Source organism: Cuculus canorus, chromosome 2 (genome assembly GCF_017976375.1).
Source record: "Cuculus canorus isolate bCucCan1 chromosome 2, bCucCan1.pri, whole genome shotgun sequence".
Classification (NCBI taxonomy): domain Eukaryota; kingdom Metazoa; phylum Chordata; class Aves; order Cuculiformes; family Cuculidae; genus Cuculus; species Cuculus canorus.
The window spans coordinates 47,648,097-47,720,185 of NC_071402.1; the positions used below are offsets into that span (position 1 = coordinate 47,648,097).

Consider the following 72,089-nt stretch of genomic DNA (forward strand, 5'->3'; position numbering starts at 1 on the left):
GATACCCAAAAGTATCAATACTAATGGCTAATTGTTCTCATTGTGAACAATTTTCCTGTCATGTCCAAGCAGAGCCTCTCCACAATTACACTGTACACATTACCCCTCGTATTTTTTAAGTGACTCCTTGTAAAAGGGGAATCTTCGTCTTCTTTGTAGCCACCCTATGAGCTGCCATCCACCCTTTGTAGCCATCTTCTTTGTAGCCACCTATGGAACATGGTGATAAGTTTCTCTCAGCGTTTTCTCATGGCAGGCTTCCCAGTCATCTGATAAAAATTTGTGGTGTCTCTCCCTATCCTCTCCAGACTGTCCACGTCTTCTTTGTATAGCAGGGCCCAAAACTGAACACAGTATTCCAGGTGTGGCCTGACAAGCATTTAGTAGAGTGTGATAATATCTTTTTTATCTTTGTTGGTAATGCCCATGTTGATGCAGTCCATTGTCCTGTACGCTTTGTTTGCCACTGCAGCACACTGTTCACTCATATCGAGCTTGTGATCCACCACGCCTGCCAAGACATTCTTCAGGGTGGCTCTGCCTTTTGAAGTGTCCACTTTGCCACTCAAGCAAACTTCACCAGGATACATTCAATCTCATTATCCAGACCACTTATGAAGAAATTAAACAGCATTGAGCCCAATATACATTCCTATGGGACACCACTTGTGACAGATTGCCAGTTTGAAATGGACCTATATACCAACACCTCCTGGGTGCAGTCTGTCAGCTAGTTTCCCACTCACTGCACAGACTACTTGTCTAGACATCATTTTCTCTTGGAGGAGGCTAAGAATTTTTGTACTTAATCTGTATATACAACTTCTGCTTTGGCAAGCATGAAAATAACGTGCACGTGTCCCCATCAAGAAGTACAATATATTTCAACTACTATTCCTACATATTCACCTGACTGCTTCTGACAATGAAGCCTGGGACCTGAGGCTACGGGTACAATAGAAGGCCCAGCCCAGAAGTTCCTCCTTTTAAAGCAGAATTTTGAACCAAGAAGACTTCAGTAAAGCCTTGCAAGGGTACAGCAATTGGTCTGTTCAGGAGAAGTTGCAGAGGTTGGGGTTTATATTTTAAATAAAAATATGTCATAGATCAAGACTAGAAGTAAACACAGAAATAAATGTGAACATGATGAGTAAGGATGCATTGGTTTATTTTTAATCCTTTTTCCAATAGTAGCAACACTTTTGTTTTCTGAACTCCATAGAGCTTTTGAATAAAAGAGGACCTTTGCCATTTACATTCATATGAACTTTTAGATGAATTAGCTTTAGCCATGTTTATATCTTGCTGTTTATTTTCCTCTGCTAGTAGAAGAAGTCAAAATTCAAAATCTGTTATATAAATGTTCAGGCAAACCATTTTGTATTTGCACTTGAAACAAGCCATCCTAGATTTGTTTACATAACCCAAAATGAACAAAGAAATGGAAGCAAAACCACATAGCTTAGACGAACAATTACCACAAGACAGCAGAATTCCCATCCAATATGTGCACCATAAGCCCTTGGAGTAAAAGGATGTTGCAAAAGAAATCCATTGAAGAAATTCAGATAATAACCATGGTAGAAGAACTCTCAGAGTCTTTTCAGGAATTCCATGAAACAAGACAAAAATAGTCTATATTTACCTAATAAATGATTCATCACGAAGCATTTATTTTTTTGAGGAGAAATTCTTTTCACTGTTTGAACGTTTTCCAGAAGGAGTAATTGTGTGCGTAGCTTGCGTGTATGTAATGCCACAGCACTTGGGAAATGTTAAAATATTTTTTCTTTTTTTTTTTTAAGTGAAATATTTAGGTTTTCTATGTTATTATTTTTTAAAATAATATCAAATGCCTTTAATGTCTATGGCAATTAGCAGTTAGTTACACAATGGACAAATTGCACAATGGTCAAGGATCCTAAGCATGATGAAGAGACAATTCTAAATTAGTCCCACAATAAGTATGTTACACAGCAACTTCTTGGCTGGTATCTTTACTGTGCAATATTTCTTCTCTACACATTACTGTCGATTAGAGTGTAAGAACAGAGGAAATCTCTCTACACAAACCTTGAAATTCATTTGTACAATCAGACAGCAATTATCAAATTTATGAAAATGGTCCTCAAAACTAGACTAGCTCTAACTTCATGCTTTCCTCTACAAGACATCTCTAAGAGGGCAGTCAAGAAAATCCGCTCAAGGCACTTACACTCGCTTTGTCTCAGTTATGTTACATATAGAGATGTGATGAAAATCACTATCTATTTTTATGCAAGTTGGAGAAACATACTTTGGCCATGTACTCTAAAAGCAGCAGATGCCAAATTTAAATCTATTTTGTTGAAGAACAACTAAGAAATCTTCCTAGGAGCATTTCTGATGACAGTCATAGCACCTGTATTATAATGAAAGAATGTGGGGTCTTCCTGTCATTTATCTTAAAGTTAGATCTGCTGTCATGTTGTCTTGCTATTTCAGTAAAAAAAAAAAAAAAGAATCTATTTGCAGTCATTTATTATAGCTATACCTGCATATTAATAACAGACTGATTAAAATAAAGCTTAAGTGTTGGATGACTATACCAATTAAGCATAATTAAAGTTATCAACATCTACTGCATAAAGCAAGAATCAATGATATCTCGTTTTAGTAAAAGGGAGACAGAAGAAATAATACCATCACAAAATTTACTCTTCAAGTGAAGTCCACTTTTCTAGTACTTGGCTTGAAATGGTGATCCTTGAAGCATGCCCTGAAGACAACCACATTCACAGTGTTTCAGTGGAAGAAAGGAGGATGAGTTTTAAAACTAATAATTCAGCAAGAAACAAATCCTATTTCAGTTCCCTTTCTTGTACTGTGAAAAAAAAAAAGTACATTCCCATGCTATTTTAGCAAACATTTAAACTGACCTCATTACTGCTGCGAGGGAGTGCCTACTACCAGCTTGGTGTTACTCAATTTGAATCCTTTATAGTCTCTAAGACAACAGATGATATTGAAATTACAATGAAAAAAGCCTTCCATTTGTGCACATCTTGCAAGTAAGCAAGAAAAAAAAAGAAATGAAAGTAATAAAAGCACAAAGAAGTTGAGAATAAAGAATTCCAATAAAATTTTATTTTATTTTCAGTTGCAAACCTTTTTTTGTTAGTAGAGGTTGAGAATCACTGCATTAAGCAACAAGCTGTATATTTCTCAAGGAAACAGGCCTAAAGATATTAGGATTGTACACACTACAAAAAAATACTTGGAAAAGGTGAGCAACTGTGAGCAACTGCTGCATTTCACCGCTGGAACATCTACACGAGCTGTCTTCCACACTGATGAGCTGTCTGTCATTTTCGTGAAGTGCTACTTCCAAATGAACATAGGGAGTAGTCTGAAGTAAGATACCTTGCAGCTGGCGAGTCTTAAAGTACAAAGTGTCCTTCAGAAATAAAATTATAATCTCTTTACTACATGCAAATAAGGGAAATATTCTAGAGGTACCAGGGAAAAATGTCTTCAACCTCCAAAGAAGGACATTGTCTCAAATTTTCACCTTTTCACTTCAGTTGTCAGAGTCCCAAAAGTTAGGTTTCTTAACCTCTTTTAATAAAAATCTCCCCAAATGGTTTTCTGGAGAAATCCACAGAACATGATGTGGTTTTTAATTGATATTTTATTATTAAAAATAAGAATAAAACCAGACATGTTTAGTTAAATTGGCAAGTGAATTTGAAAATTAAGATGGTAAAATATGATAGTTGTCCCTATGCTTCCAAATTGTGATATGAAATTTTAATTCCAAACTGGAAAAAAAATTAAGTATCTTAAATTCCCCATGGAAGAGGAAGCTGTAGCAAAATTTCTATATTAGGACAATTAAGAGATTTGCAGTCAACAAATGTAATGAAGTACCCATATGCTCAGTCTCATTGAAAGTTTCCTCATTGATTACTGAAGGGAGTTTTCCCTAGGATGCTTCTGGAAGTGAAAGCAAAATCCACTGCTTATTAAGAATAAAAGTCCTTACAGTTTCTTCCCAAGTCTAGAAACTAATAGAGAAATATAGGTGGAGTAGAATCTTAGAGGCCTTTAAACTACAAATACAAAATCTGTCCTCAATATGATGTACAATGCAAGCCTTCGTTTCCAGGTAGAATTCAAAAGATATCTCCTTACAGATGAAGGCTTCCATTCGGTTTGACAGAGATTTATTAAAACTTGTTTGATATACTTCTTTCTTCCAGAAAAAAACATATTCTTTCATCAAAAAAGAAAAAAATAGTCTCGTGTAAAATTATACACCAAATCTAGTTCTTAAATTCTATCCTTTTCATGCTGTTACCCAGATTGATAAGGAGGTCAGCAACGTGCTGAGTGTTGCTACAAATATTACAGAAAAGTGCGCTAAAACTGCTATGACTGTCAGTGTCTCGATGGCCTCAAATTACATTCTGGTGTTTAGGAGTTTCTATTAACAGTGAGCTCAGTATTTCACCACTGACTTCTTTTCAGCCAAGTCTGACATGGACTTAGATCACAGTTCTGATGTAAAGATCTTCTTAGACCTCAGGCAGAACTCAAGGTTTGAAAATAAATAGAAACAAATGTGATATTTGCCCCAAAGGACCTTGTTCTTCTTGTGCAGAGGCAGACTGCTCAATATGAATCCAATCATTTTTTCCACAATAGCTTACAATTTTCCCCATAATCAAGAAATACTCTAATCAGTCACTAAATAGATTTACTCAAGGTTAACCAAACACTATGACACCCAAGAATTGTTCTGATTGAGATGTTATAGATGCTCTGACAGAGTCAGAAGCATGCCAGGTCTTGAAAAGATTTAAAATCTTATCCTAATGACTCAAGATTACGGTCTTTCTCACATTAGAAAATGAAGGTATAAAGCCCTACTACATTAATACTCTAAGGAGAGCAGAAACATACCCTTGCTACTATTTTAAAGTCTACCATTCAATGGTCAAAGTGAGTTATCACAGGAAAAAAAAGCTTAGAAAAAAAATACAGAAAAAAATATTTATAAAAGCCAGAACCAATAATACAGGCACACATGCTACAAAATAAGTGAAAATCATGACTATATTTACAAAATATAATCCTGCTTGCTAGTGTATTTATTTTAATTTCTATTGGTAATCAAGCCTTATGCATATGTCCAGTCAGGCAGTGTTACCGTCTAACTTAAACTGACAGTGCTGATCAAATGTTCTTCTTGTCCTTCAGTATCTGACTTTCTACATTTTCTTTAAAAGTAATGCTGTTTACCCTCTGTGTTATAGTTACCCTTAATGCTGTTTCCTCATCAAAGTCTAGAAATGTATTCAAAGGAACATTCAAACCTCAATTTCAGAAGCAAGTATTTTTAATTTTTTTTTGCTTTGAGTGACCAGCATATTGCAATATGCGTTCAAAATCAGTATAATGTGTAGTAAGGGGGAAATAAATAAAAACAAACAAACAAACAAACAAAACCAACCCAGATTGTAGAAAACTGGCTCTTTTCAGATTTTCATTTTACATTCCAACATGAGAAAACAGTTATTTACATCCCCTTTCCCAGGAAATAAGCTTTTAATATTCTGCATTTGTGGGTTTTATATTGTCTTGTAGATTTATGTCATTTGCTAAATTTCAAATAATTCTGTCTGAGCTAAGAAACATCTGAAGAATTTTCATGTGAGTCTAGGTAAAGTTCCAGAATTCAAGTTTGATAACAAGTTTAGAATGATAGGATATTTTGGGTTGGAAGGGACGCTTAAAGGTCATGTACTCTCAAATCTCTGCAGAAATGCAAAGGTTGTTCTTCCAAAATGATGAATAACTGCATATATGCATATGTATGTCTTTCTGTAAATACATATTTATATAAGTGTATGTGTGTCTGTATATGTATGTACAAAGTATTTTTTTTTTACTTTTCAATTAGCAGAAAAATGGGAAAGTGTTCTATGAAAATGAAGTTCAACGAAACTGCTTTATTCTAAAAACTTATAATGGAAGTTCATTTCTAAAGCTATGAATTTAGACTACTGGTCTCAGACTAAGAGACTCATCTGGAGTGTGAGACTTCATCTGGAGTATTGCATCCAGTTCTGGAATCTTCAACATAAGAAGGATATGGAGCTGTTGGAATGGGTCCAGAGGAGGGCTGTAAGGATGATCAGAGGGCTGGAGCACCTTCCATATGAGGGCAGGCTGAGAGAGGTGGGGTTGTTCAGCCTGGAGAAGAGAAGGCTCCAGGAAGACCTTATAGTGAGCTTCTAGTACCTGAAAGAAGCCTACAAGAAAGCTGGGGAGGGACAGTTTACAGAGGCTTGTAGTGATAGAACTAGGGGCAATGGGTATAAAATGGAGAGGGGCAGATTTAGACTGAAAAAAGAAAGAAGAGATCACTGAGGCACTGGAACAGGTTGCAGGGGAAAGTTGTGGATGCCCCATCCCTGGAGGTGTTCAAGACCAGGTTGGATGGGGCCTTGGGCAGCCTGATCTAGTGGGGCATGTCCTTGCCCATGGCAGGGGGGTTGGAACTAGATGATCTTTAAGGTCCCTTCCAACTCAAACTGTTATCTGATTCTATGATTCTACGATTTTTCCCATCCTGTCGTCTTTTGCTGTACTCCAGTTCTGACAAGTTCTGAATTAGAGAACATTTTGAAAACATTTTCTCATGCCTTTGATCAATTCTTGTCCTCAGCAAATATTTCCCGTTGTTCTTTCTATGTTATATTTGTTCATGCACTTTTCAATTTGGTAGCAACAGGCCAATCAATCTTTCTCTGCATTTTTTCTTGTGTGCATAAAAATGTGTACTTAAATATGTGCTTGACTACTAATGGCTAATAAAAACGATAAACATTCCACCAAAACTCAGAAAGATAATATTGAAGAAAATATTCTCTGAGTGATGCAGACACTATTTTTTAGTCATTTCAATCACTTTCAAGGAATCCTCCTATCCCACTGTCACCCTCAGTGGAATTTGTGAACCTCGTAATTATGTCAAAAATAACCCTTTTCTCTTTCATATTCCTTATTTTCTTCTGCCCATACTTCTCTTACCACATACCAGATATTCTTTGCAAATGCCAACAGCATTACACTTACAAATCTAACCACCCTTTTCCATATACTGTAATTTTATCTTAGTGCTCAGTTAACACCACATTAAGCATATTTTACAGCAAGCCAGACTTCCTACATTCCAATCAAAGGCAGTATAAACATTTCTCAAAATTATTAACATGTTATTGGTATGCAAGCTCACTTGATTTTTCAGCTAATTTTACTTCATGATTGTGAGCTGATTAGGAAGAGAATAGATAGTCATTTTAAACAAGATGGTGACTAATGCTGTTTAAAATTAAATCAGGTCCTAGGTCAGTCCCTGATATACACATACTAAGAGTCCTGCATGGCTGTTTTGTCATAAGTCAATCATTTCTGTATTCAGTTGAAAATACATGAAATTGGTGGCTTCTTTATAACTTATTCCATATTTCAGGATAACGTGTCATAATATTGTTTTAAACTGTGATAGCATGTGGCCACATACTATGTATAGCCTTAATTAGCATAATACTACATAGCAGGAGATGATCTGCAAATAGAAGAATGTAGTATTGGCATGGCCCAGCACAGCAAACTTTGACATCTGTTTGGCAATACTTTGCATGTGTAAATTCTGTAGCTCTGTCTGTTTTTGTTTAATAAACTTGTCTGGAAATTCAGAACACCTAACTGAGAGATTATCTGAAGTAACAGCACAGCAGCGATCTGTTTTAATTTAGGCTGTCCGCAAGGTACTGCTAAGAAAATTAGCAACTCTTAAGTGTGTTAAATAATCCCTAGCCTTTGTAGTAATTGAACGTGGAGAAAGAAGTCATACAACTTGTATTATCTTGTTGTCAAACACCAGCTGACTGTTTTTCCCTCTGTATATTGATTTGGAGAATTAAGCTGCCTCTACTTAGATGTGTCAGACTGGAAGGTTTTTAAGGAAAGCAGCAAAGTTCTAGGGCTACCAGTTTAAAGGTAGCAACATAAACTGGGATTTCATTTCATAGCAAAAGCCACAAACTATGTTTGCCCCTCCTGAGTATCTCCAAGAGAGGTCAACTGGGGCACAAATTAATAGCACTTCTGCCTGTCTGTAAGGTGTGGGTTCAAAGAGTAATGGCTGAGAAATTAAGCAAAGTTCAGTTGTATGAGGTTGCTAGCAGTGCCCTGCAGGCCCAAAATGTTCTGCTGTATATTGTCCTTAGTAGTGCTCTCCCCAATCAATTAAGTGCCTAGCACTGACTTATTCGGTCTGCTGTTTTATATGCTGGATTCAGAGAAAGAGTGTCATTCTGGCAGTAACACCTGTTTGCTTGGTGCTTACTTGGTAATATGTTCCCACCTGACGTTGGGGTCATTCTCATGTACAAACCAGAGGGGAAGAGGACAAGAGGAAGGTGCCCCCTGCCCTGGAGGTATCAGAGAACCTTATTGGCACAAGTGATGCTATTGTGATAATGCCAAGAAGATCTGGCTGAGGTTAGCACATTGTGGAGCTAGGGGAAGTTTACACACTAGTCAAAAACATAATTCCAAAAGTCTTGTCTTTGAAGTTTTAGGGAAATACTGCTGGGGAAGGTTCATGTATAACATATACGCATTCTGAAGTATAAATATGGAGTAGCAGACTTCAGGGAAATCTCCATTCTGAACAAAACTACTAAGGATTTGAATGTCTGGAAGGAATGGCATGGATGATGCTCTACTGTTTGCCCAGCTTCTCCAAGCTCAAAGAACTGTAAGCTTCCTCAGTCATATGTTATCTCATTATTCTGAAATATCTTTCGATTGATGGGCAGTCTTGTTTTCTTGTGACTTCAGACAGGGGGTCAGGAGCTGATATTGATTTGGGGAGAACTAGAGCTGAGGTGAAGGTATTTCCTGTATTTTGACACTGAGAAAGACTATTAGCTTGCTTTTGCAGAACTTATTATTCATTTTCTGGTAAAGTTATCTAGAAATTGGAAGAGCCATTTATTATGACTTTATTCAATTTGTTGAACAGGAAATGTCCAATACATGTGCATTGTCATGGGGTAAGGAGTTGTTGAAGAGCTGGATTTCTGGGATATAAATACATACATGGATGGATAGGTGACTGTAGTCAGGTGGAAGAATTCCATTTTGGCCCAGTCAGTGTCCTGGATCACTTCTGTGGCTATCAACAGGCAGAGACCATTACAAATTGATGGTGCTGACAACTGAGCTCTCACTGTGGTGTCTGACCATGAGCCAAGAGCTCCTGGGAGGAAAAAAGAAAATTCCTCTTCTTTCCATTTAGTTGGCTACATCATATATCAGAAATGTTTTGTTTCTACACTCATAAAGGAAGTCTGGTGGAAATTTTGCACTTTACCACATACATAGTCTATACTTACATGACTGAATATGTTCACACATTTTGAAATACTTGATTCCGAATATTAGTATAACAAAGGACACAAATGACTAATCTTAGTTTGTCTTAAGTAATCCTTATGCAAGTAATCCTACTATTTTCCAATCAACATAGTAAGTCCTTTAGAGAAATAATTAAGGACATGTAAATTGCAGGAATGTACCCACAAGTGAGTACAATTTAGTGACTTTGCTTGTAAGACTGACAAATCTAAACATTTTTTTTTAATAAAGGATACAAGTGGAACGATTTCAGAGTGTGGATATTTTTTCATGCAAATATGAACACTGGCATATTTATGGAGAAATTCATTTATCTAGTGCATAAGATAAGATTCTGCAGTGGGCAGACTCAAGGGAAAAGAAGTATATTTCATATGAGGTGAAAAAAATGCATTTTGTTCCAAGAGAATATTGTCAGCATTTTTCTTCTTTTTCTTGACATGAGTCATCCTAAGTAAATGTTATTTTTCATATAATACAACCATTTCTCCTACCAACAATTTCAACAGACAGAAAACATTGAAGTGAATACTATTTTTATTCTTTCTGATTAAATCCTTTTTGGTAGCTATGTGGTGTATGGAGTAAAATACATTTTTTTAGCATGTAAAGATTTGAGCAGAACAAGCTTCATTTTATCTGTCTGGTTTTGATTTCGTTCATGGATTTATCACCAGAGAAAAGTTCTTCCCTTTCTGATTGCATAGCCTGAATCAGATGAACATTCATAAGTCATTACAGAGGGATTACATTTTTCAAGGCAAGAGTATAAAGAAAAAAACATACACCGGATATTCTCTCTATGAATTAAGGAATGGCAAAACAATTCTTATCCTTCAATAGATCCATATAGGTGTGGACAAGGATGAGATTAATGAAGTGAACCAAAAAATAAAATGCAAGCCTTTTCCTAATTGTTATGAGATCACTGTTGTTGGTATGGTACACACTGCAGAACATTGTAAAGCCATATGCCTTTCATGTCTGAAGCAGAGTGGCCTTATGGTGGGAGAAAATAAATCCTCATATAAGTGTCCCAGAACTGTCTGGGACAGGATCTCTTGTCTTGTTCACTTATAGATGAGTAATGGCCAAAACTAGGAAGAAAACTATCATGTACTCCATCTTAAGACAACAGTTTCCGCTTTGTGAAGAAAAGTGAATTCATTATATATTGCATATGTCAATTTAAGGCTACTTCATACATAATCCTCGTGTTATGTTTCTTGGATCATTATTAAAGAGTTAATATCTTTTATTGTATCTGATCATGCTCAAAAGAAATTTAAAGTCCTTAGGAGAGTAATAAGAATATACATGAAGACAAATCTATCATGCATTTTATGATATTTAGCACCTGAGCAAAGTGCTGTTTCTATGTTTATGACTCTGTCCTTGAATTAAACCCAACCTCCATGTTCGTTATTTCTATTCAGTTTTGCAGTCATAAGAGGAATATTGTGCATTTAGAATGGTTAAGCAAAATAAATTGTCTTCTTTCAGATAAATCAGAATGAAGCTGGTATTAGGAAACGCGTTCTAATTATGACAACAATGAAAGTCATGAACCCAGGGTGGCTGTGGAATCTCCTTCATCAGGCATATTATGTATAATTGAGAAAATGTTACTGGGGTGATCTGGCTATGGCAGATTCCACATCGTGCAGAAAAATGGTCTAGATGACCTCCAGAAGTCTCTTCCAGCCCTACATTTCTACAGTTACAGAGCTCAGCCTTTCTTACACAGTTCTGTGTTTCCGTTAGTGTTTCTAAGACTCTGCGAACATGTGAAGCTCCCAAATATGTTCTGTGAATTATTCGTTAACAGAATCTATATGCGCTATTTCAGCAGAGGCCTAATCAGATCCTTTTCTTCCATCAGTCACACCATCAACGAGATCTCCCTGCATTTTATATTTATTTAGTGAGCACTTTATTTATTTATTTATTTTCCATCCTTATTATGAAGTATATCATTTTGCAAGTGTGTGTCTTTGTCATAAGGGCAATCTGCCTTTCTAACTTTGCTCAGACAGGAGTTTATCATGACACCATTTCTTTCATATTCTATATTTCTTCTGCTCACATCACATTAATTTATTATGTCCTCAAGGCAACTGCTCAACCTGCCTTTGAGGTTTGTTCTTTTCAAATGAAGCAGTCAATATGGAACATAAAGTAGTAGGAATCGTACCAATAGTCATAAGGTGGTTGTAAAAGGTAAAGACAGGCCCTCAAAATAGTTAAAAACCTAAAATGGGCTAGAGCCAATGATGACTTTACTGGACATATTTCAGCACAAGTAAATCTTTGGTTTGTGGCTGGCACTTGTTTGCATATCAGCAATATTTACATAATCCAAGTTTCTGTCCACTTTGAGATAGTTTCTGCTTTGCTGCATTCCAAAATCCGCAGTAGAAACACCACAATCTGATGGAATTATAGGATGATCATTTCTGTATCCTCACTTGCTCCAGGGAAAGGGATCTAGAAACAGAGCTACCCAGAAACTATCCCAAATAAGAAACAAATCTTCCTGAATAGCATCTGGAAGATGTTCACTTTACTGAAATTAACATGAAGGTAGCATTCATTTGATACCTGATATGTCTAATAAGTGTCGTATTGTATCTCCTTTTCACTGCCTTTTCTTGGGCCTGTTTCTGACTACCTTCCAGATATTCCTAATCTACAGTCTTCATGTTCTCTGGAGAATAGGCATTTTGATTTCTTGATCTTCACTGGTGGGCGAACAGTTCTTCTGATTACACTGCATATCCCAGGCTATCAGTGTTACATACAAGAGAATAAAAGCTATGTCTTATGACTGTAAAAAATACTTATCCATGCCTCTTTCTTTATTTGTATGAATATGTCTATGAATATAAAGCTTCGTCTGTGGAGCAAAACCAAGTTGGAGTAATTCATGGTTACACATAGAATATTTATTATAGAGGTCTTCCAAACCCTTTAATTTCAGCTATACACTCCAAACCTTCTAATTTGACATATGCATTCTAGAATAAATTCTGTACTTCTTTGTGCCAGTTCATGGAGAATTTACTTCTGTGACATTAGTAATGATGGATACTCCTGTAATTGAGGAGATAACAAACCTAGATGCCCCTTCAAGTATGCGTACTAGTACTCCTACAAGCATAAAAGAGGCTTCTTGGATCTTAAGACCTTTAGTATGCAATATGTTTAATCTCCCCTAACTGTGAAAAAAAATTAAAATATGGGAAAGCAAAATCAGAAAGTAGACTGGGGTTACATATTTTTTGAAGTTCTGAATTTTTTTTTTTTGTACAAGGTAATATTACTGCAGTTTTGGTGACTGAAATTTGAATATTACAGGATTACCATCAGTAGCATTTTCCCCCTCCACAATATTCTTTAAAAGGCTTCTTGTGCTTATAAGAAATTATAAATAGCAGTCTTCCAATGTTAGCAAGACTAGGAATGGATCATTAGCTATATTACAATGTACAAGTCTAGATCTATTCTCTAGGAAAAGGTACTGGAACATTAATCTGGTTGAGCAACCTAACCAAAGAAGCATTGGTGTTTTACTAATGATACTGGGATAAGTTCAGACCAAAGAGAAAAGAAAAACACATTTTGTTCCTTTTTTTTTTTTCTATTACTATATTAAGAAAATACACTCAAAGAAAATCTGATTGCAATCACTGACATTTTAGAAAATACACTTTTCCTATTAGTAAAGTAACCTGCTGTTGCCAGAAGCTATCAGAAGAGGAAGTGTTACAGTTACATAGGTTTCAGGCTTGTAATTTATTTCCTGAAGAGTATCATCTACTGCAATTTCATGTCAGGGATAATATAACTGATATGTTAATAAAGCCCTGCAGTTCAGAGATTCATCAGGAATCTCCTTACAGGGATCTATCCTTACATTTTCAGACATTTAATTTCAGTCCTATTACTCCAGTTTAAAGCCCACAATGGTTTAAAGCGTTAATCAGTGAATCATAAACACAAAGACATTACAGAAAGACTTGATTGAATGCTTTGAGATGAAACATTTTTTATGCCATGCCTTCAAAGATTTTTTTTCTTTTGCTTTGGTGACTATCTTTTCCGTTTTTTCAATAGAAAAAAGGAATACTTTTTCTCTCTTTTTGCCCTATAGGCTTTCAATCAGCCCCTAAAAATGAAGTATTTTTTTTTCATAATCCGGTAGACAACTTTTTAAAAGACTTATAAGATCTGATATTATACAATGACAAATATTTTTGAACTTCTGCATGTTTTTCAGTCTTTTGAATAACACTTCTTTTTTTTTCTTTTTAACTGAAAATCTTCCAAGACATTTTGAAAAATAAATTGGAGATTTTTTCTTTAATGGTGTGAAAGCAATTACAGTTATAAAAACAGCCCTAATTATCATATAGGAGCACAAGAGTTCTGACACAGTATTCTTTGCAGATATATCTGAACAATGGTTACTGCTTGCATTACTAAAGACAATAAAAGAGCTCTGGCAACATTAGAGAGAAAAAGCTTGTGATGAAGAGGCAATGGAAAAAAGGCAAATGTTGATTCAAACCAATCATTGTGAAATAAAGTGTGTCACTTTATTTTGAATCAATTTAACTCAATTACTTAATGAGGCAGAGTGGAGGAAGTCAGTCACTCGAGTGATTCAATTGTTTAAAAATATTGGGAACAGTAAGGGGGAAATATCATATGTTAGAATTTTAAAGTCAAGAAAGAATAGCAGTAGACTGGAAAGTTGCTTTTCACAGGAGCAGATGGATGAATAGGAGTCCAGCATTATCTGATATCTTACTGCCTTTGTGTCTTTCAATTGTTTCTACAGGAACCATTTGGCTTTACAATAAGAGACTGATTTAGTTTTGGTTTTTCTTACCTTGCTTTGGCTAGTGTGCTGCATGTGATGGTGTCTTAGTTTACCAGAAACGCTAAGAAGGGACCCATTCAACTATGATGGCTAATGGCTCATATCAGTATGAATTAAAATTCCAGAAATTATGAAGAACAGAACAAGCTGCAACAGTAATACGTTGCAGGAGGGGGAAAAAACCACAAACACCTCAATTGTTTTCCCAAGAAAAGAAACAAATACTTCCCCAGATATTCTCCTAGCAGCAGGCCAAAAATATATTCGAATGTTAAACTATTGTTACAATTTGGGAAGCATGAAAATTGCAAAAGCTGCAAGCTGAAAATGCTACAGATAACAGAGAATCACAATTTAGTGGATTTTCACTCCTTCTACTAATAACTGACAAAGGATGCTTTGATCAAGCAGATTCTGTTGACAGAGACTTTCCATAGCAGACAGAAGCTCTTATCTTCAAGCTATGAAACACAAAAAACGTTCATAAAGATCACTTTGAATGCCATTTTCTCTGTATTATGTAAGTTTAGGGATTACTGAGCACAAAAAGGTGTGTGATGAAAGATACAAGACTTGGAAGGTATTCTACTGCACAGTAATTCTTTGTGGTTATTACCATTAAATTCCACATTCTGCTGGTAAACATTGTTCCCTATTTAGCAGATATGTCAATGGTTCCAGCAAATTTCATAAGCAGAAAATTATTCATCAACAAATGGATTAACCTTAAAACAACACAGGCTTTCATTCATAGCTACAATAGTTCTTTCCCCTCTTAAGCCCAGGCCCTGTCTCTGGGATACTACAAGTTAGTTAGCATGAATTTCATTAACTTACTAAGCAGAGAGTGAGGGTCTGTTGCTGGGTAGAAGCACTTTAATAGTGTAGTGCCTTGCTTGCATTTTCAGAGCATCTTGGCAAACCAATTAAAATAGCTTTTATTTTAAACATTTGTTATTGCATTCAGTGCTTTTTCCAACACCATAAAATTCTTTAACTAGCATTTCAATATTGAGTATCTCATTACGATTTTACAGTTGGCCTTCCAAAAACATTAAAGAACTTGACAGGGTTATGAATCACATATTATTTGCCTCTCTGTGGACTAATCTATCAAAAAGATTGAGATCAGATCTTTATCTAAAGGGCTGGTGTTGATTCAAATTCAGTGGCAAATTAAACAGGGAGAGTATGTGATTACCTCACACACATATCCATACTGCTCCTACAGCTGAGATTTAATTACTCCTAAATCATTTCAGTTTTCAGACCAATGTATTAAAACTAAATCAGTAATCCTACATGAATCTGCAGCATACTATATGAATATGTAATTCTAAATCAATACTGGACCAAAGGACTCTTCACTGGCTTATACATCATGATAATCACTGATAACCAGGGTGTATCTCAATATCTTATCTTTGGGGTTTAAGTAGCTAAATTAGGATTGCTTCATGCATGTTGCCAGTCTTATTACAAATTAGAATTTGTAATAAGTTTTGACACCGGTTTCTCGAGTAGAATACTGTGAGAAACAGTGTCAAAGGCTTTACTGAAGTCCAAGTACACAACATCCACAGCCTTTACCTCATCCTTTAAGCAGGTCACCTTGTCAGAGAAGGTAGGGTTAATTTGGCAGGACCTGCTTTTCACACACCCATGCTGACTGGACCTGATCACCCAGTTGTCTTGTGTGTGCTGTGTGACAACACTCAGGATGACCTGCTCCATGACCTTCCCTGACACCGAAGTCAGACTGATGGTTCTGTAGTTTCCCAGATCTTCCCTTTGTCCCTTCTCGTAAATGGGCTCCTTTGGCCTTAAGAACTGTCTCCCATGGAACTGTATCAATCAGCCTTCTGAACAGTCCAAAGTCTGCCCTCTAGAAGTCCAAAGTGGCAGTTCTGCTGACTCGCCTCCTGTCTCCTCATAGAAATAAGAATTCTATCATCTCCTGATCGCTGTGCCTCAGTCTTCCTCCAACTGTCACATCTCCCACAAGGCCTTCTCTGTTCACAAACAGCAGGTCCAGTGGGGCACCTTCCCCAGCCAGCTCACTCACCAGTTGTGTCAGAAAGTTGTCTTCCACACACTCCAGGAACCTCCTAGACTGTTTCCTCTCTGTTGTATTATACTTCCAGTAGACATTTTGCAAGCTGAAGTCCACCACAAGGGCAAGGGCTAGAGATCACGAGATTTTTCCCAGTTGCTTATAGAATGACTCTTCAGTCTGTTCTTCCTGGGTGGGTGGTCTACTAGCAGACTCCCACCACAATATCTGCTTTGTTAGGTGCTTTACTGATTTTTACCCATAAGCACTCAACCCTATCATTACCATCATTAAGTCCTAGGGTGTCAAAACACTCTCTGACACAGAGGGCTACCCCACAGCCTCTCCTTCCTCACCTATCATGGCTGAAGAGTTTATAGCCAGCCATAGCAGCACATCCAGGCGAGTCATCCCACCACATTTCTGTGATGGCAATAATATTATAGTCTTCTTGTCTTACAGTTACTCTAGTTCCTCATGTTTATTGCTCATGCTTCGTGCATTGTTGTAGATGTGCTTCAGCAGGGCTGTTGATCCCCCTACACTCCTAAGGGGAATAGTCTCTGTTCCTAAATGACTACTCACTGACTTTTCTAACCTACCAGTAATCTTTACATCTGTGCTGACATTTGAAGTGCTATCCCCCACTTCCTCTGAGGTGGATGACCAAAGGGCCTAGCCAGCACACCAGTCCTCAGACACTGGAGTGCCATTTCCAGGCTTTTTTTCTATCAAGACTGGTTTTGTGTGTGTCTGTCCGTTCCCCCCGCCCCCACCTTCACATCTAGGTTAAAGCTCTATCCATGAGCCCTGCTAGCTTCTTGGTAATTATCCCTTTACCCCTCGGGGATAAGTGTACCTCATCAGCCTAGTGCTGTGTAGGCCAATCCACGATCAAAGAACCCAAACTTATGCTCCTCACAACAGATTCAGAGCCAGGTATTTATTTCTTGGCTCTTCCTATTCCTCCCCTTGTCATTCCCTGTATTTGGAATGACAGAGGAGAACACTACCTGTGCCCTGGCTCCCTCTGCCATATGTCCTAAGGCCCTGAAATCCCTTTTAATTGCCCTCAGGTTTCTCGCATGGATTTCATTACTACCTACTTGGAAAATCAATAGAAGATAGTAATCCATGGTCCTGACCAGGGTTGGAAGTTTTCTTTCCACACTTTTGACAGAGGCCACAGACAGGCAGCAAACTTCCCTATCTAATAGGTCCATTCTGCAGGTCAGGCCTTCTGTTTCCTTCATAAGGGAGTTCCCTATGACAATAACCCATGGTTTCTCCTTAACAGAGGTTGTTCTGATGGATGGCTTAGGGTGTCTTAACCTAGGGAACATGTCTAGGCTGTGAGACCCATCATCCCCATTGGGGTTTGGTTCTACCTGTAGAGCTTCATATCCGTTGTGCAAGGGAACCTGGGGGGCTGAGGAACCCGGGAGGCTGAGAAACCTGCTGCCATTCTCCTCCATCTTCTAGTTTTCTCTCCTCATCTGATTGTACAGAGGATGGGGCATCCTCTGTCGTACAAGGCATGCCTGCCTGTTGGGTCTGAGACAGGAACCATAGGGTGTTATTCCAGTGGTCAGTCTCCCTCTCACACTCCCTGATGATCCTCAGCCTGCTCACCTCCTCCCTGAGTTTTACCACCATGGGGAGGAGCTCCTCCACCCTAGCACAACTCCCACAAGTGAATTCCCCACAGATGTCTGATACAAGTGCAAGAAGGGGACATGTCCTGCAGCCCAGCATCTGCGTGGCAGCATGCGCCCACTGGGGCTCTGTCTCAGGGGCTACATCAGTTACAGTTAGTGAAGAGCAGCTTTAATTTTCTGCTGAGTGGCCACCACAGTTCTCTGGTCCTTCTGGACGAGCTCCAGTGCCCTCTCTGCTTGAACTGCCATGCAAACTGCTGCACCTCACTTTTCTGATGTGCCCTGCACCTGTTTGTCCATTCCTGTTCACAGCGCTCTGGTCACTAGTGCTCCCTGAGGGCCATTTAAATCTCCTGTGGCTGCTTCTGGGACCACTTCCACCACATCAGCCACGTGGCAGCTGTCACTTCCAGGAGTCAGGAGCTGCCCACTCTCTGGGAAGTGTGATCTCAATCTGTAGCTGACGTCTGCAACATTTTTTCCACTGCCACAGTGATAATTTAATTTCATTTCCTTCCAGAAATAAACAATCAAAATGATACTGTTAAGAAAGCCAATATCCAGCGTTTGGTTTTAAGATTTTGTTTTTCTCTTATTTAATTTTGTTCTGTCATTTCAGTTTTGTCGATAATGTCATTCAATGGCCACTCTTAAAATTATTAGCTGCTTCAAAGTTTGATTTGATTTTCAGCTAAGCAGTGCCAATAATGTAACTGAAAGTAACTTTGAGTATTCATTTCTCTACCAATTTACAGACAATCAGATTCATTCCCACCTTGAGACCCAGCTATCATCAGTCACCTTAGCCTATCAAAACAGTCAATCTACATAATGGGAAAATGCAGAAAACCTAGGGTCAGAAAAGAGCTCTTTCTACTTGAAAGCTACCAGGAATATTCTATTTTCATACCTTGCAGACTTGAGCTGTGTATGTTCACAGTATAGGCCAAAGACATATTTGTTGTGAGGTCCTTATTTGTTTCAACCATCCGGAAAACAGTTTTGAGTCCTTAAGTACTTTTCTCTGTGTGTTCCTAGTAGGTGGTTTGGAGTTGTTTATTTAGAATTAATACATTTTTCTGGATTAAAGAAAATGGCCTATAAATACTGCTATCTGGCATTGCTCATGTATATGTGGGAGTATATTTTTTTCCTCAGAAGGAATTATCCCTGACATTTTTTTTATATTCCTTTGTCTACACTATATCTTTTCAAATAATGGTGAGAAAAATATTAAGCTTCAAAAAATAAAACCCATGAACATTGGGGGAAAGTGGGAAAAGGTCCAGAAACAAAATTATATTACTTGTAATGAAGTTCCAAGTAGGAGTTATCAGATCCTTCCTGCCTGCTGATTCTGAACTTGTCTACAATATAAGGTCTGCAATTTGAGAATTAAGTCACTTCAGCTGCCAATGTGTGAAGTTCATAAAGTCAGCAGAAGCTACCTTCCGTGTTCACCTTCCTAAAATGACCCTACTTTTTCACCAGCTTCAGAACTGATTACTACACTCACTGAAGACCTTTGCATCTTTTTTTTGCATGTAAGCTCATTTCTCGCTTTTAGCTGTAGTCCTTTTATCTATTAATGTACCTCAAAGCCACTACTAAAAATGCTTCCACGTATAACAGATGTGCACGTGTACATTGCATTAAATTTGTTGCAGATATAGAGTACAATCTCAAAAATTTCATCTTTTTCTGTCCTCATGTGATGAACACCTGTATCTTTTTACAAAGGAATGTGATTTAACAGGAAAGAAGCTTGCTGCTTGTGTACCTTACTTCTTTTCTACATGTATTTTTATAGAAAATTACTTTTGGATACTTGTCTTATCTCCTTACATATGAATAATTTATATATATATCAAATACATATACACATATACATTCTTTCTGAACCAAAAAATTCACATAAGACAGTTCAGACATATATTTGCTTTTTGGAGATGCCTGGTTTTGACATTGCAACATTTTACAGATTAATTTTCATGACTGGAATATATGTTCTATGACTTTCAAATATGACAAGTGTTCATGGAAGGGAAGACAGTAATACCGCGCATTTTAAAGACAATAGTAAACCAGATTAATAAGTATCTGCACTGCAAGACCTGACTCCCTGACTCTAGTCACATTGGCATCAACAGGATTATTTTCAGGACTTTCATGAGCCTCCTATTGAGAAATAAAATCTTGAAAAGATAACAAGAATCTCTACTCAAATCCTTAAAGAGATCTAAGTAGCTAGTCTTGAAGAACAATGAAACTGTCATTAAGCAGGTATATATTTCCATGGTGACCTTTTCCAAAAGGTGTAAATCATGGATGGCTAATTAGATGGGTTACAGAAATGGAAATTATATGAGAGATTTTGCTTACCTGTATGCCTGTACAACCAACATGAACATGTGAGCTGAAATTCCCTACTCAGAAATACTTAATCCTTTTGTAAGCAATCCTACAGTAATCACTTCACTGTCTATGTTTTCTGTGCACCAACTGGAGAACTGGTTAAAACGTGCCAAATGCAAAACAGGTGTTAAACTTTCACTGAAGCTTTTTATGGTAAATTTGGTAGCCCAAAGTGTAAACAGAAGACAAACATAAAATAAATTGCAAACAGCACAGATTACTGAACACTCACAACTTGTACAGAATTTAGTGAACAACAAAACTTTTAAAACAAGTGTTTCTGATGGATTCTGATGGTTCAGTTTTCAATGGTTTTTCATCTTAAATTGCTACCTGCAATTCTAGTGCATTCAATAGCATAATAAAACATCATCTGGAAATGTGGTATTTTATTTCTTGTTTCTTCATCACAGCTTCATTAATTAGATACTGTCATTTCTCATGAAAGTATTAGTAAAAACATAAAAATAGCCAAAAGATGAAAGAATCTAACTGTATCTAAAGCTCTAGGGAGAGGGAGAGATGGTTTTGACTGATTCACATCCAGACTGTGCCTAGAACCTTCAATTTCAACAAACATGGTCTAGAGGGATTAAAACTTAAACAGGAGATAAGCTGGTTAAATTTCTGTTCCTTTCCACTGAAAAGTGTAACTGTGTCTCTGTATATCATCACTGCAAGGTGGAAAACAGCTTCTGCCTGAGAGCTCCTGAGACCTGTTTGTTAGCAGGTTGTTTCAGCTTTTCTAGCACCACTCAGCTGCACACAGGGCAAATACAATCTAAATGGAAGGAACCAAATGACTATTCATATTACCTTACGAGAATGTCTGGGGCAGTTTGACCTATATGTGCTGCTCTAGCAAATGTGCAGCAACCCTAATAGGTTTGACACAGGAGTCGCTTGATGAAATTCTAAGGTCTACGTGGTGCAGAAGGTCAAACTTGATGATCACAGTAAACCTGTCTAGTCTTAGTCTCTATGAATAAAATTGTTTTAACAGCTGGTTATAAAGCCAGCTTGATCCCTGTTTTCTATCAGTCTAGCAAGTCAAAGCAGTCAGAATCTATTGGTGAAGTTAATCTTTAAATTTTCTACTGTTCTTGCATAAGATTGATAACTGTACAGTTCCATGTAGATCTGTCAGCTTATCTCAAAACCCTTATTAATATTAGCAAGAGTTTTATGTTTTCCATGTTATCGAGCATACAGCGGTTCTCATCTATACAGTGATTTTTTTTTTCCTTTCAATAACTATAAGAGAACAGCACAAGGGAGCATATAGGATGTTCAAACTCTAACTGAGTGCTCCTAAATTAAAAGAAAAACAACACTGTGATTCTTATCCAAATTCAAACCCTAATTAGAACTGACAAGGTTTGTAGAAACTTCATAGGCAAAAAAAATTAAGATTTAAAAAATTAGTAACAAGCCAATGATATCTGTTCTGAATACTGATATCAAACCTGCATTCTCCATTTCACAAACTACATGAATGTCCTTACTTCATAACTATTTCCTTTGATAGTTTTATTAGCTAAATTGAAACAATACCAACAATAACCCCCCAAAAATTTAGTTTTCTGGTTTTACACCCCATCATGTATCATTTTCTACAACAACAATGCAGACATATGGCTGGTGACAATGACCGATGCGTTGACATTGCCTTTCATCAGTACATGCTTTAGCAAAAAATCTGGATTTAGAAAGATAGTTGCATTTATTAGCTAATAACACTTCGAAAATGCAAAGTACAATATATGTTCAGAGTATTATTTTTTAGTTTATTATCATCTAAGGCCATTTGTTTAATCAATTCATTCAATTGCAAAAGAGTAGCCGGGGAGTACATGAGACATAGTTACCTATTTTATGACAATTTAACTTTCTTCTCATGTGATTTGGTTAAAATTAACACTGGGATATCTAATTTATGGAAATCCCCATGAGAAAATACATAAACAATTTTTTAGAAAGAAGTAGAACAGCTTGAGGCTGAAAATAGATTTAACAAAGGGCACAGATCTTAAATTGTGCCTGTCCTTTGTGTTTGTGTAGTCTAATACTGCCTGCACTAATTTTTAATCAGAAATCTCCTGTCTTCACATTGGCTAAATGCAAAATAAGAAAAATCCTTGACCCGTATCACATTAGTTATCTCTGTAACATGAAATAAATCACCACAACAGATTTCCTCTGCAAAGGATAAACGTTGAGGTAAAATCTTGGCCCCTTTACCAGTAAAGGAAATTTTACCATGGTCTTTTACATACATTAATAGTTAACCCAGATGTCCATATTGAGCTGTCCAATGTTTGCCTTTGATACTAGTAGTCCTAACATACTAGTAATTTAGCTGGAAAAAGGAGAAAATCAGTTTTCACTGGTCATCCGGTTTCCATCACTCTTCAGCTGTGTCGTGTCTGAAGACCCCTCTTCCTGGCTGTGTATCTACACCTAGTGGAGATACGAACAGAGGTGACTGAATATTTTGAGGGTATGTAAGTCTAAATCCCTGTTATTGCTCTTGGTGCTGAATATCTGAAATAGTCCTTAGGTAGGTAGAGGAACAGATGAAAGACAGATAACAAATTCAATGTAATGCAAAATAAACAGCTAAAATCAGCAAGTTACTTGGAGGATATTTACAGTTGCTATAAATAGTTCTATTGTAATAGTGCAGACATATGTTTTTCCTCAAACTCTCCATCAGATACTGAGAAAACATAAGAACAAGAAATACCTACCCTCCCTTCTGCCGAAATGTGATTCTGTTCTGCAAAACATTGCAAATGACAAATGAACAAGATAATTTATATTTGATCTCCCTTTTCAAGATATGCAAGCAGACTTTTCTCAGTATCTACAAATTTCTACAAAGCTGCTTTAGTATCCTGCTTGGAATGAAGCCTTCTTACCAAAAAGATTGTGGGGTATTACTTGTTTATAAACAAAATATGTAGTGTGACAAAAAGATGGAATGGAGTAAGAAACCATCTTTATGTTTCTCAGCAGGCACTAAATAAAAGCGTAAGAGTATTTTGGATTTACAACCTCAGGAAAAGTTAAAATGAGCACTTTTATTTAAAGAACGCCTTTCATATACTGGGGAATTCCTTGGACAACATTAGTTTAATTCTTTTCCTGTTAAAATGAGAACTAAGAGTTAATTGTTGGAAGCAGTCAAGTACCCAAAGCATCCTTCTGTCTTTGTCTATTTCACTTTCTTCTACAGTCTTTTTTAATAACATGATAATTACACTGGCTTGTCGCAGGTAAAAGACTATGATTTCATCACAAGAAGAGAAATCAAGCAGAGATGAACTGTGAAGAAAAACATCAAGAAAAATACAGGTCAGCCATCTCTAATAATCGTCAGAACACTAGCGGTTTAAAAAAATATATATTTTTTGGCTTCATGTGGAAGGGGCTTTTCATCAGTCAATGCTTACAGAACTACTTGTTATAAACCATCTTTTTCACTGGTTACTAAATATATATTAAATCCTTGCTCACCTAAATAGATCCATAAATGCAGTTTGGTTACGCTTTTTCTTCTTGCTTTGCCAGCCTAAATAATCTTCGTGCTATATCATCCAGAAAGAGGTCAGACTCTGAAATGCTGTCAGTGCCGTGTGTCCTGCAGGTGGAAATACCACACAGTGAAACAGAAAAACAGAGATGTGCACTGTCCATATTTTTAGCTACAAAATATAATAGTCTGAAATCAAACACTGCTTGTAACAATGGACTGTCTTGCTGTATGACTGAAGAATCCTTAAATATGTAAGTTAAATGGGTGGAGAGGTAGAAAGGGAAAATAATTACTAAATGCTAGAAAAAAATAAAGCTCTCCAGCTTTCCTTGAGCTGTGGTTCATCCCTTAAGTTCTCTGATATGTTTTGTGCATGCTGGCCCCTCTGCTACAGCACCTCTGTTGTTTGCCTCTAGTTCTCTGTAATTTAAGACAGAACACCAGATCAGCAGGTGATCGTTGTGAGTTATCCATGTCTTTAGGGGCACATAGTGGTGATGTAAAACAGACACAGTGACTGTGTAGGGGTTTTGAAAATAGTATTGTTCTGTATTGTCCTTCAGAACTCCCCGAGTTCAAATTTCCTGTCTACATACCCACCAAAAATATACCTTTCAATTTCATGGTTTTTCTATTGCTTTGTGGTTTTTTTCTTTTCCTTTATGAAAATGCAAATAGATGGGTACTTTTCTGATAAGCAAGAACACCTGTTTTATCAGAACTACTGGATATTTATTTATTTTAAATTCAGAAACACAGCAGTTGGGAAAATACATGAATATTTTTAACTTCCATTGAGGAAAGCACACATCAGCAGTACTGAAATGGAAAGGACAATAGGAAAGGGCATAAGACTATCAGCAGCCTAGGAGTATTTTCAGATAATTGCCTGGAAAATATGTGGGTTTCACAAATCATTGATAATGATGAAATGCTTGGCTCTCTTCCTGTTATAAGTTCCCAAGCAGATGAGGTCCAGAATTCAGAAAGCCCCAGGAATTGAATATACAAGGTCAATTTACCTAATTTCAAATAGTTTTAATAGAATTTGTTTTCTCTTTTAGTATGGGCCAGTTTGTTCCACTATTTCACTTATTAAAGGTTTTATAAGCAGGCAAATTGCTAGTGGTGTCTCTCCTTCAGCCTTCTCAGCAGAAAGCAGGGCCAATTACTAGCAAAGTTCCTTGGAACACTGTAGGAGCAGTGTGGACAAGTCTGGAAAAAAGGAATGCCTACAAGGACAAGAGAAAAAGAAAGTAAGTGTGTGTGTGTGTGTGTGTGTGTTAGTATCTCTGGCCTACAGGGAGAACAATTGACACATGAACGATTTTCTGTAAAATGGAACAACCCAAAAAGCAGCTGCAAGATCATTTTGGAGAGCATATTTTCCTCTTTCTCCTACCCAAAGGGCATTCAAATATGTATGGTTTGTGCTCTCTCACAAAGGATCTCTAAGTGACAACATCAATGAAAATGCAGGAAAATGACCATGCCATCTATTTTGTCCTGTAATGTAGGGCTCTGAACTCTTCCTCTCCCTCTCTCCCAGCTTTCTGAAGGTATCTATTGCTTTCTGTATCTGTTCAATAAGGAAACTACCATACATATGTTTGTCCCATGAATCACACCTTGGTTTGGCATCCAAAACTTCTCCCTCAGAGACTCTTCCACACTCAAGTAAGGAGATATACTTATTTTCCAAAGACCTGACAGCAGGCAGACCATGTCACTTTGGATTAGAATTGGTATGAGAACTTCCATTTGGGTTTCAAAGAGATAAAAAAGATTATTCTTTTTGTTCACGCAGAAGACTAAGTTAAAATTAAAACTGAGACCCAATTGTGAATACTTATTTGTTTTTAATTCTGCTGCCCTAATTACTCATATACTGATGTTTGTGAAAACAAGGCTAGAGGAAATGAAAAATAGCTGATACACAAGTATTGTTTCCTATACAACCATTATGATAGAGGCTTAAAACCACCTGATTTCAATATACTTGTCTTTAAAAGAGAGCATAAGGTAGCAAAGCCATAGTGAAATCATTTTGTAACCTGAGGAAAATTCTCAGAGCTGGTTACTGGAAGTCACACTGGGAGCTCACATAAAAGGAGGGAATTTATGCTACAATGAGAATCTCAACTCCAACTCTTACAAACTCATTCTTTTTCATTACTGAAATGGTAGGTGAAGCACAGAGAAATGTGCCTAAGCAGCAATGAAGTTCCGAAAAGAGCTGTGTTCTTCTGACTCTAATTCTCTCTAAGCCTTAACTACTTAACTGCTTGTCATTATGGATCACAGCCTGTTAGCCAAAACAAGGTACAAGATGTACTCTGCTCTGAGCTATCCCTATTTGCTCTGTGATTTCCTTTGCTTTAGCAACATCCAGCTGAGGATGAACTGTTCACATTTCTGCCACAGTGAAGTCAAAGTTGCACTGACTTTGCTATTCTTTCAGCCTTAAGGGACTGAGGGTTCACAGGTACAAAAACAACGGAACAGCTGAATTGGAAAATCAAGTAGAGTTCAATCGCTTTTAGGAAAAACAATTCTTAAGCAAAAAAAAGATCTGTCATTTAAAACTGAGGTGCTACAGAATCGCCCATTGAAACAATCACATTTTTATTGTTACTTACAGTACTGAAAGTTGTGAGTGCACGTTAAATGCTATGCAAAAAAAAAAAAAAAAAAAAAAAAGTATTTATATCAACAACACACCAGATCATGGGGCCTATGAGGTATGGATCTGAAAAGTAGACATATCTCCCTATTAATCTCCTGATACGTTAGAAACAGAATAAACTCTCCTTCCTTCAACTTGTGTCAGCATAACCGACCCTTTAAAAAGAGCACTTGCGTCATAAGAAACACCTCTGCTTCAGAAGAATTTACAGCGGTGGGTGTGAATGGGTAACAAAGCAAATGTGCAGATAGAGGATGGAGACACAAAACAATGTCCATTCTGACAGAGTTTGTCTTCCTAAACAGGCCTAAGGAAACCAAATCTTCTGATTCCATCTACAGTGCTGATTGGCCACATCTTGAGTTGCAAATTCAAAAGGAGATGCAGTTACCGGTAATTTGATGACAGTCAGCCCAAACTCAGCCTTCTTTTATGTTGCATACAAATTCCTTCTGCCCTTGCCACACGTGATGGCAGAGACCTTTAGAACCGTGGCCCATTTTGGCCTAATGTTGTGATATGTCTATTAGAGTACAAGAAAAAGATGAATGGGCTAGGCTGTTCTGGGAAGTAGTAAATGACAAGTCCCAAGGTTTTTACCTCCAGAAGTCCGATTAAGTCTATGTAAGAGACCCAGTACTGTAAATTTAACTGCTAGGTAGGTTTGGACCTGAACTTAATGGTTGACTGAACACATGTACATACACAAGCAAAAGCAAATGACATCTCCAAGGCCACATGGCAAAGGTGTGGCAAAACAAAGCTCTTCTAATAAAGATCTTCTTTTCTGTTTAAGATAAATCCTGTGTTGTGACTGAACTTGCTAGCTTTCTACAGATGTACCATCTTGGCTTTCTTCTTTTATGCCATCATTCATAGCAGAATTTGTTTTAAAATATCTGTAGGAGCTATGGCTGCATCCACAGATATGCGAGAAGTAAACAGTTTAGTAGGTTTGAGTCTGTTTTCTCAAAGCCCGTTCTCTCCTTTGTGCTTTCTTTCCACACAGTATGCACCTTTACGACAAATGGCTATGCCTGTGTTTGATTTGAACATTGACTGACGAGTACAAGCTGGGCAGGGGGGAATAGAAGGGTACAGGGAGCAAATATTCAATTTTAAAAAACTTATGCCATAAATCACATCATAATTTTCAAGTGAAAAGGACATCTTCATTTTCTAAATGGGCCTTTTAAAATGATAGGCAATAATGGGAGAATAAGTCCATTATTCATTTATAAGGGAATTAGCATAAGAAAGCTGCTTAATGTGAGAGTTCAGAAAGCTCTGATTAATAAATTAATCCTTGCATTTTACAATAGGTCTATTTTTTGAGAATAATTTCTATAAGAAACTATTTTAGCAATCTCAATGTTTTTCTTCAGAAAATTTAACTCTTTATCAGCTACCCAGATCACTGACCAAGATCAATTTCATGTTGTGTTGATAAAAGCAAATCAATGTGCCTTTCAAGCACTGATAGCACTGCAAAGAGGAAAAGCTGGATCTAGGAGAAGACACATTTCCATCAGTGGTTGTGCAGCACAAAAGGGTACATCACACTGATGCTAGTAGTGAAGCAGCACAATTTAAGTTAATCAGAGGAGTAATGAATATTAAGGGAAAAAGAATTATAAGAATTCAGTTTTGAGATGAGTAGTCTGAATAGACAAAGATTTTTTTTTTTATTTTATTTAAACCCCTTTCATAATTCTTCTTTCTGTCAGTTGCTTTTTAGTGTGGACACAGTCTGTTAAAATTGTCTGCTCTTTCTTAGGTAGACTTTATAATTAAAAGTCTTTGCTTTTCTGAGAAACATTTGTGACAGATGAAACATTTTCCAAATCAAGTCATTGCTTTGCTCTCCTGTGAAGGCAAGTAAGGTATCATTCTCAATCTTCTCTTTTTATAAGAAGCCTTTTACTCTGTCTTCCTTTTTAAGCTTCAGTGAATCAGACCTTTTTATATGAATAACACATAGAAGGTTTATTTTATTAGTAGCATTGTTCCTAAGTAGATGTAAGTAATGCTATTTGATGCATGGCATCATTCCATGTCTATTTCTGTATTAACAATTGTATATAGTATCCTTTTTCTTTTTACAAGACGATACTAATAAAACCAGCACTTTCTGATTCCATTCCTCTTTTCCTCCATAATTCACTTCTGATGCTGTTATGTCCCTCCATGCAGGTCTAATGAGACTGGACAAATCTTTCTGATTACTTTTGCAGGGTCAGAAAGGATGCTTACAATGGGAAACCTGTGTTAAAATGTTAGTTACAATGAAACAGAGAATGGTCAATTCTGCTCAGACACATCATGTACCACAAAATATTTTGTGTGACTTACTCCAGTTTGCTTTCAAAAGCCTTGAGGAGAGGGTTAATGATGTAGTAACATAACAAGGAAGGTAGAAAAGGGAAAATAATGACGACGTTGTTAGTTTAACCTTGAACAATGGAAATGACAATTTACTGAGATTATCAAAACATTCATAGGGTGGTTTAACTGAGCAAAGGTGGAAAAGGGCCTGATAGGCACATGCTGACCTCCTCAGTTTAGGAGGCCAGTCTTTGCACAATGACAGAAAGTCTCAGTCACTAGGTTTGTGTCCTTCCTATTGGATAATGCAAACGGAGTTTCCTTACTTGGTCTACTGCTTACCCATCGACAGCAGAACAATAAAAAACCTCTATTTTGGTTATCAGAACAATGGAGTCTCACTTCTGGTATTACTGACCTTTTCTCCTTCACCAGCAGTGTCTTCTGGTACAGTCAACCTGTTGGTTCTCATCACACCTTTAGTCTGTAAATCTAAAAGACAGTGCACTGCTTTGTTAAATGGAACAGGACAGCAGGTGGAAAAAAATCATTGTACAGAAAAATAATAATATGCATCTAGACTGTGTAACAGTTCTTCAGAAATTAATCTTACTTAAATGCAAGCCAGAAGCAGCAGGTCCTTAAAAGGAACCGGACAGATCACATTTCTTAAAAAGTCTCATATTGCAAAAGAGGGGAAGACACTCTAGAAAACTGTTCCTAATTTATGTTTTATTGCAAATTAAAGATGCAGACAGGAAAACAGAAACACCATTATTTATTTGCATTAGAATGTTTCCATCAATGAACTCTCATTTTGAATTATATCTCTGATTTCTACCATCACTGTTTTGGTTTAATTTATGATTTGTATCTTTATTTTGATTTAATTTATGTTTTATTGCTGCTTAAATTTGTTTGGAAAGAGCTATGAAAGCTTGGTTAAATCTATTTGGCAAAGCAAGACTGTCTTTGCAAGAAAAATAATAAAGTTTGCCAGGCTCATGAGCCTAAGGGTGTATCATTTAAATCTTTCTCTTATGCTCAATGAAAAGAAAAGCCCTTAGAAATTACTTCTTTCGCACTCAGTAAAAGCCTGCATTTAATTGTTCTTCCCTTCGGCATTGCTCTTGCTCACAAGGAATTAAAAAAAATCACTTTCACAAGTTCCTTTAAGATCCTATTTATATTCTTCCTTACTTCATTCCTGTTGTCCTAGTTCTTCTCTTGAACTGTTTTCCACATCATTACATTCACAAAAGCCACCTTTCTCTTCTATCCCAGCCCTATCCACAAAGCAGACATTCGGTAGCAGTTGCCTTAGCAGATCTACCGATTCTCATGCTTGCAAGGATGATAATTTTTACTCTAAGGGTATTTTTGCTATGCACATTTTTGTATCTATGTTTCTGTATGTCTATGTTTTCCAGCCTTCACTGTGAACCTACAAGCAAAACCAGCAGAAAGACATGAGATTTAAGGACATCAATTTGCTGAACTTCACTAGCTAACTGCTGGTTGTGGATTTATTCAAGAAAAGAGATTCGTTATATTAGTTTTTATACTTTTTCTTTACTATTCAAAATTCTAGCATAGCAGCATTTCTGTCTCAGTAACAATTTAAGACCTACCTATAGTCATTAATTACTGTCTGTATACTATTGGCTCCTTAGACCCAGAAGACATGTTCTCATCTGTTGGTTGAGTATTTAACATGAAGTGTTTCATCAAAGACCAGCCTAGTCAGGGTTCACAGTCATGAAATAAAAGATACAGCCTGATGGAATGACATTGATTCTCTGTCCTTTCCAAAGATAGGTGATAAATTAAAAACAATAAAGTATAAGTTGAAGCACATGACATTTCATTTCTGGCTAGCTAGGGAGGGTAATGTATGAGCCACAGGCCAGGTCCATTAATCTCATCTGGCCAAATATGAAACTTCACATATAACAGTACTTCATCTAGTTCTTGTTTTCTTTTGCTTGCTTTGTGGTCTTCCTATAAAATTCATCATCAAAATAAAAATGAGCAAATGAAAAGTGGTGTTAAAAATTATGTCCATAAAGTATGTAAATATTTTGCACACTACACAGTGAAAAGAATTTTTTTGCACATATGTGAACCAATTAAAAATTCAGTTCTGGAGTACTGCTTTCTTTTGAATATTGTGTCCATAATTACATCTGTTTCTAAGTATGAGGACAATATAGAAAAGGGAACACAAACATAACCAAGCACAATCCTTTTAATTACTGCTTTCCAGTTTAGTCAGTGTCCTATTCAGCCATTCGTGTCAACTCAAGGTGTCTCAGAGCCACTTTGCCTGCTGGTCCTTCTTACAGCACAGAACAGCATTGTCACACTCTTCAAGAGGCGGGAAAGCAAAGAAGAAACACAAAAGTTCAAAGTCCTCTGGCTATAACAATGTCTTAACCTTGGCTTCAGGCTCAAGTTCCCCAGTCCACCACCATAGCAGCTGCTGAAAGCAGAGTATTAACTCCGTAATTGAGTCATGTCTGTAGCCTGCTTGTGGCTTAGGGTACCAGAGAAAAAGACTGTGTGGGATTTCACGGGAGAATTCAGGTCTGCACTTTGCTCAGTGAGCCATTCAGTTTACAGTGATGGATGAATGGTAGAAATGCAATGCATGACTGTTTCTCTTCTCTTCTTGAGATATGATCATACCTATGGGAGGAGAGAAAGCTATTGGTTAGCTAGGTAAGGTGCCAATCAGCCAGCCTGCCAAGAGTAAAGGAGAAGAAATGTGAGATAAGGAATCACGAAGGCGAACAAAAAATGTCTTTCAGTGTCATGACACAGCTTTAGAAAAGATTACCCTGTGATGGGTTTGTACTGATGCAGATATTCACTGACTGTAGCATATCATGCAGGAACTGGGAGAAAGCGTGTTGTCCTGGTCTTCTGTCAGACTGCATTACAACTTAGCCTGAGGCCTTAAAACCTACAGACAGCAGATATCATTTAAGAGCTAACTTGGAAGTTAAACTTCTGAACTTGCCCAGCTTGCGTTAAGAATTAATCTAATACAAAGCCCAAGGCTGTGAGAACAAGTAAGTACACTATTTCTATTTCACTCACACCATCAAGAAGATTTTAGCCTTATAATCTTATTTAAGGTGTTGTCTGTGACTACCCATGTCTTTAACAAGATCATCACACTGTAGGTTCCGAATCAAATATCATCCAACAAATTTACTGCAGTGACTGTCTCTCATGACTGATAGTGTATCCCCTTAAAATTCAATACGTGATCAGGAAAATCAAGAGCACTATCAGAAATAAGAAGAAAATGAGGAATAAGGAACATTCTGTAAAACCAATATATTTAAATGCAATCCCCAAAGCAGTCCTTACAAAATAAGCACCATAGCTTCGCAACCAGTAAAAGAAAATTAAGGCAGCAGGATCTAATTTTATAAAGACCTAATTAGGGTGGGCAGTAGGATTGTTTGATTCATCTCTGGGATTTTTGAGTACTTCCTGCATTTATAAAAGGTCTCAAAATTAATATGAAATACTGAGGAATGAATGTTTCCTTGGAAGAATGATTTTCAGTTTGATTGTTGTTTTTTTTTAATTCAGAATACTCCTTAAGCTGTTCAATGTTAGCACCTAGTAAGACATGTCAGAAGGATGTTTACTGCATCTTTAGTATCTCTGTATGTGCTTGATAGAGGATTTGCCACTGACTATGCTAAGAAAATGGATCATGTATTCTGTAGGCCCAGCATTTTAACCAGGATTATTACAGTTTTTATGTTAAAGTGTTCTGTGTTAATAGACCTTGTTAATGGGTTTATATTTTTTTAAGTGAATACTTTTGTAGATTTCACATCCAGTAAACTTTAAGCGTGGGATACTTCTTCCAGCAGAAAGAACTGGTTGCCTTTCTTCAAAACAGTTTGAAATACACTGCAGAGTATCTTTATGACCTTCCTGGCATTATATCCTCAGAGCACGTGGAAGGTTCAGGATGTACAGGAGCTGGGAAGAGCTACAAATGTCTCAAAAGTTACACCTTTAGACAAGCAGCTCCAAAAACACTGGGTGCATAGGAAAAAGTGTAAAAGCAGACATTTTACAGAAGGCTTTAATAAACTACATGTAAGGATTTCAAAAGTTACTATGTGTGAATAACAACACTATGATTAGATAACTTGAAAAAAGATTTAAGTGTTTTAAAAAAACTGGAAGAATTACTCCACCAGGGATGCCTAATTGAAAATGCAGGAAGCTTATAGTGTTAGCTCCCTTTCTGTTCATCTCAGGAAAGCCACTGATAGACACTTACGTCAGTGTTGGTGTTGCTAACTTCAAGCTTGCCAAATTCATGTATCAGCCCAAACCAGGTTTTAGCATTGACCTAAAAATCATTAAGTTAGATAACAGTGAGTACCTCATGCATCCTTCTCCATCTGTCTTGTTTGCATTCAGTAACTCCTTTCCTAACTCTGGAGACTAGAAAGCCATGTATTCTATAAATGAAAACTAGGAAGTCTCTTGGTACCCCATTAAGCTTCAGCCACAGGAATGAGGAGAAAACACTGCATACTCTACTCTTTGTGACTAAAACAGTTGCTATTTCATTTTTTATATGACAAGAGAACGGGAAGATCTCATGACTGTGACTGTTTAGTTCTCCCCTTTCAAAAAAAGATTGTCAGAATAATATGTGAAATGTAGGAGATCCATCTAAGGTCAAAGAAGAGATCACATGTTGTACTTACACTCACGATAAGAAAATCTGCAGTTACTTTCACTCACTTTTCAGTTTTGCTGAAGAAAGAGGGAATTACGGTTGACTTCATGAAGATTCCTCCATGTCTTTAAAGTATTATGTTAACATTGTTTTGGCATTTCTCTTTTCTGCTTTTTCATTAGCATATGGAAAAAAAGAGTCAGCAAATTCAGTTCAACATAGACATCTCAGAAATTGTGACTGCAATAATTAATCAGATAACACAAAACCTGAAAGCCCAAAATCAACTCTCTTAACTACCAAAATATTTATAAAGGCCTACAGAGAATCACATTGGAGAAATATTTGAGAAAACTTGTCCTATTATTAATAATTCAAGAAATGTTTCTATTTTTTATCCTGGTTATTTAAAAAAAAAATCAAAGTGAAATTTCAGAAGTAATATCTGGAGCTGTTACACTTGCTGCTTATTATCTGCCTGTGGGTAGTAGTACATCTGCAGAATGCAGTCACTATGCTTAAGGATAGGATTGCCTTTCAGAGGGACCTGGACAGGCTGGAGGAATGACCCAATGAGGAACTTGTGAAGGACAAATGCAAGTTCCTATACCTAGAACAGACTAAACCCCTGCAATAGTATGACCTTGGGATTGACCAGCTGGGAAGTGGATCTGCTGAACAGGATGTGGAAGTGCTGTTGGGCTCAACGGGAGTCAGCAGTGTGCCCTGACAGCAAGGCAGGATAGCACTGTCCTGGGCTGTGCTAAGCAGAGAACAGCAAGAGTATTACTGAAAGTTACTGTTCACTTGACACTTGTTAGGCCGCATCAGAAATACTGTATCGATTCTCAGACCTCAGTACAAGAAATGATAAAGTGGAGCAACAAAACATGATATAGAGTGAGGCTGTGGAATCTCCATCTTTGGAAGCTTTTGAGGATTGAACTGGAAAAAATGCTAAGTATTCTGGTATGATCTCACAGTTGACCCTGCTTTGAACAGATGATTGGAATATCTGGCTCTTTGCGGTCCATTCCAACATATATTTAAACGTGTTTTGCAAGCAGCTACCTAGGTCTACAGCAAATGCTTCCTACCAGTGCTATGGATAGGAACACCTGTGAATTGCAGTTCTTTCATCCAAACTGTCAAACAGGAATAAACATTTTATGGGAAAAAAAACAGATTTTCAATTGTTTTATTTTCCCTTCCTCTAGATCCACAAAATTATAACCCCTGGAAAGTTTCCTGTCCAAAATATATGTTTACTTCTTTCTTTCTGAGCAATTCTTCTCATCATTGAAACATGTTTCTTTTGCAATGCATTCCTTTTCCGGTTCACCTTTCCCCACAAATGGACATTTTATGGGGCTTTTTTTTTTTGTCTTTTTTTCTTTAAATGCCACTTTCATGCCCTTTCATTATTTTTTTGCATCAAATAGTAATCTAAAAACTGGATCCTGCTGTCTTTTGGTTTTAGGAACCATCCCAAGTAATGTATAAACTACTGCCTATTATTTAAAAGTAATAATAGACCATTTAACATATCACATTAATATATTAAGTAGCATAGTGAATTTAGTGAAGCAATAACAGTTATTTGATGTTTTTATATATATTCATCATTACATATATAAATTATAATAATACTATATCTACTTCTCATAGTAGCTGATGTTAACCTAAAACAGGTCGTTTGCTGGTGTAGCTGAAGAAGGAATAAGTAGCAAAGATACAGACTGAATACATCAAAGGAAATTTAAATCTAGTGAATTGTTGAAACTGTGATCCCTCAGAATTCAAATGATTCATGCCAAAAAGACAGATTTTTGATATTTCAGATCAAAATGCTTTTGTAATAATGATTCAAATATAACTATTTTGTCCAAAAAGAGAATAAAAGCTTTAGCTGTCTCAAAGCTATTTATTTTTACCAGCTTTATGAACAATTTTAAAAATATTTTGGATGTAGTCAACAAGAAACCCCTTAGTAATTTTATTTGCTAGTGAAACATTTGTTTTGGTCTATAAGTGATTTTATGTCTTCACTGTTCCAAAAGATTGCCATGTGTTTTGGGTTTTTTTTTCCTGCATTGCAGGGAAGTTTATGATACTGAAAATTGTGTAAATTAGAACACACAAAGTCTCCCTAAAATCCTTTCTTCATTTCCTTTTTCCTCTTCTGTTACCGTGATAGGTTTGTGTGTGTCTGCATGTTTAAATACAAGTATTTTCTTAATTCTTCCTCCATACATTGTAAGCATGTTGTCTGAGGTATGAGGATACCATTATTTTGAAAAATCAAATGCAGATGTGTTACATTGAGCTCGAAATATAACTTCAGTTCTTCATTCTATTAACAGAAAGAGGAAGTCTCCAACCTCCAAAGACTGTTGTTTCTAAAGGACAGGAAGAATCCTGTCTGTGGTTAAACTAAAAGTAATGCTGAAAGCAATTCAGACTCAAGGAGTAGGGTATATAAACAATGGTCTAAAAAGTTAATATGTACCATAGGATTTGAGATTCCGATGGATGGAAAGAGAAGCAGAGGTAAAATCTGGTATTCTCTTTCACTGGAAATATAAAGAAACAGAAAAGTAAGTGTGCCAAGGTGGACATAATTGGAGTCTAACACCAAGTTTATCCAAAATATAGAGAAAATTTCAGTCAGGATCATTTCCAGGCAGTGTTCCTCTCTCTCAAAGCAGCTGTTTTTTTCCAGGAATATAAACACAAAGAAATCATTAGTGGGACAATTTTATACCCTCGTATAGCAAGTCCACAGTGAAGCTTTTGCACATATTGCCCTGGAAATCTCAGTCAAGAGAGAAAAGAATCATCTCTTAAAAGCAGTAGTGCTGATGTGCCATCTGGAAAAGGAAATTTTTTAAAAGGAGAAAAAGAGTCATGAAAACAGAATAAGTCTTGTTGACACAATGGTATAAATACAAACAAATGCTGCCAGAAGGTGTGTTTGCTTTTATCTTCCATAAGGCCGATTCCAACTTCCAGAAGGTTTCTCTAATATCTAAGACGCATTACTTGAATCAAAGACAAGGGAGTTCATTCACAAGTAGAAACTAGAGGAAGAACATCTACAGCAACTTCAGCAAGAAACTTAAATGCACATTCAAAGAACAAGCAAAATCCTTAATTATGAAATTCATGAAGTGGCAACTTTGAGGTACAGATCAATCAAAGACAGGACAGATACATGGGCAGATATAGATCCCTCCATCTATTCATTTACTCAACAATGTGTGTATATTGCATTTTGCTGCAATTGTTTCTAAGCCCAGGACCTTTATGATTCATTGGCAGAAGCTGCACTATCAGCTGAAATGGACTTTCCCTGCCCATGGAATCTGCATCACATTTCTCTTAGCAGAAATCTCCTTGTGTATTTGGCAAGTTATTCTGCAACCATTTTCTTAAAAAAAAAAAAAAAAAAATCAAGTTTCTTTCCTTAGCCAGACATGCTCTCTTTATTGGTATATTTAAGTGCATTATTAGAATGCTAATGAGTTCTTTCATTTTAGCAGCAGCACAAAATTCATTTGTGTAAATTGATCGTTCACTGATTTCTTCTGACTTGACTGGAAGGCCAAGTGTGCTTCTTATTACTGGTAGTATTGCTGAAGGAACAGTTAAGAATCCAGACCACCTTTCTAAACCTGAGTACAGTAAACATGTCCAGATTATGTGTTTAACCCTGTAACTCGGAACAGCAGGCAGGCAAATGAGAGATTAAATAAGATTAGTAGACCACAGCTTTGGTTAATCTGTTCCAGTGTTGGTGGGAGGTGGAGAGGGAGGGGAAGCTGAACTGTAGCAGTCAAACGAACTTCCAGTGCTGTGTGTTTGTTATACAGACATTTCAGATGACAAAGTGGAGGGAGGTGTGCTGTCTAAGTAACCTCTTACAGGGACACATGGTTTGGGAAGGAACTGCTACTGAAAAAAATAACAAATATGCAAATAAGTAAGTATTTTCTCCTCTCTGATTTCTTCTGTTACATTACTTTGGGCTCATCATCAAATTCTGTATCTTCATACCACAAAATAGGAAGCACTATCAATTTGGCTTGATGGTAATGGACCACTTACTGACTGCTCCGCAAGTAGATGTAAGGAGTATGCGTTTTGACTCATGACTCAATCTAACCTTGCTCTCATAATGTCAAGATAACATTCTATAAAAAATTAACACATTATAAAAAGTAAGTAAATCATATGAAGCATGATTATGAGGTATGTTTTGTAAAACAGATTTTCTTTCCTTTCCTTTAGTCCTAGTATATCAAATAAATGCCTATTGGTTTGAAAGTGTCATAGATGACTAACAGGAGACACATATTTAAGCATTTTCTCAGTTTGCACATGCACAAAGCAATGTTTGGTATCTAATATTTATGACTCTAGGGAAATCTTGCTGTATTAATATAGTTGTAGTTCTCATAAATTTTTGTCTTTAGTACTTAGAACATTTGTACGTTTTGGTGAACATAGTAGTAATGTAATGTGAAAGGTAGTGCAGTCCCATTGTTGGATCCTTGAATGAGCTCTGTGAGTCCTGGGTGGCCTTCAGCAAACCAGTCCCTCTTCCTTTCCAGGCCGTAGTTGTGGTCTCTGCTTTTACAATGGTCCTGAGAAAAAAGGTGCCACAGATTAGCTCTGTATTTCTTACTGTCCTAAGAATGTCCTCAGTGGTCTTATCCATGTCTCTAGAGCAGCTGGTCAAAAGCAATACTTCCCTTTTATCATACCCTGTCCCTCTTTTATATGATGGGATATGATATTTGGGAAATGGGATATAACTACTGTCCAAAAGTCAGAATTTGTGACTACTAGTTTTATTTCAGATACAGGCATTATCTTGGTGAACTATGGATATCTATTGCCACTTCACAAGGAATCTCAAAAGCTGTATATGTTCTGCCTGCTACTTGGCTGTCCTGCAAATAAATACATAAGGAAACCTTTTTCTCACTGAAGTTACATAAGGTTTTTCCCTTTCCAGTCTTCAGTGGTGCATGTCGCCCTGAAAGAGGGATGAGAGAAGTTGAGAATCCAAGTTTGCTTTATATTTCATGTAAAGTCAATTCCATGAATGTTGTCCTTGCAATCTCCCAAGTGTCCCGAGAGGATCGGTTTCCTCTTTACAGGAGGCTAATGTTGCCATGGAACTTTGACATTGCTGATAAATGATGCTATGCAAGGGTAAAGCATTGATTTATTGCCTGCAGTGTTAAATTGAAATTTGTAAGAATGGACTATCTATAGATTTTTATAGACTGTTATTTGTAGCCATAGTTTTCTGATGGCTGCTTCTGCTAAAAGACAAAGCTGATGATGTGAAGGGAAAAGGAATAGATATAACTTGGAAATTCTTAAGTACCAAGGGGCTGGAAAGTAGTGAGACATCGTCAGTCACTTGACCTTCAAGCGAGCAATGGACATGTTTATCACACAAAATAAAAGCTCTTTGGGGGAGTTCCAACAGCCAGATGAGTGGGTCAATTTACTGCTTGGCTCCTGTCTGTCTCTGCTGCATTTCTACATTCTCCACAGCTCCTAATAATAATATCCAGGTCCAGACAGAGCGAAGAGTGTCCCTCTTGTCTGAACTTCCATATTTAACTCAATGCTACCACATTATACCTGAATTCTGCCTCAATGATCACCATTTTATAATACTTCAATCAAAAGAAACGGAGCCCCACAATATTCACACATCCGTTGAAGCTCATCTAATTAATACAGATATTTTTGGGGAAAAAAAATGATTTTTTGTTGTAATATACGAAAGCTGATCAAAAGATATTTTTTATGAAACTGTACTACTTACAGCCAACACTGTGTAATCCGTATGTTGTGGTTTACACAGCTCACATCAGGTGTTTGTAAGATGTTCATTGTGATTTATTTGAAAACTTTGACTTAAATCCTCAAGACATCTAAAATATTTTGGGAAATTAATACATTCAGGAATTTTAGCACCCATGAGCACTTTACAAATTGAAATACAGATGAGATCCATCAAATCAGTTATTATCATTCATGCACTCCTAATGACATGATATTCATAATAAGATGTGTTTTGATCAATTATTTCAAGTGTGTTCATTTTTTGGAAGTGGATTTTTCTAATTTTTTTCAATATAATTGCCATTATAAATGAGGAAATATGAGGAACGATTTTTTGAGAATACATTTCCTAGGAGTATGACATAAAAAGCATAGACAAGATAAGGTTCCCAAATTGGCTTCCATTATTATAAAATTTAGGGAAAGATAGGGATTGGAAGAGCAAAGAATCATCCACTGTAACAGAGGGTTAGGTTTAAGACCATCTAAGGAACCTGAAAGTGCACAAGTTCATAGGATGTGATGAGATGCATCCATGGGTCCTGAAGGAATTGACAAACAATGTTGCTAAGCCTTTATCCATCATATTTGAGAAGTTGTGGCAATCTGGTGAAGTCCCTGCTGACTGCAAAAGGGGAAACATAACTCTTATTTTTCTAAAAAGTAATAAGGAAGACCTGAGAAACTACAGGCTGGTCAGTCTCGCCTCTGTGTCCAGCAAGATCATGGAGCAGAACCTCCTGGAAATTCTGCTAAGACACGTGGAAAATAAGGAGGTGGTTGGTGACAACCAACAAGACTTGACTAAGGACAAATCATGCCTGACAAATTTGTTGGTCTTCTACAAAAGGACTACAGCATTGGTTGGTAGGGAGACACTAACTGATGTCATCTGCCTGGACCTGTGCAAAGCATTTGACACTGTCCCACACAACATTCTGGTAAATAAATTGGAGAGATGCGGATTTCACAGATGGACCACTTGGTGGATAAGGAATTGGCTGGATGGTTGCACCCAAAGAGTTGTGGTCAATGACTCAGCGTCCAAATGGAGATCTGTTTTGAGTGGTGTTCCTCAGGGATGGGTATTGGGACCAGTGTTGTTTAACATCTTTGTTGCAGACGTTGACAACGGAATTGAATTGCAAATTTGTCAGCTGTGTGGTGCAGTTGACAAGCTGGAGGGAAGGGATGCCATCCAGAAGGACCTTGACAGGCTAGAAAAGTGGGCCTGTGCAAACCTCATGAAGTTTAACAAGGCCAAGTGCAACGTTCTGTACATGGATTAGGGCAACCCCAAGCACAAATATAGGCTGGGCGGAGAATGGATTGTGAGCAGCCTTGAAGAGAAGGACTTGGAGTTGCTCGTGGGTGAGAAGATCAACATGAGCCAGTAATATGTGCTTTCAGCCCAGAAAGCCAACCACAGCCTGGGCTGCATTAGAAGAAGTGTAACTAGTGGGTCGAGAGAGGTAATTCCACCCTTCTCCTCTGCTCTTGTGAGACCTGACCTGGAGTACTGCGTTCAGTTCTGGAGTCCTCAACACAGAAGAGACATAGATCCATTGGAATGAGTCCAGAGGAGGGCCATGAAGGTGATCAGAGGGCTAGAATACCTCCAATACAAGGACAGGCTGAGAGAATTGAGCTTGTTCAGTCAGGAGAAGAGAAGGTTCCAGGGAGAGTAGCCTTCCAGTACATAAAGGAGGCCTACTAGAAAGCTGTGGAGGGGCTCTTTATCAGAAAGTGTAGTAGGAAGTCAAAAGAGGGTAGATTTAGATAGATATTAGGAATAAATTTATTACTGTGAGAGTGGTGAGGCACTGGAATAGGCTGTCCAGAGAAGTTGTGGAAGCCACAGAGGGGATCTAGTGGAACCTGACCTAGTAGAAGTTCTCCCTGCCCATGGCAGAAGCGTCGGAACTAGATGATATTTAAGGTCCCTTCCAACTCAAACCATTCTATGATTCTATGATTCTGTGATTCTATGTTTTTAAGTGAATGTATGTACTTCAAAGCAAATAGAAGCATAGAACTGAACATCAGTAATTCCTGTCTTCACAAATCAATTCCTCATGTGACCACTAAACCGTGCCAACATGCATTCCGAGTTTACAAACACTTTTCCCAGTAGTGGTCTCCGGTACGTTATCTACTGATCTGGTTTACAATGTCAGGAAACCCACCTTGCAGTCATATCCATCCAGAAAGAGATATCCTTGCCATCTGGATGCTGAGAAGGGTCCTTGACTCCCATAAAACATAGATTTCTTGACAAGCTAATTACTAGAGTAAGGATTTCTCAGACTAGTTATGATATCAATGCACATGCAGAAGTAAGAGTTTTGTGGGAGAAAGAGCAGAATAAAGATAAAGGAAGCTGAAGCATGTAATGAAAAAAGTAATTCTCTTCTCTACTGATTACTCTCACTTTTTCTGGATATAATATCACAGATAGCATAAGCCAATTCTGAAAAAATATTATATATTCGTGGTTTCTGAGTGAGATTCTATATTCCTGTTTTCATGGTATACTTTCAAAAAATGCCAAATAAACCACTGCATTTCAGTTGCAGCTCTCCAATAATGGGTATCTGATCCTACCTACTCAGCAACATACAGCTCGTCAACCCTAAAAGCTCTGTAGTGTGTTTTATACACGTGCCAAGATACTGAGCAAGATTAACAGCTATGCTCTTGTTACTGTGCAGCACAAAGGAGCCACAATGCTTGCCTGCTAAGAAGTTTTGCCAGTGCCTTTCTGAACATCCTGCATTATCAGGTCATGCTACATGCAAACTCAATTCGACAGGAGAAGCTGAGTAGCTGATATCGCCACACAGGCCAGTGAAGTATATGGGCAGAGTTCTTGCATTTCTGCCTGCAAAGCTAGATGGAGATAAAGGCTTTGGTGTTGTATAGAACTTGTGTGTTCATTCTGTCAATCAGGAAGGCGTTGTATCTGTTGTTCTTTAGCATGTCTGATGGACAACATACACCAGCCTGCTCTGTTGTAGGATCATAAGGAATCTAATGGCTGCTGGGGAATGCCAGTGCTGTGTTGCTCAACAGAAACACAGATATACAGTGGCTGTATGAAAGGGGCTCTGTGGTGCCAGCCTGGACCAGTTGGTGCTACTGCTCTGAGTGGACTGCCAGATTCCCAGAAATCAAAGAGAAAAGCAGTGAAGTGGTAGCAATAACGCAGGCAGAGCAAAGCCCCAGGACTCTAAGCGAAAGCTATGTTTGTATCTAGTATATAATTTATCTTGCTTATTTCCATGTGATATCAAAGGCAGGAAGGTGGTATCCAGATAGTTTTAATAGATAATTAAGGAATGGCATAAGTGTACCAGAACCTGATACAATGTCAAGCAAATTGCCTTACTACTCATTATTTTTGCATCCTTTGTTTTGTTATCTTCTTCCATGCAGTGCCGGAACATTTACTTCCACTGAGAAATGCAATTTTACTATAATCAAAATAATGTACTTGTCCATTTTAGTGTTCAATTGGAAAGAAAGGCTAAAACTTTATTATTTCCTTGATTCATTTGAATAAAGTCAAAAGACATTATTTTAATGAAGTGGAAATATTCTTTCTGATTTGGATTTGATTTGAATATTGTAGGAAAATGTCTGGATTAAGCAGGTATACTGGATTAAATGTTAAGTGCGTTACCATTTTTTACATAAGGAAATAAAGATTTGCCTGAAAGACATGACAGGACAATTTTCTATTGTTTAAGATAAAATCAAAACATTTCACAAAGTCACATTGATGGCACCAAGATTTCTTTTCAGAAAAAATATCATGATATTGTAATGTTTCATTTTTACATTGAGGCATTTGGCATTCTTCCTTTAGAAATCATGCTTCTGATTATTATTATTTGCATCCTTAATAATACAGTAGTGTTTCTTAAACTGTGTTAAAAATAAAACAGCCAAAATGAGTGAACATTTTGGTTAGTTATTAATCTTTTTGTTCAGAATAAAAAGACACTCATATTTACAATTTTTTAATATATTTTTACTTTGTTCAGTTCCATTTTCCGCCTCACTGAATTATAATAACTGATATTATTGAAACTAAAATAGTACGCCATAGCTAAATTAAATGTTTCAACTAAAATAAACATCCTATTGCAGATTTTACAGTGTCTTTCCTTTTGCAAAGAGGATTTTGGGGGGCTGTGGGGAGGGCTGTGGGTATTTTTTTCCCTTAGTGTGTTCTTTAGTTTCAATGTCCAGATTTTCTGTAAAAAAACAATTTCATTTTGTGACCAACATAGTCACTGATGGTAGAATATGGACATGTGTTTTGCAGGTACATAAAAATAGTATTTTTTCAGTTGTTGCCATTGTATTTTTTTGTTCCAAATTACACGTTGCCATGTCAACATCCTGTCAGGTCCAATGACAACAACTGGGTGCAGCCTAACACATAACACATAAGGAAAAGGTGTAGAAGTGATTAAAATCTGCACCTTTCTATTTTAAGGCAGCTACCAACTCACTGTTATTTTTGATAACAAGTGTCAGAAGTGCTTACTATCCAGACAGCTCACAAATTGGTGGGTGCTCCTTATTCTCTGTGATTGAAACTGGTTTGCATTCATTTTATGTTTTTGGAATCCTCCTTTCATCCTGAAGGGACAATATAAAAGCCCTGTGCTCAGCAGACCCTCCTGCTCCCAAAGTGCTGATCATGAGAATCTGGCTGTGCAGCGGAGTTGTTTTTGCCCCCTCCTATGAGGAAGTCTGCCGGAGCTGCACAATGCACCTGCAATGTCAGTGATTCAGGAAGAAATCTTTCCGGAGTGACTTCAAACATTATTTACCTTCCTTCATTTCATATAGAAAATCCATGCTTTCTCAGATACCCTTTCTAGCACTGAAGACTAAAGCAGACTTGTTTGTGACTTCATAAATCAGGTTTTTAAACATAACCTCTTAGACTTTTGTTAAAGTCATAAATTTCCTTTATTCTGTGACCTGGGCTGCACTACCTGTACCCCTTCAGGGTACATTTAAATAGTTGCCTAGTCAATCTGAGCAACCTATTCTAATCTTGTTTTGGCATTATTTTGTCCTGGATATTTCATTCCAAGGAAAACACCTCTCTTATCCCAAGTTTCTAGGAAACCTTTTCGGGTAATGCATATTGACAGCAGTGAGTTGTGACATTTATCGTTGAGGTGAAGCTGACCAGCTGCAGGGCTCCTGAATGATTTACTCAGCCAACAAGCTCCTCATGACTCCAGCCAAGTATTGACTTTTATTTTCCTTCTCTGCCCTCTAATTGGAGAGAAAATAAGGAGGCATTCTTTATTGCTACATTTTTTATTTTTATCAGTCATACTGAAAGTTTAAAAATGGACCATAGAAAATATCTTCCCTTTAAAATTTACTTTCTTAATGCTAAAGAATCTCAAATATGTTTCAAGGAAAGAAAAGTAACATTGAGTTTAAACTAGTTGAAAAATAAAATAAATAGCAGATTTTAGCTGAAACTTTTTTAATAATTTACTTCATTAGCAATGATCTTCAGTCTTACAAACAGCCTGTCTATAATCAAATTACCTTTGTGAATCAAAAACTCCAACAGTTCAAACTTAGCTCATTTTTGTTCTTTAAGCCCTGAAACACAATATTGTATTATGACTATCAAACTAGAAGTTTTCATATAGTTCTTGAGAAAAGTGTGTGAAATTAATGTACTTTTGTCTAATAAGGTTAGTAGCCTGTTTTCCTGAGGTGCTATATCTAAGGATCACAAAATTTTCCATTTACTATTGCAACATCGTCTCATTTTTTACACTCGCAGTCTTGTAAATCTGAAGTTATTCAAGAGAAGGCTGAATCCCACTGTACTGCAAAGTAACAGTAGGTGTTGATTTCATACTATAAAGTCAAATGCCAATGAGTAATGAAAAACATTGAGGCCATCCTGCACAGTTGTAAGATCATATTTAATATTAACATGGTCAAGCAGATATAATCCACATCCTGTAGAATCATGAGATGGTGTTGCTAATTAGCACAACTGGATTTCTGAATCCCCTCAAACTCTACGTCAGAGAGGCAAAGGAGTTTCAGCAAAGAAACAAGTACTTCTCAGAGAGACTGTGAAAAGCAAACTAGTCTGTTTCTCTCACATTTTGAGTCCCTTCTTTCTGGACTAACATGCCCAATCTACAATCAAACTTTAAGAAAGCATGAGTATTTCCAGAACTGACATTTCAAGCACCAGTGAATTACTGAATCATTCATTCTTGGCACTGATATGTTATGACCATAATTGTTCTGCTTGAGGAGGTGACATTTCCAGAAATGACAGTTCAGTATGGCAAAGGACACAACACTGCTGGGAATACAAGTCAAAGGTGACAAGACCATGTAGCTGCCAAAGAATAGGCACTCCTCAGTACATCAGTGCTAGACATAACTGAATTCAAGTGTTGGAGTCTTCAAGAAGACTCAAGTCAAACAATGTCACTAATGCTGTCACCTGATTTCTGCTATAGGCATTGCGTGGGTTTAACGCAAAGGCCATCACTGAAGCCTTTAAACCTGCTGGAAGACAGCCAGACTTTGAGCTGAGAAGAGCACAAAGAACAGGTAGGAAGAGCAGGTAAGAGAAAGGGAAGGGCAAAACAGTTTGGAATAAACCAGGCAGAAGGAGCCTTCTGATGGAGAGGAAAAATAAATTGTCACCATTCTTATAAGAACTGTGGGATGGAAAAAAGGCCCGTTGGCACAAGCATTCTCATTTCATTATGATGGCAATAAAAACCAGATAAATTACTGAAGCCTGAACATTAGTGCTAAAACAAACTAGTTGTTGCACTAGGGATCACCAAACTCAAAGTAATCATTGTAGTTAATCCATAAATATCAAGCACGTGTGACTACGTATGTTGCACGTACCATCCTGCTTGTTATATAAGCCTGTAGAAACTAACACGTGCATCTACACTCAGTTATTTTTTCCTGTGTAAAGAGGTTATGTCTTATCATGTTAATATACATGTTGCAGGTATGTCTGAAGAAAATATTTATTTCCAGAGGTGGACTCAGGAAAAAGGAAAAGAATACATTATCAATCTTTGCTTAGAGCACATCCTTTAACAAGTTAAAGTTGCCTGTTTGAAATATCATGGCTTCTTCAAACATAGCTGTAAGAAACACCTTTTGTCATTCCTCCTAGGCATATTATGTTGTGACAAGGCAGTCATATTGTCATATTGCATAACATGATGTGACTGATACCAAATGGCATGTGAAATATTTGACCTCTCCCTTTCAGCATGAAGATCCTGAGGTACAAGTGGCTGGACTTTGGAGGGTCTTTACCTCCTCTTCAAACAGAGGGAAAAAAGGAATGCTCTGTTTGAAAGTCCCTCAGTAAGAGCTGCACTTGGAAATATCATTAATATATAGCTTGCATATATTAACTGAAAAGTATCTTCACCTTTGAAATAAGCACCTGAATACACCCTGACTGCCTCTTTCCACTGTCTCATGGAGAGCAGATTTTTATTAAGGCCTACAAAGTAGGCTTTGAGAAACAACCATGTAAACCCGTATGGCTCGTGGAGCCACATGATGAGGCACCTCCTGCATTGTTGGTGACCCACTGGCTTGAACCTGTTACTTCTTTGTACTGAGAGCAGCGGGACAGAAGGAGGAAAGAGGGTACTAAGAAAGCGCTAGGAAAGTGAGGGTGAAGCAGGGACAGAGGAGGCTAAAAAACAAGGATTCATTCCTTCTCCAACCATGTATTTTTGAAACTATTGCTGGTTTGGACTCCCTGAATCCAGTGTGTTGAGAGTGATACACCTTTTCAGAAGCATACTGAGGAATTATTTAATCCACCATAAATTAATCCACAACAATTTAATCCAACAGCCATGTAATACAACAGCTTTTAAGAGCTATCCTGTGGATGGCATTGGCCCATCAGTTCAATCGTGGGTTACATGCCCTCAGAAACAGGTTAACTGGAGATTTTCTTCCTAATAAAGATAACTTTGCAAAGAAGAGTTTAAGCAATGAAAGACTCATCTTTTATTTGAAGACTCCCAACCAACCCAGCCCTCTTTTTGCTGAAAATTAAAACTTTTTTGTATTTTTCTGATCTGGCTGAAACAGTTTTCATACTTGTAGATCAGCAGAAGCAGATCAAAGAATGCAGCTTAGGAAAAAAGAAAGCTGCAAATATAAAAAATTAAGGCAAAACTTCAGAAAACATTATGGCAGTTTCATATTTACATTTAAAAATAAATAGACAATGCTCATCTGATAAATGAGAATGTGCAGTACAGTCATAGTGTCTGTAAAACCCTCCCTGAAATTTAACTAACCAGAATCCAAACTAGGACATTGTCTTTTGTTATATGTTGTTACTATCACTGACATGCATTTCCAGTTACAGACTTCAACATGAGTAAATAACACACACAGCTTTTAAAAATCATTCATTAGAAGGAGAGTGAAACAACTCTAAACATTCAACTTAATGTCAAATATATCAATATGTCAATCTCATAACAGGATTGTTTCTAAAATGAGATGTTGTAAACTGACAAGTTAATAGATATTTAGTCTCATTAGCACATTTTCACAACTCTAGAAAGTGAAATCACTTTTATATTTTCTCTCACCAAAACCCATGATGTAGAGTCCAAGGGAATATTAAGCCCCTGAATTACATTGCCATAAAAAGGCTGGGATGATTTTCCTGGATCAAACCAAAAATCTCTTCCAGAGCTGTGCCTTGCTTCTGGTAAAACTCAAGAGTTTATGATTCAAAAGACTGTTAAGGGATATCATGACCTACATTTCCAAGTGTTTCAGTGAGGCAGTGGTTATAGGTTCAAATTGGCTTTGGAGAAAATATCTTTACAACAAGTACTAACAAATTTTTTTATTTCCAACAATGTGTTTACGTATTGAAATATTTCATTTATGCCTCGGCTGTTGTGCCTTCATTGTGCTCCCTCAGCAGTCCTTTCTACACTACATTTCTATTGCAACTTAGCTGTGATACAGAGAATAATGAATGCAAATGTCTGTTTGAAGGCAGGGATTGCCCAAAAAGTGGTAAACTTCTGTACTGTCTTTTAGTATACTTTCCAGCAATAGCACATCTAGCACTCTGGCACATCATTTTCACAAACGTGTTAATCTTTATGCAAGTCTTACTCCTGGACTGAGATCTAGGAGCCAATATTGGTCCTGTCTCCATAGTACTCCAGTCTATTGATAGTTGACTTCATTTGTCAAGGCTCCAGGGTTCCGTTAGTCATTCATTGTCCAAGTAATATACAACACTTGAACAGCAAAATCAAACTGAGAATTAATGGTAGCCATGGCATGAAAGCATTATCTATACGAGAACAGAAATAAATATTTTTATAAGTCATATTGGTTAAGTAAGTGAATGCTATAAAACCAGGCATATTCTCTGTGCGTGTCTGCCCATAAAGGAATGAAAGAATTCTTCCTTTTGGACAGTGACAAATAAAAAGCTGCTTCTCATAGAGAAAAGCTGGAAAGTGCCGAAACTGTTTGCAGGTTTGAATGTACTTCAGGGTCAAACAGGCTTGAATTTCCCTAATCTCTTCAGTTGCAGATTAGCTAAAGGCCAATTGTGTACCTATTTGGAATCTGCGTATTTATTTGGAATATTAACTGAGTCTTAAGACAAGAAGAATAAAAAGTGCCTTCATTCAAAGATAATAAACCTTAGCTATTCAATATTCATATCACTTAGCAAAATTAGAATTATATAGCAAGGCCTTGATGGATCGCAAAACATACAATTGCAGCATGAATAACATTGCCAGAATGGCGCTCCAAAGTAGGACACTGGAGACGATGATCGAGTTAGAATGTAAATATTACAAAGGAAAACAATTATGTTGCAGTGTTTCCCAGACATTGTAAGTCTTGAGTTTGATTTAATTAAAATTATTTCTGAGCTTTCTCAGTGAAAAAAATGGGTGCTCAAAGCCAGTAATGTTACAAAATTTGGCTTCATGGGTGGTTGATTTGTTTTATAAGAGAGCAAAAGGTCTATGAAAAACTTCCAAAATGACCTCCTGGTAAGTCAAAATTTGTAGAGTTGATGACAAGGTGAAGAAGACAATCATATAAATTAGTGCCAGGAAGCTGGCTAGGGACAAGAATCACTCATTTGACTGTTCTTTCCGAGAGTCTCAACAAATTACTTGTTCTGCAGAAAATACTCACATTTTGAAACTATGTCTTCCTGATGAATACATCGCATTTAGACACTGAAGACTAGATTCTGGACACATGGTTATACAGGTAATATAATAGTTAAGGAGCACTTTACAGCAGAATGAGATCAGTGAAAATCTTATGTAAAAAGGAGCACACAAACTGTAAGAGTGGATTCCATAAGAAAAATCCTCCCCAAAATGGGCTAATAATTCATCTGTGAGGTGGGCAACAAACTGAGTTCTGTAGAGGTTTTGCATGGGATGTTTTCTGTAGGGAAAGTAGGGCAGGAATTAGATTTGGTTTTTTTGTTATCAAATGAGGCCTCAGAGGTTGCAGTCCATCTTGGAGGGGTACTAGGTAATCTGATTAAATATTCTTTGAGGCAAATGTCTTCCTAGCCTACTTTTCTTTCCAGTTTGTTACATTTCTCTTTGCTTACCTCTTGTCCATAAGGGATCTGCACTTGAAGGACAATTTTAGAGTTACTGTAGACTTCTTTTGATGTTGGGATTTTCAAGGAACAACATTGGTACCTAAACGCAAAATGCAATTACAAGGTTTACACCACCAGTATTTAAACATTCAGGCTGCATAAAGGGAAGAATTCTTATGTCTGAAAATGTATAAAATACATACATTTATAGAATAACATATTTTTAATATATACACAAATATCTTTTATGCATGTGTATGATTGGTAACTTTATTATAGAAGAGACGTTGATACTTACCTGCCATGATGTCAGGAGATGATTGTGTCACTAAGTTGCCCAAGTCTCTCTCTAACTGTTTAATCAGGTGCAAGGCAGGTTGCCATTTATAGTGTTTAATACGTTTCCTGTAAACGTGCAGGAAATATTTGTTTGAAGTTCTGAAGGAAACAGCATTGATGTTCACAGAGATGCGACAAACTACTTGATGAAAGAAATCATTTTCAAGAAAGAGTCTTATGGGAGAAAGAGAGCCTGTTTATTTACACGAAGATCAAAGCAACTTTCATATGAATTGATGCTAAATATTTAGTACTTGAGTGACTGGCAAAGAACACTCTAAACTTCTAAAGGAAGGAATAAGAAACAGGAGACAAATCTTGATATATAAATATATATATATGCTCTCTGTTGGCAAAAACTTTTTTTTAATTATTTGCATTACAGTAGTGTTTAGGGTTCAAGTCAAGATGAGAAACTGACTGTCATACTGTGTGCAAACAGTAAAATGCAACCTTTTTTCTGACAAGCTGATCACATAAGCAAGCGAAGGTCAGAAAGAGCAAATACAGATTCAATTTATATGAATGTCCCTTATAACTTAAAAAAAATGAAATTGTCATTAAGTAATCCAAGCAAAATTTCAGTGGAAATTACTGCATGTGTCAGGCAAACCAAATACGAACAAAAGACCCCATATATTAATACCTCCTGATGAAAACCTTCCTTAGCTTCCCTACCTGTATTCTCATTCTTTCCTTCATACAAACAAAATTTAACTACAAAAGTCAAAATCAGAGCTGAGTTGTCCTTACACAATAACAGTATCACAACAACAGAGGACATCAGTCACAAACTGATCAAACACAAAAGCGATATGAAAAATGAGGGATTTCTCCTCACTGTCCATAAGTAGAATCCAGCAGTAGACATTCATCCGCTAGGGAAAACTATCTCTGTGTGGGTTCCCAGCAACCTCAACCTGATCCAAAATAACTGCCTCCATCTGGCAAGGATCTGAGCCTCCCTCCTTGAAGGTGAGATTGAGGAGGAACTGTGCCAAAACTGGTGAATATATATGACTGCCAGATTTTCTGCAGCTGCAGGGAGAGAGCCGGGAAATAGGCCAGTGATGCGTATTTCTCATCGTTCACCACCTTCTTCCCTGTCTCTAGCTGCAGATCCATAATCCTGCAAGACCACTGTCTAGAAATCAGTACAGTGCTAACACAAAATAGTGACTCTGGTACAATAGTTAATCTGGAGCCAGGCTAAATTCACATTTCCTAAATTCAGAAAACTTTTGTCGTCCTATATGTAAGGTGTAACTTTTCCCTGAATGCTCCTGAATACTCCTCATTTCTGTAATACTTTTCCCATTAGCACATTAAATGCACCTTTAATATCTGTCACATGTGGTTTGTTGTCTCTTTATCAATATCTATATAAAATACCATATAAGGAGTAGGAAGCCTAGCACAGTTGGCTGCATGGAGTAAATAAAGAGAAAAATTGAGAACAACCTGTAATAGATATTTATGAAAAAATCTTATTTTCTTTCTATTCCTTTACGTGTTCAAAGTAGATTCTTCAAACTCCAAACACTTAAATAGCAAAGATTTTTTTTTTCTCTCAGTGAGGGTTTATAATAAACATGCTATAATAAATTACTAAGAATTAGACTATCTCAGGGAAACACAAAAATATCATTGCTTTAAATTCCTACACATTGGGAAAAGAGTAAGAAACCCTAAAAAAACCCTCCACATTATACTACACCTTTTAGACTATTTCAGGCACTGAATTATAGCGAGCTTAGGAGAACTGACACACTTTCCTCCTTTGCCATGCCTAATGGAGATCATACGCTCCTTGGCAGTAGCAGCTATGGACTTGTGAAGTGTCTGCATTAATCCTCTGGGTGACCTCAGATGGGGTCATTTGCCTATCAGGGCAGAGACAGTCCCTGTGGGATACTTGTCCACTTAATTCTGAAAACTTCTGAGCACTGAAGTTCATAGAGTCATAGAATCACAGAATGGTTTGCGTTGGAAGGGACCTTTAAAGAACATCAAGTCCAACCTCTCTGCCAGTGGCAGAAATATGAAGAAGTTTCCACTTCTCCCCTTGAGAGCTCATATCCATTGATTTTATTGTCAGAAAGATTTCCTTGATGTCTTTCCAATTTAATTTCATTTTGTCAGGTAACATTGCACTTTCTGGAAACTAGTCTAAAGTTTTTCTAGTCAGTAGTTTAGCTACAGATATTAGAGCTGCCTGGCAACTCCTAAAATGAACTTTGCTTTTTTTAAAAAATAACAATTCATTGATACCAAAACGTTTCACAAATTTATATAGAACTTGACACCATTTTTTATAAGACTTCTGAGGTCACAGGTGAAATCTGTGGCTGCTCAAAGAAGGTGTACATAGGTAGAGAGAAATTAGAAAACTACCCTTTTCAATGCACAAATGAATGCTACTTCTTGGAGAAATAGTGATTGTCCTTGTTATGAATTCAAATTACCACAAAATCTTTGGCAGCTACAATAAAATCATAAAGTCAGTCCTAGGCCAACATATATATGTGTATGTTAGGACAATGGAATGGTGTCCTCGGTTTCTTTTTCATCAGAAATATGTGCACAGGAGCATAAATTATAATGTCCTATCTCTTCTGGGTTTGACACCAGTCAATATTTCTATTAATGACTGTAAAGGAATAGAGAACAGGCTCATTAAGTTTATAGATACCATTCACTGGAAGGGACCAAAGGAAAGTTAGGTTTCAAGACGATCTTAGTAGGTCGGTGACATAGACAGAAAATATGACAACATTCAGTAGTGGTAAATGCAAGATGCCATGCTTAGTCAGGATTAATTAACTGCATAAATACAGGATGAGGAGTAGCTAGCTATAAACAGTTCTACCAAAAAAATGAGAGGTTGTAAACTGTGACAAAGTGAACATGAGTCAACGGTGTCACACTGTTGAGAAAAAGGGCAATTGCCTCAGACTATGTACAGCAGGATGTATAAGAAAGTAAGACTGGAAGGAAATGTGAAGTAATTCCTCTGCTCTGTTCAGAGTTTTATTCAACACTATGGCCTTAGATGGGCTATTGTGTCTAGTCCTGGGCACTACACATCAATAAACTCACAGATCAATGCAGAGTCTTTTTTAGAGTGTTTCTTCTGAAAAAAGAAAATTAAAACAAGAAAGAAAGGTCAGAGGTTTAAAAATATGGCCTTTGGGAAAGACTAAAAGAAAGTGATTTGTTTAATTCAGAGTAGAGAAGACCACAGGATGGAATTTGTTTCAAATAACAGTTAAAAAAACAAAAGGGGTGAGATGATTTCTTGAAGTTCTTTATGGCCACAGGATTTCGTGATTCCTGGCCACTGAAGTAAATTGGACTGTAAGACTGTGGAGCAGAGACACCAGTGAGAAATTCATAATACCTCCAGGACTAAAAAAATAGAGGTACCTCTGCCTTTGCAAACCTCTTGCTGTAGGAGCTTACGAGGAGAAAACAGTGCATCTGGGCCAGGAACCTTCACCATTGTTAAGTAGTAACACACAGCCTATGTAATTCACTGGGAGAGAACATGGTAAAGTCTACTTCTATTGTACCATCTAAAACCTACTTCTACTACAGAAATATTGCAAGAAAACAAAATCCTGATCCTTGGTGTGAGCTTATTGAACTTCAAAACTTATAGTGCACCAATTTCACCCCTTTCATCAGTGTCCCACCATGAAAAATCTCTATAAAAAACAGAATTACCTGATATTCCTCTTCATTTGCAAATCACCTGGACTTCCTCACTGTTGTGAAAAAGTCTTGAGATTTTTAATAATCATTTTGCAATCAAACAAAATGCTATTAAAGGTATAGCTTCTATTAAAATGTAACTTCAGTAAAAGGGACGTATTTAAATGCTGTATATCTGTAAAACTACTTTAATATTTTTGTAAACACAAAATCAGAAACAAATATTAGATACATTAAAAAAATCTGGGCAATATTTTCTTAACACAGATATCTCAACATTATTACATGGTTTTCTTTTTATGAACCTCTAAATTGAAAAATTTCATTGCTGATGAATAACAAAGTTTTGTAATGAAAAAAGCATGGGTAAACATCACTGCAAAATGAGAAGCCTACTCAATACAAGTCCTAAATACAGTAAATTTCTGCTGCTATTCTGTGAAACCCAAAGGAAAAGATATTCATGTCGTTTCATCTGGGAAGAAGGAGCGCCTAGTGATGGTAACTGCACGAAAAAGAAAACTGCTGAGAACAGATAGTAGTGAAACAGCATTTAAGCTCTGCTTTAGAAACAACGAACATAGACTGCACCATTCATCAAACTGCACAGCTTTTCCTTTGCAAACTGTGCTTTTTTCCCCAGCTGCCAAAAGGGTGAAGAATATTAGTGGGTCAAAGTTATGTTAAGTCCCTTGGAAACTGCTGGATTGAACACTAGCTTCTAATGCCTTCACACAGACTAGGACAATGCAAACAAGTGAGAATAGGCAACAGGTAAAGCAAAAAATCTAGAAAATGCTGGAAGCTGTAGACTTTTGACTCCTTGCTAGAGCAGCTATACAGAGGAGCTATACTGAACTGAATGTGTTGCACCCAGCAAAACCCTCAAAATCTTTGCTGTTCCCAACTTCATTTCCAAAGCATGCAGACACGACCTGTGTTCCTTCCCTTGAGCTGATGGGTCAAGGAAAGAATAACCTAGGCTTCTGTGTCACTAACAGGTACAATTGAAATCAATTTGAAAATGTGCAAGGCTGCCCAAACAGGAAACAATTTCTCCAGATCAGGAAAATGTTAATAGACACCAGAAACCTTGTGACTTGATAAATAGGACAGGAGACCAGATAGCAATAACAAGAAAAGTGTTTCCATTTTAGAAAAAAAAAATTCTTATCAGCCACCCACCATGTGCTATAATTTAAAAGGTTTTGAGCAAAGAGCATTTCTTTACTGCTAAAAGGTTTAAAACGTTGCAGTATGTAGACCAAAAAGTCTTGATTAGCTGCGGCAGATGAGTCAGCAGAGAAACGGTTCACAATGCAATGCAGCCATTGCATTTTGACATATATTGTTAAGGGCTCCCCAAAGTCATTCCAAAAAGGCAAAAACAGAAAGAAAAAAATAGCTTAGGAAAAGGGAAAAGGAAGGCCTGACATCATAAATTTAACCTTGAAAATACCATAAGGGAAAGAATATGAAAATAGAGAACATGGTATATTTCTTCCTCATAGATTTTGTGAAGGTTTTAGGTTTAGCACACAAAATTTTGTCATTACCATGTCAGGAGATTCCTCAAGAAATCTGTGTATTTAATTCTCCTTTGTGTAAAAAGTTATTCTTGCAGCGGGGGAAGGTAGTGTCTTAATATCATGAATTACAGCACAAGCCCTGTTCAGTCTCTGAGAGAAAGAAAATGTTATGTAAATGCAGTAACAGATGTGCAGTAGTACTGGATGACTACACCTTCAGCATCTACCTGTGGTCCTATCGTCTACAGATCTAAATAAACAAAAATGCTTTGCTTCAAGAGCTGGACAAAACACATTCCAGAAACAGTTTGATTCTGCCACACTGATGTACAGTTAGCTCTTTCCTTCAGACAGTGGTGAACTTGAGGTCCCAGAGCAAAAGTCTGGAAGAGAAGAAAGGAAAATGTAAAAGAAAGGTTCTCGTAGAACCTTTCCAGAACCAGATCCCATAACATTTCAAGCAAAGGTGAAACACTGATGTTAATACTCCAGGTTTCTACAGGACAGAATTCAATGAGCATTCCAGACAATTGTACAAGATTACAGTCTCGCTTAAAAGTGAGATAGTTTTTCATAGTCTCTCAGCAACTACATTGCAATATTTAGCATGGCTGTGTGATGAGGAACAATTCACAGTGTCCTCTTGCAGACACTGTTTTATTCCACTGTTCAACAACCAGCTGTAGAAGCAAATAGGATTGGGAGATAGCAAGGAAGTGATACAGAACACAAGTGACAGCTCACTGTAGAGAAAAAAATAATGACAAGCCCATCATGCTACCAGGGCTATAGAGTCAAGGGTGGGGTAATACTTCTACTTTCTCTCTAGGTAGGAGTAGATAATGGGACCCGCAGCAGCAAAGCTTTCACCCTGATGGTTGGTACCAACAACTTCTGTCTTTCTGTACTGAGAAGTATATGCCTAAATTCTGAAAGATTACCTTCCTTTTTCTTTGTAGCCTGAGTCTGAACTGAACAAATAAGTTATGAATAATAAACACTCAAGCCCATTTAAATTTCAAAGGTAGCAGAAGTCTTCCTCTCTAATTTTCTGGATTGGTACACACTGTTTTGATTCCAAAATGTTTGTTAAATAAGAAGGGGACTTTTTTTCGCTATATCTTTTGGAATGTGATCAAAGCTAAGATGGCAGTGGGATGAGGAGATGTTTTCCAGAACCTGGGTTTTCACTGCTGTGGGTCAAATCATGCTCTTTTTTTAATATAATCATAACAATCCTGTCTTTTTGTTGCTGCTAATATGGCTCAATACTGACCTAGGAATACAAAAGGAAACAGTGCTGAATTTAACAAAGTACTGTTAAATTCCTATCAGCCATGTCACATCATGAGAGCTTTCTAACCACACTGTTGAATTTTATACATACAATTCTTTACACTCTCTTATTTTCCCTAGACATATATTTTACTGTATTATAATTGCACTGCATCTACATGCAGAACCACAGGGAGAAAGGTAGATAAAAACTGCAGATGGTGCTAAGAAAAATCTTTCAACAGATCTTAAGTGAGACAGTGTTTTTTACGTTTTATATTGCAACCGTGTGCAGTAACTGTAGACCATCACACTGCACAGATGGAAGTGCAAGTCTGAGGGCTATTGAGCATGTGGATTTTCCCAGTGTGTCACAATTACAGAAACATCTGTGCTAAATAACTTCAACTTGATCCACAGCAAAAATTGGCAATGCTCAATAACTCTCAATATCAATTTTTTTCCCTGTGGTGAGATGGCATGGTGATTGTAAGTCGGACTATAGCACAAAAGATGTAGCTTCGTTATTTCAGAGTCTATTTAGAGGTTTCTCCCATGGTATATTACCTACAAAATCCATATGTTTTTCTTTACTTAGCTCTATAGAGCCTGAGTTTCAGAGATGCCACATGCCTGCAGCTATCATTGACTTCAATTAGAGCTGTGGGTATGTAGGTTCGCTGAAAATTGAGTCCTGTGGGGTATTTTTAATTGATTTTGATTTGCACAGGGAAGGGAAACAGTTTGGGTGGCATGATCATAAGAGACGAGGAGGGAAACAGAGGCAGCTTGCCTTTAGGAACATAGATTTAAAATCACGATCACATCTAATATTCATACTCTACCATAACAGCACAGAAAACATTCATCACTTTGTTTCTTTCTTCTGATGCAGACAGAGAAGTTAGTATTCCCTGAAAAACTACTAAAGAACAGAAAACCTTCCCAAATACCCTCAGTAATATGATCTCACACTCATTAACACATAGAGACCTTACTGCAGTTTGAGAAAATTCACTGATCCTTATCTATAACTGAGTTGGAAAGCTACTCTCACACTACACCCTCCTGCAGCACTGGAACATAGAGTTTTTTGTGGATGTAAGTGCATTGCTCAAATATAGTACATTTCCAATTCTTTGTATGCTGCCACAGAACAATTTTTCAATCCTTATTGCCTTTATTTATTTTAGCTGGTAAAGCACTCCAATACAGTCACCAGATTTTGCACGCCCCCTCCCAGTATTAGAAATAGAAAGAATCACATATTTCTCAAATGCCACGCAATGCACAATTTCTGCTTAATGCACATTTTTCCATGCATTGTCCTATGTCACTTGGGACATTCCAAGTGAAGAATACTCTTCCTCATAAACTGTGATCATTCTGTAATATGATAGACTCAGCAGTAGGACTCTTATGCCTTGTTTGGATTTAATTTTCCTCCATTCCACCCCAATTTCTTCCAAGAATACTATTATTTGATTAAATATTTCTTTAACTGCTTTGATGTTCAGACTCTTGAAATATTAGCAAACTAGTGACATGCATCTTATCTGAGTTTCAGCCAACTTAAATTGTATCAGTTCTTTCATCTTTATAAATCAGTCTCTAGCATTCAATAATTGCTGCTACCCGTTTTTAAATTCTCCCTGGTTAATGTCTGACTTTCTACGTACTGAGCTGCAGTTACTATAATATTCTAACTACAATCACATCTGAAATACAGAGAAACTATAATCTTCTTGGTTTATGATATCACTCCTCAGAGGGAACAGCTAAAATCATACTGGCTTTTTCTGCAGCTTTATCTCTTTGCCAGCTCTTGCATAATTTTTTGCAGTTCAATATATATACATCCCAGGATGGATGTTTAGCTAGTTGATGTCTGAATATGGGTCTTCTCTCCTTGTTTCTAATATGTTAAACTCTAAGCAGGTATACTGTACAAAAAAAAACACCCCAACCCAAACAAACAGGCAAACAAAAGACACCTGAAGAAGAGACTGTAAGATTGAAGAAATTCAGTGTTTTTCCTTCCCAACCACCCATCCACGCCTAGTGCACACCCACCTGAAATCCTCCAAGAGCCCCTCTCTCAGAGTTTCTCTCTGCCAAGTCTAACAACTGCCAAGTTGTCAAATGATGCTGCTACTGTGTCCCCATAGCAACAAGCTTTCTGGCCTGAGTGACAGTATTTCCATATTGTCAACTGGAAAATGTCCCAGATAACTCTAAGAGCACCTGGAGTTTTCTTGCAATGCAAATATCTTTTTCTCTTCTCCTCCCAATTCTTCATGTATTAAAGGGAAGTTATTTATACTCATTGCAACGGATGGTAAGATGACAGCTGAGCATTTGAAATTTGCTTTAAACTTCTGTAAATCTGTCCTTTCAGTGGATTTTATGTTCCTTTTGAAACAGCTGTGAATTTTAATGCCATATTTTAAATATGTTTTTTTTAAACTACCACTAACATATCAAGATCTTGATAACAGAACAGAGAAAATATGTAATGTATTATGTGACACATTCTTCATGCTTTTAAAGTTGACGAGAAATATAAGGGAAATGCAAAAGACTGATGAAAATGTTCCTCGAGGAGGAACACATTTCTAATCTAAGTATATCTAATCTGTTATTCTGCTGTATGCTGTTACTAAGCTTCCAAAGTAAGAATGTTTGGATCATATAGACTGATTATATATATATTGAAAGAGGAGATAAGTGAGCAATAAAAGCAAAATATATCATATCAGTCTCAGTGAACTTGCTGAAATTTATACCTCTGAAAATCTGCCATTCATGTCACCCATCTCCAATTTTAACAGTATTTTTCGGTTAGATTACTTAATGTCACTGAATCTTGAAGACGACTTCCAGTCCATTTATCGTGGCTTCCTAAGGTCATAACTGAAAGAATAACTGTGTGATCTTGAAGCGTTAGGATATTATCAACATCATTGCAACATGCAGATGATGTCACTCCAAGTTATTACATGGATAAAAGTCAACAGAAGCTAGCTTATCGATGTAAGACTGCTCCATGATATTTGAGTGAATGGTGAAGTTAACTTCAGTGTCCTCGCCAAAAGCACTTTTTATGTCTAGTTCTATAACCCAGCTTACCAGCACAGTTTCAAAAAGCACATTTTTTTTCTTCTGAGCTGGACATTGATATTACCATATCCTTCTGTATGACTGCTATGCTTCACATCAAGTTTAAAATAATGAGTAGCAGCTCACTCTATTAATTACACATTGCCAATTTTGTGAGCTTCAGACTGATGTGCTGCTTAATTGGCAAATGTCTGCATTGTTCTTTAAGAGACTTTACTGAATAAAGGATTCAATGTCCAAAATATATCAACGCAAATAACACAAATTTACAAAGGAAAAGCTTATTCTGAAAATGCAGTCATAGCCATAGACATCAAATAAGCAGAGAAGGAAAAATATTTAATATTTTGATATAAGCAATAAATAATTTATTAAATAATCAGCATATTTTCATCAGAGAATAATGGAGGAAACAATGAAAAAGGTATATTTCAAGGAAAGAGATCAATTTGCTTGCTAATATTAAGTAAAATAATTTATTGGGCAGTCTTGTACGTCCTAAATAAGAAGCTAAAGTACATTACATTCACACATTGTCCAACTAACTATTCAACTATATGGATATGACTATATTGCAGAGAATTATTTTATCCTTAGGGGAAAGCTTTGTCTATGGGCTGCAAACGCACAGGATCAGGGGACTCAGAGAAGAGGCGCTTCCTCAAGCATTGTTTCTGTCTGGGAAAGTTCAAAATACAATTAGCAGCAAAATACATGAGGTGGTTATGTTATAAGCACAAGTTCAGGACAGAACTTGTCTGCATGACAGCAAAAGGGATGGGGATTGTGGGTCCAGGACAAACTGGCAGATTAGGCAAGGTCTCGAGACTGAGCAGGGAAGCACAAGGCTGGGAGGCATAACCCGAGGGTGAAATGGATTGTTCCTTCTTCTCACAGACAAGTTTGTCCTCACCTCGGCAGAAGTCCACAGGAACAGACTGTGAATCACCAACTATTCACAATACTCTGTCCCAACATATAAAGTGCAGAAAGCCATAATTTGAAAAACCTATTTCCACCACGGGAAGAATGAAGAAGGGATGAACATCAAATATTATGCAGCAATAAAAACATAGTCCATACTCCATAGCATTTCCTGCAAAGATCTTATGCCTGGGCTTTGTTATTGCTGCTCCACAACTGTTCTTTTCCTTACAGATCTTTGTTTTTAGAATGTTATAATTTTTAAGTTTATGAAAGTATTGCTTCAAACAGCAAATAATAGAATCATAGAATAAAATCATAGAATAGTGGGCTACTGCTATTCATAATATTGTGATTTCTGACCTGACTACTTTAATATTCTCTTTTTCCTATATGACTGGACTCAGATCACCTCATTCCATTGCCTGCTGAGTGGTTGTTGCATTTAAGCAACACAAGAGTTACTATACATAAGAGTAGTATAGCAAATGAGCTCACCAGAGTACAACTTAAGGAGCACGTAACCTGTGTGTACTAATGGTCCATTGGGAAGACCTTAAAGCCTGTTTAATGCCAAAGACTAAAGATCTTTACACCTCTTTCTGCCATTTTGCAATTTAATATGGAATCAAAGTCAGAGAATGAAAGTTTCTTTCTTCATGTAGCAAATAAAAAATTAATAACTAGGTATCATGTGTTTCTTTATAATACAATATGGTTCATAACTTCATGCAAGCCAATTCTGTGTTTTAGAGCCTGGATAGCAATAAGCCATCAGTATAAATTAATCTGTTACACAAGAATTTATAGGATAAATACCTTAAGTAAGGGTTCATAGCTATTCAGCCCAAACATCCTTCATCTATCTATTTAATATAGCTAATTTATCTATCTCAATATTTATAAAGCATCCAGTCACTGGCAGCCAGATGCCACCAGTGTAAATATAATTTATAGACAAATTAGTTTTGTTGCTCTAGGCCTGACAGATACAGTTCTGTCATTAAGGAAATATGTGTTTTCAGAAAAGTTATAACTGTTGATATTGATATATTTTATAAGATTTTACATTCATTCACATTCTGACCCATTATAGTCGTTTTGTTTGGACTGGTGTATTTATCTTTGCGAGTAACAACTTTGGGCAGGAGGAGACAGAGGGGGCAAGGGAGGAAGGACACAAGGAAGTGCAGTAGAGTTAGAGAGTCCCAGATCATTACCTAAGCAGCAGTATCCCTCTCTCCTGTCACACAGGGTACGCCTTCAGATGACACCATTGTTAGAGGTGTTAAGCAATCAAAAGGTTAATTCAGGAAAAATGAGTGCAGTTTCATTTCCTTGTTCACTATTATTCGTAGTAACTGTGTAAAACGTTTCTGAATTGTGACTGTTTTCTCTGGAACTACAATTCTCATTACTTGCTGGGAATTATTATGCTCGTTATGTATCTAGGTTGATATAGAGACAGTTGAGAATTACATTCACAGAAATGAAATATCCACATTTAAGATCACGCATAAGAGAGTTGCTCTTTCAAGGGGACAATTCCTGCTGCTGTTCCTAATAGTGAAGGTCCTGCTGTGCTACTTTTGTTTCTGCTACGATGGGACAAGTTCTTGCCTGCAGGCGAGACTGAACATCCAAAATGATCATGTTATTTTTGGTGTCTAGTGAGCAATGTGGAAAGCATGGGGTTTTGAATTGAGGATGCAGGAGAACTGTGAGGATTTAATGTCTGGAATTAATCACGCTGCCAGTGTTCACTCTGTCACTGGTCAGTCATCCTTTCTGTGCTCCCATGTTGTTACAAATCATTGCACGCTAGTATATTAAAGGAATATTTCTGCATTTGCTGTGTCAATGAGAACTGTGAAATGACAGGAGTTTGCCTTGTTTTTATGGTTTCAGTAAACAAAATGCATGTAGAACTGTAGCAAACAACATCTCAGCTAGACCATAGAGCTTCCAACTTGAGTTGGCACATTGTGGTGAAGTGCATGTAGTACAAATACCCTCCGTTTTCTGCCAGAATCTAGGCCAGCTAACACTGCCCTCCAGAGCAGTGTGATTCCCAGGCAGTTTAAAGCTGCCTCTTCCATGCCTGACACCAAAAGCTTCAGAGCAGTCAGTCCCTATATTCTATCCCCCAGCTGTGTCTCATTTATCACAGATTTCGAAGTAAAAAAGTAACTGCTAAATAATACCATGTAGAAGATACATGGAGATTTTTACAGTTTAATCTATTGGAGGTAATGGCGCTTTTCCTAGGAGTAACAGCATCAGACCTGGTGTAACTTTATGGCGAAACCTGCGCCTTATAGACTGATATCTTTGTAGATGACTGCTGTTGTTCTCGAGTACCTTTAAGATAACAATGTAAGGGCACACCCTTGTTCAGGTTTCTGCTATGAAGTAATCACAATCCAGGCCCCTCATTGTCCTATGCATACAATCCAATTTCATATCAGATGCCCACAATTGTTTTATTTTTCTGAGAAACTACAGATATTCAGATGGCTTATATTTAACTACCTCTATTTTTGTTTAACTGTTTGATTCTTATTTTTCTCCTCACATATCATGTACTAAAGCCTGTGTTCAGTCAACCTGAAAAAACACAGTCAAGAGTTTAACACCAAGCTGAGGGAAGCTAGATTTTGATTGCCTAAAATCATTTTAAATAAAACCCGAGAGAGAGATGTTCATGGTGCTCTGTGACACATGTAGGTGCCAGGGTCAATTTGACACTCCCAGCAAATCAAGAGTGAGTTAGGTCTCTTGCAACTCATGGCAGGAAAGGACACTTGCCAAAAGAGTTTTTCTAGGTGAAGTCATCAGGATACAACAACGGTGTGAAGAACTCATGACTCCTGGATCCACTGTGCAGGGAGAATCAGTTACTCACATAAATCCGGATCATTCTGTATTGTTCTGCATATTTCAGGCAAACATCCTAGCATTCCTGTTCCCAGTACCGTGAAAAAAAAATGATGTCTTAGGACTGAGCATGATTCACTCTCTGTAAATATTTCTTCAAAATCAATGTCCATATTAGTCAATACACATGCTACATTTCGCTAAATACTGTGTGGACTCAGTGCATTTTTTTCCCTGTCTCACCGTGACTTTTCATAGATAGTTGTGATGCTCCATTCTTCTTAATAAGTAAATAAAGTTGAAGCAAACCAAAATATGATTGTTTTCATCTGATCTTTTCTCTGGTTCCTGCATCTAACGATGCAACCTCTATTTCTCTCTGTTCTTTGGCTCATTTCTTTCTGAGCATACCTGACACACATAAGTTTAATAATTTACAGGTAGAGGGCCTAGTTTGCCAGGCTAGGGACATATTCCAATATCTTTCCACAACTGTAATGAGAAAAAGCAGTAAGAAGCTTATTGATACCGCCACATAAAATCAGATTTATTAGTGCTTTTTGTCAGAAAGCGGTGCAAGACAGTTTGAGTGTTCCACTGAATTTCTCCATTCATTTCCCAGAATAAAGTTTCCCCACCTGCTAGTGGAAAAAGCGCTATTGTGAGTATTAAATGTTTTTTTTCCTAATTGGAGAAATTAGGTAAGGTTGGCCTAATGTGGAAGCATGCCATTCTACCCAAAACTACTGGTCTTACATGCAGTGACTAAGAAGACTGCATTTATAGAGAGAGATCTTTGCATGCTATAGCTCATTCCCAGTTGACATATTAAGGAGGGGAGGTTGGATGGTATGGAGCCAGTGACCCTCTAAATGATCTGCCGCTGCTAGCAGGGCTCCCAGGAGTTCTCTACAGCTGGCAAAGTTTACTCTAAATTCTCTGAAAATGACAGCAGCACATACTGTGTATCCTCTCCTTTCCCTGCAAATGCGGAGGTGCCCATTGACTTTTGTTTGTTTGCTTTTCTCTGTTTCTGATGTGAATTATTCATTGCTTCTGTTTAAACAGTCTGGGTTTTGGAACCATTTGAAGATACAGCATCAGCATTACAATTTCAGAAGATACGGCATGAAGGTAAAAAACACTGATGTTATAAATGGTGGCAGCACATCTAGCTCTAGAAGTGGCCATATCTGAACCAGATGGTGCTGTCACACAGTGCAGAATGACAACTTTTATAAGATGCAGGAAGGGTAATGTGCCCAAGCAATGAAGGAACTCTATCTCCACTTACTGCTTTTTTTTAACTTCAGATACAGATGGCACAGCAAGGATCATCTCAGGAGGAAAAGTAAGACTTCCTCATGGGTGATTTTTAACTTAAAAGAATCTGTCAGAACATTTATAAATTAGGCAGGCCAACCCTTGTTCCTTGTGAATGCCTATAGCTCCCTCGTAGTAGAAGAACAGGAGACAATAGAAAGAACAGAGTTTTTTTAACAATTTTCTTTTCATTTGAAAATCTACAAAATAATGTCAATTCCAATCAAGAAACATTTCTAATGAAAAATACACACTAATATATGACATGTCGTTTTCTTCTTCAAAAACTGGTTCCAAATTTCAGGTCAAAGTATCTTTTGGTTCAAAACATAACTTAGGGTAGAAATAATAAAATATTTTCAATAAATCAAACTGAAACAGGTAGAAATTGTCAACACAAAATTACATAGTTGATCCAAACAATCACATGCTACTTCATAATTCAGAATTTTCTTTTTGTGGATGTTTCTTAAAGAATGACTTTTCATCATATTTCATTGCCAGAAAATTCTGCTCATCTTAAAAATGTCCATAGGTAAGAAAAGTATATCTTACCAAGTGCTAAATCATAATTGTGCTATACAGGGAGTAGACCAATCATTTAAAATGCAGGCTTTCCTTCACAAATATCTCAGGATTATATTCTGCATTCACTCCATTTAGCACCATAATAATACTAGATGACCAGACATATAAAAATGAGGCAAAGTCTTTTCCTCTCTTAAACTTAAAATAACTTAGCTCTTAATTATAGAGGCCACATGATAAACTCTCTTCTTTCACCCAACCTAATGAAAATTAGCACATCAGGCCATAAAGCATACACTAAGACTGTGTTTTTTGCAGCCTAAAAAAGTAACAATTCCCTGGGCATTTATTTTAATTGTGGCAGCTAAACTCAAGGAATATGAATTGCATTTCAAAGAAGCAACACTTCTGCATGTAAAATTAACCACTGTGTTGATAATGAGAGAACAAAATGTTACAAAAATAAAAACCTCCTACTTAGTGCAACATACTACCACTTCTCCTGTAAAAAATGTATTGGATACATGCAAATAAAAGTGACTTAATTTTGTTGATCTCAGCCGACTGAAACTATGACAAAATTAGCTGAATGACCAACTTCCAATAACAAGTAAGTGGAACTTTTGTCTCTAAGGGGAAAACAAAATGAAGAGATTATTTTACAAATTTAGAACTAAAATATGCTCTTTCATTATTTAATGGAGATGTGGAGGACAGCTAGGGAAAAGAGAACATTTTTACATGTTGCATGAACCTCAATTCTTTGCCATGTTCCTCTTGGTGTCTATGATATGTATGTCTTTTCAAAAAGGATGTGAATCTACTTTTGGATGTAGCAGTTATGAGGGAGGATCACAAATAGAAATCTTACTAAATCTATGGGTATGGCCAAGTGAGCGTGGTCTTGAATTAATGCAAAAGCAGCAGTCAGGAATTCCAGAACAGTGATATCAAATCAGCCTGTCACCCCTCCATTCTGCAGGGGAATGAAGACACTTGTCTTCCCAAGGAAACATTTATTAGGACTAAATGTTTCATGAAAATAGGTATTTTAAAATGCATAATATGTAAAAGTATTCCATATAATTTCCAAATACTTTAATATTGGAAACATTTTTAGGCCTAAATTTGCTCATCAATGCAAGGAAATAATGTTATGAAAGTCATGGTCTCTTCTCCTGGAGAATTATATTTCTGCAGAATTAGAATGGATGGGATCACTGTTTTCCATTCCAGTGTGCAAACACATTCGTATGCTTGTTTTTCTTTCATTTCCTTTCAAAGACTCATCTATATTCATCTAGTTCTTTCAAAAGTATGGCATCCACCAGCAGTTAGCTCTTGTTTTCTTTTTTATATTTTCACCACTGGCTTCCCAAACATTATAAGCAAAGCCAGCAAAAACAAATTTACATTGGCCTAACTACAACTCATAATGGTTCTACAAGCAGGCAATGTTGAGAAAATTAAGCCAAGCTGCATTTTTCACTGGGGAATATAAATATTTTTTATTTACTTTATCACATTGACAAGATGTACAATTCATCACGTGATCAAAAGCAGCCACGGCAATGGCATTGAAACTTGATGTGTTCCAGGTCTGATATATAATGGTTATCTTTATTTTACATCCATATGTACTGTATGGAGCTGAGGGATGAAACAGTTAATTCATAAGCCAGCAAAAACTTGTGACAGTTGCATGTGTCATCGAATGTTTGGAGGCCGCTGCAAAAAGTCATCTTACTCAAGTAAGGATAAGTGATTTGTAGGCTTACCATTCTAGGCAGTCCTAAAAAGCAGGGGTAGGAATCAAGTCTCTGGACTCCTTGCCCCTCATAGTTTTTTTTCTGAAGTCCAAAGAGGTTTCTTAAGAGCAGTTGCTGACTTCTGATACTATTCTGCCAACAGACAGACTCCACTGATGTGACCTCTGCTGTTTTAGCTGTGAATTACTCAATATCTAAGAGCTTCTTCGAATTCAGTCTGGAGGTTTGGAACCCATCAAGTATAATCCCCCTGAAGCTGAAGATAGTTTAAAGACTGCATCCCTGGAAAGCAAGTCTAAACCAAGATAAACATTTAGCACTTGGTATTAGAGAAAAGTGGGACTACGTCACAAGTGGAAAATTTCTGCCTAGCAGAAAATAGTTTCAAAGTTCTGCAAATTATTTCCTTAGAGATATTTTCTCTTAATAGCTTGTCCTTTTTTAGTTTTTCCCTCCCTCCCTCCTTGAGATTTTTTCCCCCTTTTGGTAGAAATAGTTTTTCATTTACATACAATGTAATACATGTTTTTCCTTCAACTTTTTGGCATCGCATCCTTTCCACATCCTCAGCATCACTGTATCAGGTAAACTCTGAATTGTCAAATCGAGAAACAGCTCTTTTTTTAGGCACTTCTTCCAGGTTCTGATCTTTCTATAAAGACTCAAGTCCCTCTTCAATAAAGTTAATCCTCAACTGCATAACTCTGTCAAAGGATTCAGTTCACAGTATTTTCATCCAGACGGGGTTGTCCCTAGAGATCTCAAGAGATCAAAATTCACCAGAACTCATCTTGTACTGGTGAAGCTTTATGAAGTTGTCTTTCTGAGGATCACCAAGCTTCCCCAGACCAAAGTTTGTGTTCACAATTTACAAGACCAGGAATGAGATGGTCACTGACAAGTACCAGAAGCCTCATTAGCTTGAACAGAAGTGCTGTCCAATCCAATTTTAGGCTCTGCAGACCTGACCATAACTGCAGTTCAGGAAAGGTCAGCTCTGTCATTTGTGATCACCACACAAAAAACAGGCTAGTGTTTCTGTTCCTATTTTACTGGATAACATGGCTTTATCCACTTGCTCTTTCCTCTGGAGTACTACGACAATCTTCGTTAGAGTTTCCCAGAAAGCTAGGGTAGATAAATAGGTCATATGGGAGGTGTGCCTCTTCCCCTGCCCTGCACATTCACCTTCTCCATGAGATCATATTCAGAGGGTTAGGATTTAAACTAACCTGAGACTGGAAGCACTAGTTCATAATTCTTAGCACATTTCATGATTCCTCTTTGGTATGGTCAAAATCTACATTGGTTGTGTCAATCACCAATGATCATGAATCACTCTCACTTTTCACTATGACCTGTTGCCACAGAAGCTGTAAGATAGTTTCTTGTGATCTTCCCAGGCCTCTTGGTATCTTTCCTTGGCTTCTTGTAGCACCTGCTACAGCTAGCTCAAGTCCAGGCTCGAACAGGAATACCTTTGGCAAACACAGGACACTTCATCTAACTTTTGTGTCACAGGGCACTTTGTGCTGCTCAGGAAAGTCTTCTTAATTGAACCATCTCTACTGTGAGGTCTTGATTAGTGTTAGTACTTTAACCGTCTCTAACTAATGTAGATTCAAGGACTTGCAGAAACGGAGATTCCCTCTGAGCATCTCACTCCAAACTATCTTCTCAGACACCTACATATTTTTCCAGGAGCGGTTATCACTGCCTAATTTATCCTATCTGATTTCAACACCTAGGCAGAGAGCACCACACAAGTATGACTGTGTTTAGATTTGCCTGACATCTGGCATCAATGTGGACTCTCTCTGTGCATTTTTTCTTTGATGTTATCCCCTAAAGCTCTGCCATTGCTGTATTTCTTCTCTGTATTTTTTATTCCTTTCTGATCCCATTATTTTATTACAAACATTTTCCATTCCCATTTAGATTACCTTGTAAAGATAGATCACCAAATGAAAATATCTCAGAGTAGATAGTTTATTGTACTAAATTGACTGTCTTATCTGCTTGCACGTTATCATTACTATTGTAATTATGTTTGGTTAGGACATAATTTCCTTCATCTTTTGAAACTCTCAGGAGCACTTTGAAGAACTACATTACCTCTGCAGGCTCACATAGAAGAAGAAGAAAGGAAGTGTTATTGACAGGTTACATTGTGGTTTTGACCACAGCCCACAGCAAAAGGCAGTACAAAGCTATAACATCCTGTGGAGGAAACTGTAAACAATATGGACTGGACATCAAGCTACCTTGGAAGTATAGTTTGTTACATCCCTTCAAATGCCCTGCCAAATTCATTATAGTTGTCTCTGGTTTGATGAGAAATCTGAGACCTCCTTTCCACTCTGCTTCAGAACTGCCCATCAGCTTCCGCTAGAACCATAAGAGTCTTCACAAAGGAAGAAGGTAGACTGTTTTAATGTCCAGCTGCCAGGGGATGGGTCAGTTTGGAGGACAACTTCACCAATCCTCATGGCTAGTTTTCTTTAAGGATCTCCTACAAGCTTTGGGGAGCCTTCAGTGGTGGTCAGCCATCAGATCAGCTTAGCAGTATAATAAAGCTGAATAAAGCTGAATGCTGAGTATCTCCTCTCCCAATGGCCAGGGAAGGTATGACTGCATCTTTGACCTATGGATTTTCACTCAGCTTTATCATCTTTGAAGCCTTATCTAGTATGCAATTCTGTGACCTCTGTATGATCACAAGAACTGCTATCTTTCCCTTCTAACCTGGGGACTCCTCAGCATCGAGAAAGACTGGCAGCCTCTTCCTCTTATGAGTAATGTGGTTTGTTGAAAGCTGAGGATCAACAACTTCCTCTGCCACACTCGCAGAGCTTCACTGTGAATATAAACACGTAGCATGTTTCAGATCATAACGGACAGGGATGTGCATCCTGCTTATCAGACTGAAAATCCTTCCTAGTTTATAAAAGGCAGAGCAACAAACAGGAACAGTTGAGCTGCAGTCTATATATAATGGATCTAAGAGATATCCTTCTGTCATGCTGAGACTTGATTACAGCCTAAGTGCTGTCAGAAGGGCCATATGTTCCATTCACAGTATGGCTTAGCCCTCTGCGGGCTCAGCAGGAGTGAGCCATGGCTTGGCAATTTGTCCAAGGCATGTCATGAATTGACTAGGATAAAGAGATTAGGGCCCTGATCCTCTGATACTTTCCACCTAGTGCAGAAACTCATGTGAAAGCAGAGTGGATGTGAATTGATACTGCTTGGCCTTGATAGTGGTTTAGCACTACTTTGGGCTCATTTTGTAAAGGTGAAAATGACTGTAGAAGCAGCAGATAATCATTGACCTTAATTTCTGCCTTGTACTTAGTTTGCGCTTGTTTTGTCTTCTATGACTTGACTGTTTCTAACAGGTTCATTTGAAAGAAAAATGGAGGAGATAAGGACAAAGGTGACAGCCTCTACTGCATTCCTTCACAGCGTTACATCTGCCTTCAAACCCCATGCACCTGATCCTTGCCTGGTCATTAAAATCAAGAAGTAACAGAAAAAACTAATGACTGTTCACAAACAAAATAGGATTAATTAAATGTCTCTCAATTAATAAAGTGAGCTAGGAAAGCAATGTGCTCTCCCTCTGCTAGGCTCTTAAACTTACTACTTCTTCATTCCATACTCAGTCTCCTTCTCTAAAGGAACTTTCTTCAGTGCCTTAGAAAATAGCTTATAGGTTTATGAGAATAATTCCATGCACCACTTCTGGAATGGGAATCGTGCCCAGATCCCCACTAATTTTCGTGCAAATTAGTGACTGTTCAGAAAGATCAGAACTGCCAGATGGTAACAAAAACACAGCAGCGGGCAATTTTATTGGAGTTAAGCAATTGCTCATGATTTTTCTTTTTTCACAGACCTCTAGAAACTAACTGTCTCTGTTACAAAGAGCACAACATTGTGGTTTGAAACACAATTTTCATCAGTCAGATGAGAAGGATAACATACTAACGTATGTGCGTGTAAAAGTGAGGGGAATTAAATGTCAATCTCCCCTTAATTTTTGCTCTCAAAGAAATTAAACATAACCATAATCCCCTGAATCACAGGTATGAATCAGAGCTTCAGAGATTTTTTTGTAGTAATGGGTGCGACACTCATTTCTTCAAAAGGGCTCTGAAATTTATGTAGGCAGGACAAAAAGAAGAAAGTTGATATGGTATTATAAAATTAAGCTTCATCTGAAATAAAGGACTGTCTTAGAGCTGACAGGTATAAAATTCTATCTTTTGTCATATGAGGGGACATTTAGTCTCTTGTTTCTTTTACACTGGACAGAGTTTACTATTACATCTGTACTGCCATCTTCTGAATTTTGTTTTTCTTAGTTTGGCAAAGGA

At 37.2% G+C, this 72,089-nt stretch overlaps 2 long non-coding RNA genes across 3 annotated transcripts; both read right to left on the minus strand.

Annotated features, from left to right (window-relative positions):
• Nucleotides 1–24,007: 24,007 nt before the first annotated feature.
• Nucleotides 24,008–31,512, minus strand: LOC128851298 (uncharacterized). The gene is made up of 3 exons (XR_008448623.1): nt 30,666–31,512; nt 29,453–29,526; nt 24,008–24,128 (listed from the first exon to the last, which is right to left on the minus strand). It is a non-coding gene; the product is annotated as an uncharacterized LOC128851298 (long non-coding RNA).
• Nucleotides 31,513–31,596: 84 nt separating this feature from the next.
• On the minus strand, nt 31,597–51,035 carry LOC128851297 (uncharacterized). 2 transcript variants are annotated; one of them, XR_008448622.1, is made up of 3 exons: nt 50,611–51,035; nt 50,319–50,412; nt 31,597–31,722 (listed from the first exon to the last, which is right to left on the minus strand). It is a non-coding gene; the product is annotated as an uncharacterized LOC128851297 (long non-coding RNA). The 2 variants fall into 2 exon arrangements; XR_008448621.1 differs by lacking the exon at nt 31,597–31,722 and adding an exon at nt 37,625–38,403.
• Between the last annotated feature and the right edge of the window lie 21,054 nt (nt 51,036–72,089).